Raw genomic sequence first — 72089 nt, 5'->3', positions numbered from 1 at the left:
ATTGGGTTTGATTATGTTTCATTAAGTTTTGCAGGCCAAATCAAAAGGAACAGCAGCCCCAAGTGCAAGGAAACCAAAACACTACTGGTGGGTTGACTAATAAATAAAACCCAAATGAAAATAACAAAGAATCCACATGGGCTAAGAGGTAAGTAAAGATAATCCAAGCCCAAGGCACATCACTCAAGCTGAAGCCTCCCAAAGCACTTCACATGTTTGCTTCAGTAAGAATCAGAAAGAAAGAGAAAGAGAGAGCTTCGTTCTTCTTGTTCTTTCATTAGAAAAGAAAGAGAGAGAAAGGTAAATCACAAAAAGCTAATGTCTAATCACCCTAATTAAATCAAGCTAAGCTAAGTCAGAGATGGCCATGCCATGGTTCACATCCTAAAAGGAAAAAGAGGTTAGCTACAAAGAAGAAAGAAGAAGAAATCAGAAGCTAAGGCAAAATCAAATCTTAGGAAAATCAGAAAGATCTTTCCATTATTGGTACCCCAAAATAATTTGCTGAAGCTTCCTTTTCCCTCATACCCATTTCTGGTTAAATGAAGAAAGAAGCCTTTGATCTCTGCTACTGTAAATCAAGGGTTCACAAAGTTTCTTGGAGCCAAAGCACATCATCAATGATTCAGATTCAAGTTTACCTTTGAAACTTGTATCTTTGCTGATCTAAGGCTTTCGGTCAAGCAAAAAAGGGGTCTGTTCCGGCATTCCATATTTAGAGGTAAATGGAAGAAAGTGAAAGGTGAGTTGGTGAAGCACACAGCTCAAGGAGTTGACCTAGGAAGAACAACCCAGCAACATGCAAGAAAATAAAAGAAGATTTTTTTTTTTCATTCAAAAGCAAGGAGAGATAACCAGAGTTTGGTAAGTTGTGTTCTGAGAAGAGTTCCCTGAAGAAGTTCCTATACTTGGACAGTGCTTTCTTTTAAAGAATCATTCCGCCAAAAATGAAGAACTGAATCAGAGACATGCAAATCTAGTTTATCACATAGCAAAGAGGCTGTTGATTAGTCAATCTCCTTCATGTTTTTACAGATTGTATTTTACTTTTCAATGTTTATCTTTCTGTAATTTCTTGAGGTAAAAGGCTAAATGAGTGAGTCATTGAAAGAGCCTAAGAGAGAAAAAGGCAGAGAGATACACATGAGTAAAAAGCCTAGAGTTAATTTCAGATTTCTTTAGGTAAGTCTGTGTCTTGTATCTTATACCTGTGAGGTACCCCTTTCTTAGTTGGGTGAACACTAAAAGTGAAGAGTTAGGTATTAGCATAGCCAATGTCAAGTTAGGTTAGAACTTGAGTGTGAAAGGATTGTATCAATCCTATAGAATTGGTGTATGTAATACTTTAACTATAGTAAAAATTTCACCACTGTTGTGGTGAAGACTGGATGTAGGTTGCATTGCACAAGACAACTGAACCAGGATACATGATGGTGTCAACTTCTCTCTTCTCTGCTATGTTCTGTTTTCTGGTATTCATGAGACAAAAATAAATTGTCTCACAAATTTTCGCTGCTGAGTCCAAACAAAATCAGAATTAAAAGTTTGCTTTAAAAGGTCATTTCAGTAACTTAAAAGAAAGGCATAGATTCAACCCCCTTCTCTAAGCCTACTACGACCTTCAGAATGTAATCGAATTTAGGTTTTAGTATTTAATACATTAAAAATTTGTATTATATATAAAAAATACTTATTTTAAACAATTCAGCTATACATTCAAGTACTTTTAGCAATCAAGTCTAATCAAGTTGGCCCAAACTCAACAAAAACTATTTTTATCACACCAGCATGTACACACGTGCGTTTCAATAACGCAAAACATATCCTTTTTCGTCTTCGTCTTCTCCTTCTCCTTCTCCTTCTCCGTTTCCTCCTCCTCCTCCTTCTTCTTCTTTTTCTTCTTTCAAATTCACGCACGTAGATTCTTTTTCTTCACGCATGTAGATTCTTTCGTTATCGTCATCACCAACAACACCAACATTTTACTAACATCTTTATTAGTTCTGATTTTCTCTGGTACCATCATTAAATAATTTCGGTTTATTTTTTAGTTTATTTTGGTTCATTTGTGAATTAATTTCGGTTTATTTGTGTGTTTTTTTTTAAGTAAAAAAGCTCAACACAACAAGGTGGAGCAAAAGAAAAGAAACAAAAACTCATAATGCTAAAAATAACAACCCCTAGCCATCTTTGGCATTGCCATCAACAACCACAGGGTTCACCACCAATCCACTCATCGTAACTTATAAATGATCTGTTAATAATATCCACTATACTTGAACCTTAATTTTTGAAGATTCTATCATTTCTTTCTAGCCAAATTGTCCAGATGACCACAAAAAAACCAACCAACCACCGCTTCCGTTCCATCTTTCTTGCTGATATATTCGTCCAACTTTCATAGTGTTGCTTGAGCGTACCTGGAATAGTTCATATCCTTCCAAGAGCGAACAACCAAGCACACCACACTTGCCAAGTGAGCTCACAACCAATGAACAAGTGAAAAATAGTTTCAACAGATTTATGACATAAAACACACATGTTATCATTCTGGCCAATAGCATCTAATCTATACAGTCTTTCCCTTGTAGGGATGGCAGTAGTACCCGTACCCGCGGGTACCCGTCCCGCCCCTACCCGATCGGGGCGAGTTTGAACCCAACTCGGAGCGGGGCGGGTCTAAATCGTGGCGGGTTGATGAGCGGGGCGGGGCGGGGTCGGGTTCAGGCTAAACCCGCCCCTACCTGTCCCGGAGTGCATATATATATATATATATATAATTTTTTAGTGATTAGCTTCAGCCTTCAGTTCTCACCGCCACTCAGTTTGTAACTCGATTAGGGATTTAGGGTTAGCAACCCCTTCCTCCTCAGCTCTTCTCCTCTCCAAGACCATAGCCTCGCCGCCTCGGTTCAGTTCAACCCAGTGCTTGCCGTCGAATCTGCTCCAGTTCCGTGACTCGTTAAAGTCGCATGTGCCTGTCGCTCCTCCTCCGCTCAGCTCGTCTAGTCGTCTCTGCCATCTTCGCAAGTCGCAACTCATTGAATCGTCTGATTCGTCTCAGCATCGCTCCTCCCTCCGCCACCTCCGCCACCTCCGGTCGACCCTCTCCTCCCGTGTCATCCTCTCTTTGCTCCCTCCAGTCCTTGCATTCACAACCTTCGCCGCCGCTATCGCCGCCTACAACTCCGCCGTCTCCGCACACTTCCTGCTCCCGGAATATTTCCCAGTTCTCAGGGCTTCTTCTCTGCCTTACCAGCCCGCACCCGCCCTGGCCCTCCTCCTCATTTTTTGAACCGAGGCTTCATACGCAAGGTTGGTACTCAGATTTCAGATAATGGTGTGAAAGAAAAAATTATACTTTTCTGCTTCGTAATAAAATTGTTCACTCAAGTAAATATTACTTGATTTATGATATTGTATCATTGGATTCTGTAGCTGATTTCGTCAAGTGGGATAAGTCTTTAGTTGTTGAATTTCAATTTTCGAAAAGCAATGCTACTATAACCGTAAAAAACAAGGGGAGAAAAAGGAGGAGATTTCAGTGTTTCTGTGAAATGTTAATATCATGAACTTTTATATGATTATAGTCCACCTTAAATGAAATGTTAATATTGAAATACATCTTGAAATACTATAAAAATGCTTGAACTTTTATATATCAGTTGCTCACTTGCTTGCAATCTTTTAGCTGCAGGGCTTTCTTTATTAGTTGCAACCAAAACAAACTTAATTTCAATTTAAAATTTCAAAATTCAAAACTCAACAGATTAAATAAAGTAAAAATAAAAGAAGAAAATCACTCCGCAATGCTTGCTTATTATTCTAAACCGCTCCACTTCTTTATAGTATTATTATTGTTATTACAATTACTAATACTATTTACCATCTGCATTCAAAAACTAATTAAAATTACAAAACACCATGTTCACTAATCACTACCACTTGTGAAGGAACTTTCACCCTTTTCTCACTAATCACTACTCTCAATTATTATTATTCTCAAATGGGATAAGAATCAGATTACAAAAGCCAACTGGTATTAGAGATTTGCTCAATTTCTACACGTTCTGTTATATGTGTTCATAGACTTGTCCCTAACAAAACTAATAAGCCACCTTTCATTGATTGGTACTGCATTCTTGGAGTAAGTATTAACATTTCTAATGATGACCCTTTTCCTTTTTGGTGCTAAAGTTTGTAGCTTTTATCTTGGTTCTTCTTTATCATGAACTTTTATATGATTATGGTCCACCTTAAGTGAAATGCTTCTAAATTATTTTATGACCTTAACCTGAATGGTGTATCTGCATGAACTTTGATGGTAAGATATCAATATGAGCAGCAGAGATATTCCTTCTAGCACTCTGATCTCTCCTAGTATAATCAAAGCTGTTAAATTTTCAAATATCGATCTGATCATGGAAGCACTTGATTTTGGGTTATTCAAGAATTATTATCAGCTTAAACTAAACTATAAGGTGATAGCTTTTCCTTGATTTAACCGAACTAGTTGGTTGTCAACCACCACTACTTCTCCTGGCAGAAAACAAAAAGAAAAAACCACCCTTACCTAATTAATGAACCTTTTTAAAGTTACTATTCTATTTGTAATATTGAATTTGTAATGTACCTGTTATAGGATTTTAAAGGAAGTGAATGCATACATTTGGCTCGACTACTTTAATTGTGCATTCTGATTTGGTTTATTCTAATTTTATAATTATACATTTATGATATGATTTATGTTAATTTTATACCCTCATGTATTTTAATTTTATTGATATAGGTGTTTTCAAATTACTTCATGGCTAGTAATGCTAGAGAAGACACACAAAGCAACAGTGTTGCTCCAAATGATAATGAAGTTGAAGTTCAAAGTAATGCTAATCCAACTTCAGAAACTCCACAAGCAACGGATAATGTTTCAACTCCAGAAAGATCAACTCCTAATGAAGGTGACATTAAGACTCATGTTAAGAGTGCTTACTGGGAGTATTTTGATCGTTTGAAAGTTGAAGGAGAATGGAAGGCGAAATGCAAGTTTTGCAAGACTGTGCTTAGTGCAAATCCGAGGAATGGTACCAAGTCATTGCGGAACCATGTGGATCGATATTGCAAGAGAATAAAGGTGGCAAACTCTAGGCAATCATCAATTATTGAATCATTGTCAAAACAATCACAAAAGCAAAAAGTGAATGGAGATGGTTTTGTGTTTGATCCTTCATTTACAAGAAAATGTGTTGCTGAAATGATTATTTTGCATGAGTATCTATGAGTTGTGTGGACTACCATGGATTGAGGCGAGCTTTTGCTTCAATGCAACCAACTTTTAAAATGCCTAGTCGAAACACTATCAGAAAAGGCATCTTGAAGATGTATGGGGACGAGAAGCGGAAGTTAACCCTTCAACTAGATGAAAATGATAGTAGAGTTGCAATAACTAGTGATATGTGGACTTCCAACCAAGAAAAAGGATACATGGTTGTCACAGCTCACTATATTGATACTTCGTGGAAGTTGCATATGCGCCTATTGAGGTACTTTAAATATTTTATAAACTTTTATACATTGTGTTGTTTTCATATGTTGAGCTAGGTTAATCTAAAAATGCATGCATGTTTGTTAATCTTTTCAGCTTTTGTTATGTTCCTTGTCCCCATACAAGTGAAGTTCTCACTGAAACGTTGATGAAAATATTGTTAGAATGGAACATTGATAGAAAATTGTCCACTGTTACATTGGATAACTGTTCTACTAATGATGCTATGATAGATGGATTGTTGGGGCGTTTGGATTCTTCATTCTTGATGTTGGAGGGTAAATTGTTACATATGCGTTGCTGTGCTCATATATTGAATTTGATTGTGAAGGTTGGCTTAAGTATTATTAAGGAAAGTATAGAAAAAATTCGTAGTAGTGTATTGTATTGCACTGCAACACAGAAAAGACCGAAACTTTTGTGAGTTGGTGTGCTAAAACAGCGATCTCATTTACTAGGAAATTAGTTCTTGATTGCCCAACTAGATGAAACTCAACTTATTTGATGTTAGAAACTGCTTTGTTATATAAATCTGTCTTTCCTAGGTTAAGGTAGAAGGAACTCCAATATAAAACTGTGCCAAGTAATGAGGAATGGGAACTTGCGAAGGAAATATGTGACAGATTGAAATTGTTTTATGATGTTACTCAACTGTTTTTTGGGTCTAAATTTCTGACTGCTAATCTTTATTTTACTTTGGTTTGTAAAATAAAAGTGTCATTGGATGAATGAGAAATTTCTACTAATCCGTTAATTGCTAATATGGCATCTAACATGAAGAAGAAATTTGAAAAGTATTGGGATGAAATTCATGGCATTATGGGTGTTGCTGCTGTTTTAGACCCTAGGTACAAGATGGTTGGGGTTGAGTTTCAATTTGAAAAAATGTATCCAGATCCAACAGAATGCTCCAAGCAAGTTGATAGAATTCATCAGTTGTGTAATGAGTTGGTTAATGAATACACTCAAAAAATGAGTTATGATGTGTCACATGTCGGTGTTGGTGTTGGTGTTGGTACAAAAGAACTTAATGAAAGTGGAAATGCAAGTTCATTTGGGGGTGATGATTACATGGTGTATCTTAAAAGAAGAAAAATGACAAGGAGTTCATATGTGAATGTTGAGCTTGATCATTATCTTGAGGAGGAAATTCATCCTCCAAATGATCCTAACTTTAATGTTTTGAAATGGTGGAAGAACAATCAGATGAAATAAAGTTCTTGCAAAAATAGCTAAGGATATATATGCTATTCTGGTGTCCACTGTTGCCTCTGAATCTGCTTTTAGTACAAGTGGTCGTGTGATTTCTCCTCATCGTGCAAAGCTCAAATAAGACATAATTGAAGCTTTGATGTGTGGCCAAAGTTGGTTGTGGGCACCTTTGGGTAGTAAAGGTGATATATTGATTAATCTTCATTTATGTTAATTTTTTCATAGTACCAATTAATTTGTTAATTGTTATCTCTTTTAATTTTCAGGTTTAAATCTTGATTTGCAAACTTTTAATGATGATGAAGATGTTGAAAGTGATCAAGAATAAGGGTTGAAGATCATTTTATATCTAATATTGTAATTTTTTTATTATGGTGTTAAATTTGTAGTGATCTAACAATATCTTTTTTTTTTAATTTCAAGTTATTTTAGCTAATGACATTGTATGAATTTTATGTTTGTATTTTAATTTATCTATTATGAATTTTAAATTTTTGTCTTAATTTATATATGAATAGGTAAAAATTAAAATATTTAATTTTTACAGGGATGGGTCGGGGTGGGGCGGGTACCCGCAGGGGCGGGTTCGAGTTCGGCTATTTACTACCCGCGGGTAGTTATGGGGGCGGGTAGTATATGCTTGTCAGGACGGCGGGGCGGGGTCGGGTAGGGCAAAAACCCGCCCCTACCTGCCCCACTACCACCCCTATTCCCTTGTATTCACCCTACCAACCAGTACAAACCAAGTAAACAACTCAATCCTTGGTGGGACGAATCCTCTCCAAATAGTACTAGTAAAGCTATAGCTTGTGATATCCGCAGGAAGTACCTCTGCCTGCAATACCTGCACAAATGAGTTAGTAGAATAAACACCTTTTTTTTTTTATCAAATTTTCATATCACTCTGTCCTCTCTCTCAGTTGTCAGTTTCACTGATTGCAGAACCGCATGAAGCTGGTTTACTAGTTCTAGCTCCAATTGAAGTAACTCTCATCGCCACTGGAAATTCTAAATTCACTCTAACCCATCCCAGAACCCACAATCTCCTATGACAAATCTTTGAAGATTTGAGACCAAAAAAAGTCTTGGAAAAGTAACTTTCAGAACACCACAAGGTAACCAGTTATTCTCCTAGAAGTGGATTATCCTACCATCCCCTAGTTCCATAGCCAAGCCTCTGATCATCTTCTCTCTCACTTGTGGCTTCCTGATTTGTAGTTGACAAATATTCTTCCAAGGACCCCCTCTTGTAGGTACAAGCTGATCACAAATCATCTCAAAAGGATTCATGTTATTACAGGAACATACAAGTTTGGTTTATTTGTGTGTTAATTGAGGTTCACATAATGTTGTTGATAAGTATTGACCAAATTTTTATTCTTTAAGTAATTTCGGTTCATTTCTTAGTTTATTTGGATCCAGAAATGAATTCGATGTGTTTATATTAATTGAGGTTCACTTGGTGCTGCTAATAAGTATTGACCAAATTTTTTAGCAAAGAATGATGAAATTATTCATTATCACTTCATTCAATTGCATTAGATTTAACTCTATTTCATTCAATTAGTTCAGATTTGAATTAGCAGTAAAAAAAATTCAATTATCAACAAATATACATCAAATTCTTTTCTGGATCTAAATGAACCTCAGTTAAACTAATAAATGAACCGAAATTACTTAAGAAATAAAAAATTTGGTCAATACTTATCAGTAGCATCAAGTGAACCTCAATTAGCACATAAATAAACTGAAATTAGTTTTGATTTAAACAAACAGTTAAAAAGATTCAATCATTAACAAAAGCACATCGAATTCATTTCTGGATCCAAATGAACCTCAATTAAACTAAGAAATAAACTAAAATTACTTAAGGAATAAAAGTTTTGGTCAATGCTTATCAGCAGTATCAAGTGAACCTCAATTAACACACAAATGAACCAAAATAAATTAAGAAATGAACCGAAAATAATTTAATGATGGCAATAGAGAAAATCAGAACTAATAAAGATGTTTGTAAAATATTGGTATTATTGGTGATGACGATAACGATAACGAAGAAGAGAAGAACCTGCGTGCGCGAATTTAGAAAAAGAAGAGAAGAACCTGTGTGCGCGAATTTAGAAAAAGAAGAAGAGAAGGAGGAGGAGAATAAGAAGAGAAGAAGAAGAACTCGTGTGCGCAAATTTAGAAGAAGAAGAACGAGGAGGCACGTAATTTAAAAAGTTGTTATAACAATTTTATTAGACTTGGTTAAATATTTTGCTTGAATATAGAATTTTATTGTATTTTAAAATGGATGAAGTATTTATTTTTTTCCCTTGTACACTCAGAATAAACCAATAAAATTTCATTAAAGTGAGAGACATGATCTTGAAAGAAATAAGGAACGCTTAATTATTTGACTGCACAAGATTATGAGAGTGATTGTTCCAAAGCTTACTCTCTCAACTTTTACGGTATATGCCAAAGTGCATTGCATTCTAAATTCATAGAATTCATCAAGAGACAAAAATCTATGTGCTTCTAGTTTCACAAAGTTCATATTAATAGTGAATGCGTGAATTGAAGCTCATTTGTTGGTTCTCTTTTAATTAAAAGTAGTCGGCAAGGTGTATAACATGAATAGCACATGCCAATACTTGGAATTGGAATATGTTTTGTTACTATTTGATAGTTACGTATCATCAAAGATTAACTATCGCCAAATGCCTTCTTTTATATCAGATTCTTTTCCGTGTGAATCAATCAATCAAATATGTATGAGATTAAGTGCTTTAATTAATTCTTTTCAAGGCATCTTAATTCATATTCTTATACGGAAAAAATACACCGCAGCATAATATGTTCTATCTTTTTGTTTTTATGTATATAACGATATGTTTCAAGATGAGATTAATTTCACGAACCAAAAAAATGTGATTCATTTAGAAAAGTGAGCTAAAATAAGGAGGCAGGGGTTGTTGGATGCTACCGACACTTTCTTTGGGAAAAGGCAAATTTGTGAGTTTCAAGGTAAAAAAAAGAGCATCAAAAAAATGAAAAAGGAAAAACACAAGTGTGACTAATAAGAGGAACACCGGGATGAGCACAGAAACTACCAAAAACTATACAGTGAAAAATTAAGAAAGTTTGTTTGTTTATTATATATATCGTTGACAACTACTAATTTCTATTTGTTTGTTTAATTATAATTACAGTAGTTGATTTGGACTTAAATTGAAGTACCTACTGACCTATAATGTAAGTACATAATAATAAATAATGGTTTGAAATTTGTCAACGCGCTTATCTTGTTTAGTGTGGTCATTAAGAGCAGCCATGTTGACTAGCTATATATACATGCTATAAACTCTATAGTGACCATTGAGCACATTAGGAAACTTTCCAACTCGTTTAGACTTTGGGTTTGATTTTGATTGGCTAAGGATATATATAGTCCCTAGCTAATTCAATTAGTAGTTGAGGATTATTGGTGACAATTAATGTTTACATGTGCATGCTTAGTGATTAGTAGTTCAAGCCATTCTTTGCAAAATCCTCCTCAAAATATTGATTTGAGATTTTGCTTATTACTAGTTGTTTTGAAATAATTGTTACTTCTATATTTTATGTTTAAGTATATTAAATTTTGAGTAAATATTCTTTCTGATTTTTAACCATTTATTCAAAGGATAAAATGTTTTTTATAATTTGAAAATTTTTAACTGTGTCCAATAATCTAAGTAACTGATTTAATTTAAATTGTTCTTATAAACGGTAAATTACTGATATGTTAGGGACTATTTAATCCATAATAAAGGTCGTTTAGTCCAATAACAGAAATTATTTAAATCAATTACTTAGATAGTCAAATGAATTGAAAAATTTTGAATTATAAAAAGATGTTTTGTTTTTCGAATAAATGGTTAGAGGTAAAAAAGGACATTCATTCTTAAAGTTTTAATGTTCAACAAAATTCCTCTCTTATGGAATTATTTTTTTCACTAATATTATTCCAACGCTAATTAATGAATACGAAAAAAAAAAAAATTATAGCTACCTATAATTCCCAAAATATGTCCCAAACATTTTTGTTTTGAAAAATACGATGCACACATGCAACACACATGCAAAGGCATGACGCACACACTACAATAATTATTGTATATGATAAAGTATGTAAAATATTATGTACAAACCAAAATATAAATATCATATATTTATGTATAAATATATGTAAAATTTATCTTATATTTAATATATATTTTACAATATTCTAAAAATTGAACCAGAACAATTGATTCGACTAAATTAACTGAAAATCGATTATTTAATCAGTTCAAATAATGCATAAAATGCTAAAATTGATCAGATTTTTTATTAGTTCGATCATGTGTATATATATATATATATATATATATATATAAATAAAAGATATCAGTTCGATCGTGTGTGTGTCAGTGTGTGTATATATATATATATAAACTCAAAAAATTCGTCCATCTTTTTTCTCTTTCGTTCTCTCACTCATCTCAATTGGTAATAGGTAGGGTAAGATTAGGGTAGGATCCTATCTTAACTTTACTCGCGGGTTGAAAATTTTACTAAAATTCTACTTTACACCCTGTTCGCGCGTTGAAAATCTCTTAATCCTAACCCTACTCTACTCTACTCTACTCGCAAAAATATCAAATTTTTTTAAAGTAAATATAAAATTCAATCATTCCAAATTTTATACATATTAATAACATAAAAAGTAAAAAATTAATGCTCTAAATTATTAAATTAACTAAGTAGTTTAATAGTTGTTTACTTATTGTAAGTTATTACATGAGAGAAGTTGTAGATTCAACTCTCAATTTTTTTATTATATATCTAATTTTTTTATTCTGAATTATTATTAATTTTTCTAGTTAGTTATTGTTGATTGTTGTTAATTTTTTTTAGTTTAGTGTGTTTTCTGAGTTAACAGGAGTTTAATCCTTAGAATTATACGCATCATGATTCATGAAAAGTGATGATGCTTCACCAAGTTTTCATTTATTTATCTTCAGATTTTTTTTAATTTAAAATTTGACATTAGATTTAAGTTTATGCGAAGTTATGGAAATAGAATTTTCAAATACAATGAAGATTAAAATGACTTTTCAATATTTGTTTTCCAAAATTCAAACACAAAAATTATATGCATCATGATTCTTTGAGTTAGTTCAGTGTGTTTACTGTTTTCTAAATTAACTAGTGTGTTTATCACTATGTTTGAATTATTTGTAAACTTTTAATTATAAATTAAGTTATTAGATAAAATTAGAAAATTAAATTTTAAATTATATATATTAGTATAGAAATAATTAAATTTAGATATTTAAAATTATATATTATATTTTTAATAATTTTATTTATATTTAATTAAATCGATTGAATTTCAATTAGATTTCGATTAGACTATTAAATTATTAAATCAGTCATTTCATCGATTTATTGATTGATTTAATTCTCACCACCTTAATATTTCAATTTATATTCTATATAATAATTATTTTGGTGATTAATTTTTTTTTTTGTACACATAGTACCAGCAGAATTGATTTTTATATGCCTATAATCTAGACAGTGTTTATATATAACATATGTCTCCTTGATGTAATAAATTTTTTTTTAGTCTTGATGAAATGTGAATTATGTGAGGGGGGTGTTGGCTGTGTTTTTTTCTTTTACATTTGGAAACTTCCTACATCATTTTGCCACCTCTTTAATATTCTTCATGGATCTCAACATCCAACATTTATGAAGGCCTTTGTCGTCCTTGCACTTATTGTTCTCGTCCTACACAAACCGATGACATTTTTGCATTGAAACAATGCATTATGATGAATAACATTTTCTAAAAATTTTATCATCAGATGGTAACACGCAAATAATTATATATTTAATATGCTGTTTTATCAATTTTTAGCAAATTAATAATGGTTCGATATCTAGTAATTTGAGAGCAAAATCTATTTTTATGTAAGTACTAATTTTTATAAAGTGTATCAAAGAATTTTTTTATCAAACAAAAATAAAAAAAATCTGAAAAATAAATAAAATAAACTTTAAAAATAAATTAATTGAATTTGAAATAAATTGCATTCAATTTAAATAAAAGTTGTAAATCGCATTCGACAGGATCAAAGGATTTTGAAATCGAAGAAATAAAATACTAAACTTTGAAAGGAAAAACAAGAAAAGATAAATGTACTTGAAAGACAAAGACATAAAGTTGCAAGGAAAATAAAGATTACAGAAAATGTAAATGAAAAGAAAAGGCATGGAAGGAACCTACAAAAAATGACTCGAACGCAAACTCAAAAAGTCGTTGAAATATGAGTATGCTTGAGTATTTTTTTGAAATAAAGTTCCAACTCCTTTTTCATCGATCTTTCATCTATTTATTAAAGTCCTTGACCAATCAAATTTAAGAATAACTTTCGTGTGTGCTAATTTTCAAGCAATCGTTCCCACTCTTTTATACAATCGTAGATAAATACCAAAATCAACTTCAAACAACCTTTATTTTTCGACTAAATACATCGACTAATTTCTGTTCCTCATCCTTGGACAAACTCGTCTTGATACAAACTTCATTTCTCGAAATAAAAATTCTTGTACTTCGACCATTTGTTTTTCGAAATCAAATATTTTCTATCAACGCATGCTTTATTATATATATTTTTTGTCTTAAAACATAAATAATAAGATATGTGTCTAATTTATCTTACACTGAAATATAATTTCCTGGCCTGTTCCATAAGATATATAAATGGTTTCATAGTTAATAATATAATAACATTCCGAAATTAAATCAGGAAAAATTTATCACTTGTTAAAACTCTATATAGCTGTCATCATAAGAAAAGAACAATATAAGTAGCTGATTGGTTATGTTGATCTTGTCCGTTTTTGCAATTCAAATTCATTACAGCTACGGCATCGATCCACCTTAAGATTAATTGAGCATAGGGACCACCCCAAGCTAATTAGAAATCAAACTTCAAATAGAATTGCCCCTATTCTGGTCTTTTGGTTTGAAATTTTTCATATAATGACACTAATAATATTGGTTCAATCAAGAAATTGGAAGCTTAAAAAGGGGCAAGGGGTTTGGTCTAAGACGATTTTTATTTCCTTTCCACCTCTTGATAGAAAATGAAAGAACGCGTCTTTCTTTTTAATTAATGATGGAAGAAATTGGTTGATATGTTTTGTACTCATATGAGTTGTTCTTTCATGGGTGAAAAAGGTTACAATCCCACGTTTAAGGTGCTATTGTTTAAATGATATTTTTAGCGTATAAAAGTTGGAAATATTATTTGTACACTAAAATCAGCTACTAAAATCAGTCACTAATGTATTTATATATAAATATATATGTGATTTAGTTTATTTTTAATGTGTATTTGTATTTGTATTTTAACATATACTTTATATTAGTGACTAACTTTAATGGTTGATTTTGGTGTACATATAGTATAACCTATAAAAATTTGACATTGATTATCTTATTAAGATCATAATATTTTTTAATGTTCTTTAAATATATTTATTGAAATATTTATAAATTACCTACCAAAAATATGTGCTCACATTTATGGCGAAAATCGAATTTGTCACTTTGGCAGATGAAATACCACTCTTTACCAACACAGCAACACTCAAAGAAATTTAATTGAATAAGAAAGTTGCTTCTGATGAACATGAAGAAGCTGAATGGTTGATAGAAACTTCTCAATCAAAACAAGAGAGTGGCACACATACACACGAGTTTGAAACAGTTAATTGATATAAACACTCTCTTTCTCAAGATTCAGTCTAAAGGGTAGCATGCTTATGCTTCAAAATTGACACCTAATAAGAGATGATTAATAGTTCCCTATCTTCTATCCACTTTAATTTTGCTACTTTGTAGGAGTGAGCACTAGGAACTAGGGACCAACTTGGCCTACTAATCTCTATATATACTACACTTTTCAAGAATAGAGTGGTGTGGAGTTGATTAAAAAAAAATATTTTTTTTACTAATTCCATAAAAAATTAAGGTCAATTAAATTATCAACTAGTAGAAAAAATAAAGTGGTGTAAAAATTTAATAAAAAATATATTTTTTTAATAAATTTTTTGTACAGATATTACAGACAGAGATTATTTTAAAAAAGTCACAAATTATAATTTTACTAGTGCAATTTAGGTAGGATTGGTGCTGTCAAGAATTGAACTTTTTACATAGTTTGTCTTAGTAGAAAGGATGAATACTAAAGAGAGATTGAGTAGATTAGAAGTCATTCATCAAAATGATAATACTTGTGTTATGTATAAAAAAGATGTAGAATTTGTTGTCATTTGTTTTTTTTTTATGTGAGTTTACTTGACAAGTGTGGTATGCATGGTTGACATACTTTGGTAGAACTTGAGCTATTCCGGATACGATCAAATAACTGTTTGAGAGTTGGACAAAAGTATCTGACAAAAAATATGAGCAGAAAAAGTGGCTGATTGATTTCTTTGCAGTAATTTAGAATATCTGGTTGGAACGCAATGTGAGAATTTTTAAAAATAAAGAAGGTAAACAGATATGTTTTAATCAAAATTATTAGGAAATCACATAAAAAAAGGGTGGGGAAAATTAGAGGAAGAGCAAGAGAGGGGTGGGGAAACACAGGGTGGGGTAAAGTTAGGCAACCTCAGTACCAAGGAAAGGATCCGAGGATTTGGAATCGAGAAGAGTACCAACGGTTGGAGAGTGAATCTTTCACAATGTTTATGAATAATCTACCAGCAGATGTCTTGAAGAAAGAGTTGTTCCATTTATTTAAATGGACAGGTAGGATAAACGACATATTTTTGTCACGTAAAAAGAAGAATGGAAGTCTATACTTGTTTGCATTCATACGCTATACCACGAAGGGCGGGGCATTGAAAGAAATAGTGGAGATGAACCGAATGAGTTTGAGGAATAAGGTGTTGTTCGTCAATGAAGCTAAGTATCAGAGAAAATTTGGGGTGACGAAAAATATCAAAAAGCAAGATGGGGACAACAGCAAGAGAATTGTGGAGATTGACCCAAATGTAGAAAGCAGGAGAGATGAAAGTGGATGACAATCTGAAATTCTAAAGAGGAAGCAGGAAGTGCAAGATCCGCATAGAATGGTTGGACTAAGAAACTAGAAGTTTCAGTGGCTAAAGAAAACTTGGTCTAGCTGTAGAAAAGCATTATTGGGGAATTAAAACTGCCATTGACTTCACAAAGTTGACAAAAAAGGTAAGTAGCAATTGGCCACGTGGAGTCCAAGTTCAAGAGATGGGAGCGTATAAAGCGTTATTGACTTTTGATAGTCTGATGGATGTAGAGGATGCGCTTGCAAATAGTAAATGTAATTCGTTGAATATGTTCCATAGTGTATGGAGATGGGATGAGAATGAGCGAAGTGAAACTCGCAAGATATGGTTGGAGTGCTTTGGCATTCCGTTGCACGTTTGGTCAGTGGACACTTTAAGACTGATTGGAGGATAGTGGGGGGAATTGGTTAGGTGCGACATAGATACAGAGGCGTTCAAGTCGTTTAGTATAGACCGAATACAAATTGATACAAGAACTTTTGATGTTATTAATGAATGAATCCACATAACCATAGGTACAAGTGGATTTGACGTTTTTGTTAAAGAAATTGGGGGAGAAAGGGATGGCTTAGGATATTTGGCTAACTTGGAAGTCAGAGAAAGTAACAGTGGTTCTTTGGCCCCGGATACTGGGAATAATGATGCTAATGTGGCGACCAGGAATTCGTGAATGCTGGGGTGAGATGCGGCTGCAGAGACGGTGGTGCAGCTGGTACGGGAGGCCAAATGTGACAAGGATAGGAAGGTAATTCAGCTGATCGAATTGAATGAGTGGAATAAGGAAATTTCAAATTCGGAAACAACTGGACCGATAAAGAAGGTTGCTAATAACGGTGAGGATTGCAAGGGATCTCAATCATTTAGTGCTGAATCAAATTCTGAGAAAACGGTAACGTAGAATTATGGCAAGGAAAGGCATGAGGGGTATGAATTGCTTGAAGGGAATTCAAATTTACCATATATGCATGGTGTGAAGCCCATTAGATTGTTAATTAAAAAGAAAGGAGAGAAGGGGTTAGCGGGCCAAACAAACCGAAGCCCAGTTGTAGTGGAGAATTATGTAGAATGGGATGAATCTCTAGTGGGCCAACCTATAAGCAATGAAGATGATATAAGGAATAAATGTGTTGAAACTTGTTGGGCTCATAACCAACGTGGCCCAGTCATGGAGGCATTGAGTGCCAGACAGATGGAGCAATGCTATACCACCGGTTGCGAACCCGACCAGTTGTTGAGGAAGACATTGATCCTATGGAGCGTGTTGCTGGGAGTGGTGATGATTGGATTTTTGACGGTTTAGAATTCACAAATGAATTCTTGTTACAAGTATAGTTTCTAAACCAATCACTAATCCTTTCATACAAAAAGTTGTTTGTCACTAAAACAAACCCCTAAAATTTATAAACCGAAGTATTCAAACCTCGGGTCGTTCTCCCTAGGAATTACAATAAAGTGTCTTGTTATTGGTTAGAAATGTGTTTTGGGGTTTTGGATAAGAAGCATGAAAGTAAATGGCAATGAAAATAAACTAACAACTATAAAAGGCTCTTGGCAAGGTATGAAAATTAGAAGTCCTATCCTAGTTATCCTTCTCAATTGTGATGAGAATTGTTCATTGCTACCACTTAGTTAACCCTTACTAAATAAAGGAAAGTCAAGTGGATGAATTGACTTGAGCCACAAGTCCTAGCCAACTCCCAAGGAAAGACTAGCTTTAGTGCACTCCAAACCAATTAGCAATCTTTTCAATTACCAATCAACAAAGAAATTAGATAACTCAAGTGTCACTAATTACTCTACCTAGGCCAAGAGGAACAAATCTATACTATATCTAGAAGAGGCATTTCAACAAACACATAAAAGGCAATAAAAGTAAGCAACATAAATTGCAAGAATTAAAGAGAGATCTAACTACAAAGGCAAGAGATCAACAATAGAAAAGCAAAGAAGAACAATTATTATGAATTACCTCTTATTGAATTGAAAGAAAATGTAAGGAACAATAGTAGATCTACAACAAAGTATAAGAACAACATAAAGGAAATTACAACAAAAGAATAGAGGAAGATGAATGTAACAACAAAGAATTGAAAGGTAGAAATAGAAGAAAGCAAAGATTAAAACCTAGATCTAAGAACTAATCCTAATCCTAGAGAGAAGTGAGAGCTTCTCTCTCTAGAAACTAACTCTAACTACTAAACTAAGCTAAAACTAAACTAATGGTAACTAGCATGTGTTTTCCTCTTCACTCCTTGGGTTAAATAGCATCAGAAATGAGTTTGATTGGGCCCACAAGGCTTTAGAATTCGCTGGCCACGTTTTGCTTTAAGTGAACCAGGTGGCAGCAACGGCGCATGCGCGTACTATGCGCGTACGCGTCACCATGCGCGGTTCAACCATAGCAAATCTTATATCGTTTCGAAGCCCCGGATGTTAGCTTTCCAACCCAACTGGAATCGCATCATTTGGACCTTTGTAGCTCAAGTTATGGTCGTTTAAGTGCAAAGAGGTCGGCTTGACAGCTTTCCGGTTCTTTCATTTCTTCATGAGTTCTCCAACTTTTCATGCTTTCTTTCTTCATTCCCTTGATCCAATCTTTGCCTCCTAAACCTTAAATCACTTAACAAACATATCAAGGCATCTAATAGAATCAAGGTGAATTAAATTTATTTATTTTAAGACCTAAAAAAGCATGTTTTCACTCTTAAGCACAGTTAAAGGAGAATATACAAAACCATGCTATTTCATTGAATAAATGTGGGTAAAAGGTATTAAAATCCCCTAAAATCAATACAAGATAAACCCTAAATATGGGATTATCAACCTCCCCACACTTAAACCAAGCATGTCCTCATGCTTAAACCAAGAATGAAGTAAGGGTATGGCATTTATTCAATGGAAACTAACTAAATGCAATCTACCTATATGCAACTATCTAAATGAATGCAATTGCTTGGACAAAATAAATCAATTCCCAAGAAGCATATATGCACAAGGGCTAAGGACTAGCAAGTCTAATCCACAATTGAATTGAGTTATTAAATATTTTTACAAACTTGCATGAAAGGAGATGATCATAGGTGGAGACATGTAATTGAGCATCAAACCCTCACCGGATGTGTTTGCACTCTATTCGCTCAAGTGTTTAGGGTTGATTCTCTCGATTCTCCCCTAATCATGCTTTCTAAGATTTGTTCTTCTTCTAACAATCAACATATATTTCATGCATGCATACATCTATCATGAGGTCTTTTCCTTAGGTTGTAATGGGGTTAGGGTCAAGGTAAGATGCATATTTGGTTAAGTGAGCTTGAGATTTGAATCTTTGATAAGCTTTGACTTCCCACCTAACCTATGACATCCTATACGATTAAGTTCTAACCAAATACCCATTCTTCACTTTTCCACATACTCATGCATTTTCTTTTCATTTCACAACACTTATGCATTGATCTTTATTGAGCTTCACTTTGCTTTGGGGCATTTTGTCCGCTTTTTATTTCTTTCTTTTTCTATATTTTTTTTCTTTTCCATATTATTTTTTTCTTTTTCTTTTGTTTTTCTCATTTTTTTATACAAGAGCATCAATGCATAAGGTCTATACATTTGATCAATACACGAGCATGTACCCAATTCCCAATATTTACAACAAAAATACAAAACTACCCTTTTATTCCCCCAATGTCCTAAGAGTTTTCACACTTGAATGGTACTCACACACACTAGCCTAAGCTAATCAAAGATCCAAATTAAGGACATTTATTGTTTTTCGCTTTAAGGCTTGTAATGTGCTAAAATAAGAACAAGTGGGTTAAGCGTAGGCTCAAATTGGCTAACAATGGATGATAAGGGGTAAGGCTTTTTGGGTAAGTAAGCTAAATGAAATGATGGCCTCAATCATATAAATGCATGAATACACAAAATAATGGACATAAAGAATCAAACAAAGCAAGAATTACAATCATAGAAAGAGAATAATGCACACAAGAAGGGAAAATAAGTGGTTATAAGATGTAACCACACCATTAGGCTCAAATCTCACAAGCTTGTGTTCTTTGCTCAAAACATGATCCACAATATATATAATTCAAGCAAGTTCTATGAAAAGTTTTCACTCAAATCAATTGGTGCCCTATAGATAGAATTCTTGAAAAATTTCATTATTTTGACTAAGCTTATTGTGTATATGTATACAAAAATAAGAAAATGCAAGTAAAAACCATAAAATCCTAGAATGAAATGCAAAAGTGTTGGGATTAGAAATTTGTCACCCAAAATCGCCGACCGGTCGGACGACCTCCCTACACTTAAAAGTTTGCACCGTCCTCGGTGCACTCAAAGATGAGCAAGGGGGTACGGTGACTCTCCGAGTTGCTGCGTGTTCTTAGTCTTGCTTCCGTTATTGCTTGTGGTGTATTATTTATGAAAAACAAAAATATAACACCATAAGATGAGAAGATATAAAAGCAAGAAAGCATATATTGTTGGAATGAGGTAAGAATCACTAGGAATGAGTGAGTGAATTAGTGTGACATGAATGACAAATAAGTGTGTGAATTCTAAATTGTGCGGTTTAGAACACACATTAGCCTAAAAGTTATGTCACAAAAGAAGCATGCACATCATTTATCCTAGTGTGCTTGAGATGCTTTAAGTAAACTTGTAAGGTAAAACAAGTATTAAAAAAGCATGAAAGCATTCAAGCTAAGCCTATGGATGCATATGATCATGAAATACAATGCATTAAGGTATATGCACAACATCATCCATCAAGAAGTTGCCTAATCAAAGAATACGGTTCAAATCTCATGGTGGCCAAATCATGCAATTCAAAAGAATTACAAGCTCGAAGACAATTCTCATCACTTGGTATTTTTCAAAAGGTAAGCATGAAAAACTCAAAATCAAGTAGCAAAATATAACCTCAATCATAGAATCCAACAAATATTATCTAAAAACATTCATGCTAAAATAGCATTTAGGCAATAAGAGGCAGCAATGTGTAGTAAACAAAGTCAATAATCCAACACTTATGATGAAAAGAGAGAAAATAAAATGAAAACTAAACTAAAACTAACTAATCAACTAACTAACTAACTAATTAACTAACTAACTAACTAATAACTAACTAAAATAAATGGTTATCGACGGTGTTTGGAAGTGTTGGATGAGGGGTAGGAGGGGGGAAGAAGAAAGGAGAAGGAAAGAAATAGAAAGAGGAGAAGAAAAGAAATGTGGTGAAGGAAGGAAATCCGCGCGTACGCGCGCATGCCGTGCGCGCGCAGATGGCTTATTTCGAGAGTGACACATACACGTCATATACGCGTGCGCGTGAGTGGGGTTGTGCCAAAGGCACAACGTTGGCGCGGCGTAGGCATAACTCTTTGAAAAATGTATGGAATGTGGAACTTCTCAATCCACGTGTACGCACACATGGTGCGCTCGCGTGGATGGTCGAAAACGCTTGATGCACGCGTACGTGCGCAGTGCGCGTACGCGTGGATGGTGCTCTATTTTTCAAAAAATTTTTGCTATGTTTTTGCACCAATCCAAGCATTCTAATCCTCCAAGCAACTACCAAAACAACATAAAACCTTATTTAACATACTAAACTACCAAATATACTCAACTAACTAAACAAAACATGAAATTAGACTAATTCTACCAAATATTTACAAAAGAGAAAATGAAAAGATATTACCATGGTGGGGTGTCTCCCACCTAGCACTTTTATTTTAAGTCCTTAAGTTGGACTTATGGGGAGCTTCTCTCAAGGTGGCTTGTGCTTGTACTCATCTTGGAACTTCCACCAATGCTTGGACTTCCAATAAGCTCCATCATTCAAGATCTCCAAGCTTTTATGGAGTTCTTCACAAACCATGGACTCCCAATGTTGATCCTCATGTGTTCCCGGATCCCATATTTTGTCTTCACACCCATCTCCAAGTTGATTATCATTAATCCATGTCGGTGGTGAGCAAGGTGAATTCTCAACAAAGTGACCAAACATCCTTCTAGACCCATGTACTCTAGTTATACACCAACCTTTGCTATCAAGCTTTGGACATGTGACCATAGTGAACCTAGAATGATGCTTCCAACTACTAACCATCTCCTTTTTACTCTTAAAGCCACTAATTTTTCTAAGTTGACCATCCGTCTCAAGCAAACCATATTCAAGAGGAATAACAAAGCTTAAGTATAAGGAATTTACCCACTTGAATGAGAGAATGGATGGTGGTGGCTTGGGGAGAGGTATCTCCAATGTGCTTGCAAGCTCTACTCCCTTGTTTGCTTCCTCGTCAATCTCCACCTCTTCATAAACTTCTTCATTCTCAATCCTTTGTTCATCAAATTCATCTAACTCTTCTCCATCACTCAAGTCATAAATGGGAGGTTAAGAGAAATCTACCTCCACATCACTTTCAAATTCATTGGGAGAAGGTTCTTCAAATTCAAAGGATTCTTCACCAAGAAGATTGGATGCATGATCTTCATCACCAAGGGAACTCAATTCTTGCTTCATTCTCTCCAAGTCTTCATATAGAATATGCCTCGAAGGTTGTGCACATTCCTCCTCAACATCAAATTTACTCTTCTTGGAGGGATTTTCTTTGATTTTAGCTTCCCATGGAAGTTCCGCATCTCCTAGGTCTTCAACCACTTCTTCCTTTTCTTCAATAATCATAGGCTTCTCTAATTGTTCTAATACAAAGTGGCATTCCTCATTTTCCACCGGAGTTTCCAATCTCTCCTTCATGCTATGCTCTTTAATCGATTCTCCACATGTGACCATGGGAGTGCTTTGAGTGCTCAAGCATTGGGAGGCTAAAATGCTTACTACCTTGGCCAAGGTAGCCATAAATTCTAGTGTCTCCCTTTGCATTTCTCCTTGCCCTTGAAGTATAAGGCTAAGGATTTCATCCATTGAGGATTGGGGTGGATAAGAGGGTTCATTGTCTTGGAGAAAGGGTTTATTATAGGAAGGTGGTTCTTCTTGGTAAGGTGGTGGTGTGTATTGAGGTGGTTCTTCGGAGTAGTAATCTTGGAATCGTGGTTCCATGTATGGCTCATATGGTTCAAAAGGAGGTTGGTATGGTGGGTAAGGATCATGGTCATATGGAGGTGTTTGTTGAAAATAGGCTTGTGAGTGTGGTTGAGGGTCATGTTGAGGATATGACTCATAGGCATATGGTGGTGGTTCTTGAAAGTCACAAGGTGATTCACCATAGCCATTGGATTGATATGCATCATAGAATGGCTCTTCTTCATAGTGCATTGGTGGAGGTTGTTGCTAAGAGGATTGATCATATGCATATGGCTCCTCCCACCTTTGGTTATCCCATCCTTGATACACATTCTTATTATAGTTCTCATCACCTACAACATAATTGTAACTACACTCATAGCCAAAGTGAGAATTCATGGTAGCAAGATAAAGCAAAAACAAAAACTAGTAACAAATAAAGAGAACAAATTCCTACAACTACCAAAAGCTAACAAAGAGGCAAAAGACAAACATATTCACAATATTCACAAATATACAATAACCAATAACATAACACTATTGCAACTCCCCAGCAACGGCGCCATTTTGATGATTGAATTTTTGACGGTTTAGAATTCACAAATGAATTCTCGTTGCAAGTATAGTTTCTAAACCAATCAATAATCCTTTCATACAAAAAGTTGTTTGTCACTAAAACAAACCCCTAAAATTTATAAACCGAAGTATTCAAACCTCGGGTCGTTCTCCCTAGGAATTACAATAAAGTGTCTTGTTATTGGTTAGAAATGTGTTTTGGGGTTTTGGATAAGAAGCATGAAAGTAAATGGCAATAAAAATAAACTAACAACTATAAAAGGCTCTTGGCAAGGTATGAAAATTAGAAGTCCTATCCTAGTTATCCTTCTCAATTGTGATGAGAATTGTTCATTGCTACCACTTAGTTAACCCTTACTAAATAAAGAAAAGTCAAGTGGATGAATTGACTTGAGCCACAAGTCCTAGCCAACTCCCAAGGAAAGACTAGCTTTAGTGCACTCCAAACCAATTAGCAATCTCTTCAATTACCAATCAACAAAGGAATTAGATAACTCAAGTGTCACTAATTACTCTACCTAGGCCAAGAGGAACAAATCTATACTATATCTAGAAGAGGCATTTCAACAAACACATAAAAGGCAATAAAAGTAAGTAACATAAATTGCAAGAATTAAAGAGAGATCTAACTACAAAGGCAAGAGATCAACAATAGAAAAGCAAAGAAGAACAATTATTATGAATTACCTCTTATTGAATTGAAAGAAAATGGAAGGAACAATAGTAGATCTACAACAAAGTATAAGAACAACATAAAGGAAATTACAACAAAAGAATAGAGGAAGATGAATGTAACAACAAAGAATTGAAAGGTAGAAGTAGAAGAAAGCAAAGATTAAAACCTAGATCTAAAAACTAATCCTAATCCTAGAAAGAAGTGAGAGCTTCTCTCTCTAGAAACTAACTCTAACTACTAAACTAAGCTAAGACTAAACTAATGGTAACTAACATGTGTTTCCCTCTTCACTCCTTGGGTTAAATAGCATCAGAAATGAGTTTGATTGGGCCCACAAGGCTTTAGAATTCGCTGGCCACGTTTTGCTTTAAGTGAACCAGGTGGCAGCAACAGCGCGTGCGCGTACTATGTGCGTACGCGTCACCATGAGCGGTTCAACCATAGCAAATCTTATATCATTTCGAAGCCCCGGATGTTAGCTTTCCAACCCAACTGAAATCGCATCATTTGGACCTCTGTAACTCAAGTTATGGTCGTTTAAGTGCGAAGAGGTCGGCTTGACAGCTTTCCGGTTCTTTCATTTCTTCATGAGTTCTCCAACTTTTCATGCTTTCTTTCTTCATTCCCTTGATCCAATCTTTGCCTCCTAAACCTTAAATCACTTAACAAACATATCAAGGCATCTAATGGAATCAAGGTGAATTAAATTTATTTATTTTAAGACCTAAAAAGCATGTTTTCACTCTTAAGCACAGTTAAAGGAGAATATACAAAACCATGCTATTTCATTGAATAAATATGGGTAAAAGGTATTAAAATCCCCTAAAATCAATACAAGATAAACCCTAAATATGGGGTTTATCAAGTGGCGTGCCGAGACATGCAGGAGACGTACCAATGGAGGACAATGCAGAGTATGTGGTGGTACGGTTTCCAAAGGGAGCCTGGATGGATGCGATGAGTCACTCTGGAACAGTGGGAGCTGTGTTTAATGCGGACGATGCCGAACTTGCTGCATAGCGTGGCAGGGAGGTTGACGGTGCACATGCACGGGTAGGAGAGGGAGAGAGGGTTCTGATGCCATTAGTTGGCGGCTGCATAGGTGACATGGTGGAGAAAGGCACGGTTAGAGGTGCGGTCCAAAAATCACAGGATCGGAGTAATGTCGTGGATGCCACTGAAGGTGTGGTTCGTGGGGAGATAGTACAGAGAGAAAGAGGAGCATCAGAGAATAACTCAGATGGGCTCATAGTGGAAGGAAGTGAGCTACCTTATAATGTTGAAGGAGTAACTAATCACAATAAGAGCACTAGGATGAATGATGAAGCGGAGCTGAGGAGTGAAGGTGGAAAGGCCTCGGACTCATGGGAGGACAACACTCTATTTGAGAAAACAGCGATGGGGCAGAAGGGAGTGTAAGAGATTTGGAGGAGTCTGGAGGCTCACAGAAGGATGAAAACAGTGATTCTGGTCAAGAGAAACAAGGAAATAGTTGGAAAGAGGATATGATAGAAAATAGAGCTGCATGGGAATTGGCGGTGGAAGCAAGGAGGAGTCGCCCAAGGCAATTCTACAAGCTCAAAATGACGCGATTGCAGAGAAAAGAAGACAGGCAAAACAAAAAGCGAAAGCAAGGAGGAGTCGCCTAAAGGATCGAAATAAGGTGTACAGCTCCTGGAATGTTAGGGGATTAGGGGGTGTCGGAAAACTTAGTATGGTGAAAAACTTCAAGAAAAAATATAACATTAATCTGTTGGGTTTGATAAAGACAAAGAAGGATGTTATTACAAAATTTGATGTTTTGTAAATTTGGGAGAATAATTCTGTGGGATGGGAATTTGTCGGTTCGGAAGGGGCTTTTGGGGGTTTGTTAATCATGTGGGATGAACAGATGTTTAAGTTGAACAATTGCTATAAAGGCGAGAGATGGTTATGCATTGAAGGCGTCTTAATGAAAAATAATTTTAACTGTGCTTTTTGTTTGGTGTATGGTGCACACGGTGGGGAGGAGAAGTTACATGTGTGGGAAGAGTTGGGTTTTCTGTTAGGATTATGTCAAGTACCATTTTGCTATATGGGAGACTTTAATGAGATTGTACATGTGGAAGAAAGAAAAAGAGTTAGTATGTTAACAAAATCAGCAGAAGAGTTTAAAAATTGGGTCCATGAGATGGAGCTAGTAGATCTGGAACTGCATGATTGTAAGTTCACATGGTTCCGAGGTCAGTCATGTAGCCGTATTGATAGAGTACTGATGAATCTGGAGTGGATTGAGGAGTTTTCTGAGACGCGACTTAGAGGAGGTCCCAGGGGTCTATCTGATCATTGTTCGATGGTGGTGGAAGATAGTAGAATGGGTGGGGGCCAAGGCCGTCCCAAAGCTTAGATTCGTGGTTCATGCAAGAAGGCTTTCTATGATTGGTGAAGAAGGAATGGAGAGGTCTAGGGGATGCTTATTTCACAGATAAGTTAAAGGCTTTGACTGTACCTTTGAGTAGGGGGCATAAGCAACACTTTGGCAATATGGACTTACGGATCAAACAATTTGAGGAAGAAATAAAAATAGTACATGATATGGTAAGTAATGGGGTGTATGACGGTACAACGGAGGCGAGAAGAAAAGCTCTGGTGAGTGGCTATAAGAAATGGTATGTTAGGAGGGAAGTTCATTAGAAGCAAATGTCTAGGTCTCGGCATGCTAAGCACATGAATAAGAATACCAGGTACTTTTACCATATAGCTTCTGCAAGGAGGAAGAACAATCGCATTGAAGCGCTAGTGATAAACGGACGATTAGTGAGGAATCAGGATAGAATAAAGATTGCAATAAGGGACTTCAATAAAAACTTGTATCATCAGGAAGCATCAGTCTGGTAGGGTTTTGTGATGGACTGGTTAATCAGATACATGAAGATGAGACAGTTGTATTGGAGATAATGCCGTCGGTTGAAGAAATAAAAGAAGCAGTATGAGATTGTGGGTCGTCCAAGGCACCAGGCAATGATAGTTACAACATGAACTTCATCAAGAAGTGTTGGGAGCGATTGGGTCGGAATTCACTGCAACCGTGGTGGACTTTTTTCGAACTGCGGAGCTACCAAGAGACTCTAATGTTACATGGATGACTCTAGCCCCGAAGTTCGTTGGGGATAAGGAGATAAAAGACTTTTTCCCCATCAGTATGGTAAGATGTGTGTACAAGGTTATATCGAAGGTATTGGTACGAAGAATGCGAAGTGTAATGCCACATTTAGTAGGTGAGACACAGACTGCTTTTGTGAAGGGGAGAAAGATACATGATGGAGCTTTGATTGCTTCTGAGACTGTGCAATGGCTGAAGATGAGAAAGAAGTCAGCAGCGATAATTAAATTGGATTTTCAAAAAGCATACGACAGAGTTAAGTGGAGTTTTGTGGATATCGTCCTTTAGAAGATGAGCTTTGGTATTTGATGGAGAAGTTGGATGAAGGAGTGTATCTGCTCGGCGTCTATGTCTATTCTGATAAACAGCTTGCCATCTAAGTCTTTTAAGATGGAACGATGCTTGAGGCAAGGGGATCTTCTATCCTTTTTTCTCTTTGTCCTTGTTGTTGATGTCCTCCATAGGATAGTAATTGAGGCGGTGAAGAAGAATAGGATCTCTCCGTTGTTGGTTGGAAGAGACAATATTGAATTGTTCCACTTACAGTTTACAGATGACACTGTCGTATTCTGTCCACAAGATGAGATTACAATCAGGAATTACATGAGGCTTCTGCGGTGTTTCGAGGTGATGTCAGGGTTGAGTATTAATTTTGATAAGTCAAGCTTGATCCCAGTAAATTGTGAGAGGGAGTGGACGCAAAGAATGTGCAAGTTGTTGGGGTGTAAGGAAGCATCACTGCCAATTAAATATCTTGGTATTCCACTTGGCGCGAATTCGAGACTTGTCAAGACATGGAGACCGATAGTAGAGAAGGTAGAAGAGAAACTCAGTTTGTGGAAAGTGAAAACCTTAAACAAAGCTAGTAAGCTGGTTCTTATTAAATCAGTACTTAATAGTCTGCCAGTTTATTACCTTAGCTTATACAAAATGCCGAAAGCAGTAGTAGAGAAGTTAATCTCACTGCAGAGGAGATTTCTTTAGGGTAATATAGATGGCAAGCAGGGGATCCCATTAGTGATACGGGAAATAGTTCAAGCTCCAAAAAAGTTAGGAGGTTTGGGTGTAGGGGATGCGGTACTTAGGAATACAACACTGTTATTCAAATGGTGGTGGCGGTTTTCTAAGGAAGATTGTCCGTTATGAAAGAAGATTGTCTGCTCTTGTAATAATTTTAATCCTGATGTATTGCTGTGTCATCAGCCCGTTCCTGCTAGAGGGGGACCATGGAAGGATATCTGCCAGTTATAGATTAAGGAGCAAGGGGTGAGGGAGAAGATGACCAGGGGTTTGTTCTTGGAGGTAGGTAATGGTAGATGAGTTCGATTTTGGGAGGACAACTGGTTGCCATCTGGTGTGTTGAAGGACACTTTCCCAAGGCTATTCTCGATTTTCAATAAGTACGGATCCGTTATAGGGAATTGTGGTTTCTAGGATGAGTTAGAATGGATATAGAACTTTCAGTGGAGAAAAGAACTATTCCAATGGGAGTTGGAACTAGTTAACCAACTTCATGAAGTTCTACGGTCAGTCAAGTTAACAACTGAAAGAGAGGACAGGCTTGTGTGGAAATTTGATAAATCAGGCGTTTATTCTACTAACTCCTTTGTGCAGGTTTTGCAGGTGGAAACACTCCGAGAGAACATTACCAGATATAGTTTCACTAGTTCCATTTAGAGAGGTTTAGTACCTCCATGGATTAAGTTATTTACCTGGTTCATGTTGGTAGGAAGAGTCAATACGAAGGAGAGATTACGTAGGTTAGGCGTGATTGATCAGCATGATAGTGTCTGTGTCTTATGTAAAGAGGATGTTGAGGACGTTCATCACTTGTTTCTTTGGTATCAGTTTACTTGGCAGGTGTGGTGTGCTTGGTTGTGTGACTATGGTAGATTGTGGATCATTCCAGAAACAATTAAGCAACACTTTAAAAGTTGGACAAAGGTGTTTGTAAAGAAGGAGGAGCGTAATAGATGGCTGCATTTTTTGCTATCATCTGACACATATGGATGGAAAGGAACAACAGACTCTTCAGGAGTCAAGAAACAGGAGGAGTTGTGGAAGTTACTAATAAGTCTCGTACGAGCTACCACGTGTGGAATAGAGTTTATTCTAATGGTTATTGATAGCAAGGCCGGAGATAACCTTGGTTTGATTTTGTTTAGTTCTTTTTTTTTCTGTTTATTGCTCCACCTAGTTGTGTTGAGCTCTTTTCTTTAAAAAATAATAATAATAATAATAAAGAAGGTAATATCGAAGACATTAAAATGAGAACTTTTTGAACTATAAAGAATAATGTGGTAATAATCTATTTAGTTGTTAATGACAATATCAAAGATGATAATAAATTAATCGTATATATATTCTTTTTACTTTATTGTATGTATAATATTTTTTTGAGTCACTTGACTTTAGTATGTTGAGCTTTCTTTATTCTTTGTTCAAAAAATAAAAAAATATCAAGAACATTCCCTCGTGTTCTAACTCTATACCAAAAAAACAACTATTTCAATACAATGCTCTTAAACTCTAAGTTGTTTCACAAATGACTTAATTCAATATTCTTTGGGCCGTGTGACAAATAGTGTAAATATTTGTTTATTATTAGTTTAATTATTTTATTAGTTTTTATAGTTTTATAAAATTTATAATTAAATTTTTATACTTTATTTTTTAATTGAGTGGTTACACTATTTTTATTTTTGTCATTAAATTCTTACAAGTATAAAATATATTAAAATTAATGGAATACTTTTTAATAAATTAAAAGTATCCATAATTAAAAATCTAATTAGATCTTTAACCACATATTTTTTATAAAATATATTCTATTAATTTTAATATTTTTGACATAAAAATAACCTAATTATAAAATTAAAAGTATTATAAAAATTTAATTAAAAAAATTATAAAAATTTAATTATAAATTTAATAAAATTATAAAAATCAATCAAATAATTAAACCATTATTTTTTTGTTGGTCATCTTAATTCCTTACTCGGTCACAATATTCTAATCCACGTATATGAAGGTATCTTCTCATTTTTCCAACTAGCCACAAAATTGGATTCTTTTTATTTATAAATAAATTAATAATATACGTATTATTATTGAATGTATTTATATTTTTATATTGGTATTACATATTTTGGCTACGCAGAGTAGAAAATAAATAAGCACACAAATTGATATTATACATTTAATATGTATAACACCTTATATATATATATATATATATATATATACTACGTGCACTTAGGATAAAGTCAAAAAAAAAATTATTCTAATCTACTCAAGATATATTATGATCTATTTGATTTTATTTTTTATTTTATCTAATTTTATTCAAATAATTTAAAATTACAAATTTTTTAAGTTAAAGTTTTAATAATTTAAAATTGTAAATATATTTAAAATATGTGCAAAACTAACTCAAAACTTAATACATTAATATATAATATTTTAGATCGTATTATATTATTTGAATTTTATTTTTGTTTTTTATTCAATTTATTCAAATAATTTAAAATTTTAAAATTAAAAAATTTTAATTTAAAATTTAAATAAATATAATTTTAAAATATTTAAATAATATTAGATGAAATAAAAAATAAAATCAAATCAGATAATAACATACGCAAATGTAACATATCACGAGTATATCCAGCCACCAAAAAAAAAAAATATCACGAGTATATCCGTGATATATATTTTTTAAGTTATTACACATCTGGAAGGTATAATACTCAATTTTTATGTTTATTTGTTTTCTATCCAATGTAATCAAAATGTGTAATTACGATATAAAAACGTAAATATTTTATATGTTGCACATTTCAATGAATAAAATATTTAAATAAAAAATTCCCACAAAATATAGCATCAACAAAATTCTATGTATGCTACAAAGTCATATCATAAAGCACATTCAACCTCACATATTCATCTTTTAACTCTAACCCTAATACTATTACTATAAACTTGTGTTACTGTATTCCTTTATTTCGTTTTTCTTATTTATAATTCATTGTAAATTTGAGTTCCCTTTAAGGATTTATTATTGGTCAATGAATTGCTACATACACAAAACATAATTTGACTACATGCACAAATCGCGATTCGAACTCCCAACACTTATTTAAATGGATGAATAAATTGACCACTTAAACCCATTTATGCAAAAATGAATATTACCCTACAAATTATTTATTCTTAGCCTTTATTATCCAATAGTTCTGAGCCTCTATTGGCATCATAACTATTATTATTAAAAAACAATAAAATACTACAAGCCCATATAAATATGGCCAGTCACCCATTTATATTAGGATACTTCATTAGCCAAAAGCCCAAAACATTATCCTTAATCAAGCTGGTAAATCAAACAGGACTTCAAACATTGACAACCACGTACAAAATAAAGCGGTAAAACCAATGGCAAGAACGCATAGAAGAAAGTCAATTGATTTTTTTTTTTGGTACTGAAGTCAATGGGTTCTCACTTGTTCTTTTTAAATGGATCAGTCCTAAATCTTATTGTCTTAGATTAGAAAGGTTAGTTTCATGGGCTAGTAAATCCTTTTGGGTTCTTACAAAAAGATTTGTGACCCCAAAAACTAAATGGCATGATGGATATGTTAAACATAAAATAGGACTCCAAAAACAAAATAAAGAAGACACGTGTGCCCGAGAGGAATGACACGAACGTATCTCACAAGATCGAACAGAGATGCGAATCTTCTACCCTGGCGCTACGAGAAGTCGAGAACTCCTTTGCATTTGGCTGGAAAAACCGAAAAAGCAAACTCACTTCTCACCTGTTTAGTATTTTCATTGTTTATTTATATATTTTTTTAATATAAGGAGACAAAAAATGAAAATGATATCCATATAGAATGTGGTGATCAACACCAAATATTAAACCATCATAAAATCAATTTATGGCAGTAAGCTGCTAGCTAGCTAACTATGAAATTGATCATTTTAACTTATAGGGTTTTCCTTCAGAAATACAATGACAATAAACGTCACTAACTTGAAAGACAATAAGACTGATGAAGCTAATCAACAAACTTTACACATGAAAAAAAAAGAAAAGAAAAAGAAAGATATATTATCAATATGTAGAAGCTGTTTGAGTCCATCATGATCATCATCAAACTAGCTAGCATGAAAAAGAACTTATGCTCTGGTCCTTGCATCCCTTCCTCTCGTAATATTAGCTGCTTCTTCAATTGTATAGCAGCACTCAATAATTCACCAATCTATCCAACACCACAACACAGCTCTCACAATTAATTCACAAAGCACTTGTCATTGCATCGCATCCTCTACTCAAATTCAAATACAGAGAAATGCTATATGCATTGTTTTTTTTATATATTTCTTTTGCATATTTTATATTTAAAAGTGATTAATAAAAAGAACTCTGTTTCTATATTATAGAAAAAAATCTACAAAACTAATATGTATTTTTGGTCCTTGTCATCCCAAACAATGTAAACAAAAAATGAGTGACAATATATTATATGTATTATCTTTGTGTATATCTCTCTTGTACATTTTTTAATTTTATAATTAAAAGTGATCAATAAAAAGTCAAATAAAAAAGGGTCGATCATTTATATCATTTAGAAAAGAGTGTACAAGAGAGTTATACAATGCAAATATCATTTCTGTTTCTTTCTCTGACCTTAAAATCTTCGTCTTCCCACAATAAGCAAAGTTGATTCATGCATATCCTTCAAAATCTTGATCTTGATCATCATCATGGATCAACGTCACCAAGCTCTAGAACCACCACTATTTACATCCATAGACCAAGTCCTGCGTTGACGCAATGGGGAGTGATCCAAATCGAAATTGACAGCGGAAGGTGCCGTGCCATTATTTGTCATAGTTCTATTTCTATTTGAAGGTGATGATGATGAATACTGCCTAGGATAATCACCATTCCGAGAAGAAGAAGAAGGAAAAGAATGATGATGATGAAGAGCACCATGATTCCCACGTCTGAAGCAACCAAAGAAACTATTCATCATTCTCCTCAACCCACCACCACTTTCTCTCTCTCTTGAAGTAGTTGAAACCGCCCAAGAAACCCTCCTCCTCTCACCACCACCACCACCACCGCCACCATTATTATTATTGTTGTTATTACTATCAAACCCTCCTCCATCCATTTCTGTGTACACAGCAGGAAGAAGATTTTCCCTCTCTGATCCTCCTCTTCCTGCACCGGTTAACCTCCCAACCGCAAAACCGCCACCCGGTAACCGCCATATTGTTAGCCCCACATTGTTATTATTGCCGTTATCATTGTTATTGTTATCTTCTTGATCGGCACGTGCGCTGTTGTTGGTGGCCGCGTTCTGCACGTGAGCGTTATTGTTTTGTTCTGTGGGCAACTCGTGGCGGCAAACCGGGCAGGAGTTTCGAAGGGCGAGCCACGGCAAGATGCAGTCCGAGTGGTATATGTGCTTGCACGGCATTTCTTTAGCTTTTGTTCCGATCTCGAAGGCTTCCTTGCAAACTGCGCAATGTGGCTCTGTGGCGAGGTTGTTCTCGGTGATCTCCACCTCCGGCAAGCCTTCTACGGCGGATTTTGACGCCGGAGGAGGCTGCTGGTTGTGGTGGTGAAGGTGTCGCTCGTGCCTTTCGAAATGTGAGAACTGCTCCAAAACCCTATCGAAGCCTGTTCCAAGGAGAAACTCCGACATGCTCGGTGGCAAGGGGCGGAGACCGGCACCGGCGCCGTCGTCATAGAAAAGCTCGAACCCCCTGCGTCTGCTGGTTCCCTCGGATTGCTCGCCGCCGCGGAGCATGATGACCGGATTGATCGGCGACCTGTCACCGCCTGTTCCTCCGCCACCGCCATTGGTGTTCCGGCAGTGTCGCCGTTGATTTTGCCGCGACAAGCTAACATTGTTGTTGTCATTATTATTGCTATTATCGTTTGTGGTGGTGGCGACGGCGATATTTTCAACGGAATTATGACGCTGGTGACGTTGATGGTGGCCTATCATGTACATCGCTGCCGCCGGCAACCGTCGACCGCGGTTGCCATCGGCGTAAACGGTGCGTGTGTTAGGATCTACCTCTTCGACGAAACCGCTATCGCAATCTGGACAAATCACAATGTCCTGCCTCCATACCCTCACAAATTTATTGCACCTGTAACACCAATGCGAAGACATCTACGGCTATCGTATGAAAATACGTATACGTATACGTATTAGTATTAGTATTAGTGTTAGTATTATTCTCTAATACCGATAACTGTTTACAAATTAAAACCCAGAGTTGATCAAGTCAGATCCGATGCTCTTTTTCTTTTTTCTTATTATCGGAATTGAAAGGCGAATCTCTGAAAAGAAGAAAAGGTTGTTGATATGAGAATTCAGAGACTTAATAATTCATCAATGTGTTCGGCTTCTTTGTTTTTTTGTTTTTTCGATGGAGGAGAGAGAGACGGAATTAGAGAGAGAAAGTTGGGGTTCGTTGTTGGACATCCTGGGGAAGAGAGAAAGAATGGGATGACAGTTTTCGTGTTGTTTGGTTTGCGAGGGGGGAAGAAGGGAACAGCGAAACAGCATCGTGCAACGACGTTGTGGGTTATGCGACACGTGGCATGATCTCGTTGGTTGTGGGTGGTTGCTTTTTCCTGTTACTAGTTGCGACTGAGTGAAGCCGGCGCGTGGGTTGTAAGTGGGTGGTGGCAGCAGAGCTCTGTTTTTGGGTTTGACTCAAAATAGGACAACCAGGTTGCAACTGGTGAAGCGAGAATGGATTAATGGAAGGCATTTTTATATCTTTTCTTTTGGATTTTTGTCTATTTCTGTTTAACAGATTTATTTTCTCCTTTCTTTTTAATCTAATTCTCATTTATTATGCTTGGATCTTTTCTAATTACAGAGTAAACATTATTTTCTTCAATATTTTTTGTTTCAAAGTTATGTTATAAAAACATAAAAATAACTGCAATTTAATAAAATCAACAACCATCAATTCCAATTCATAATAAACATGACACTACTCCAATTCCAGAAAAGCAGAACAAAAGATGGATCACTTTTAACTCTCTTTTCTCAGGTATAAGATAAAGGCCGGTTTGAGTTTGGGAGAGAGAGTGGGTGAGGATATTTGAGTCAAATTAATGTTTGTTTTGTTTTTGGATACTAGTGAAAAGGATAAATAGTTTTTTGACTTTTTAAATTTTTGACAAATATATTTTTGATAAAATTTAAACACAAAAAAGTTTTTGATTTTAACAAACAGAGGACAATTTAATCATTCCGTCTATTTGTCTCTCATACACCAAGCGAAACTGACTGATGTGGTTAAAACAGTGTCTAGGTGTCTATTACGGTGCCACGCTGGAAGGGGAATAAAATTCGAAGGACAAATAGATCGTTGAGAATTTAGTTCATTATGGTTTAGGGTTTAGGGTTTAGGGTTTAGGGTTTAGGGTTTAATAAAAGTCGTAAGTTGACAAAAACCTCTGGCTAACAAGACCAAGATATCTGTAGATAAAAAATTAAATAATAAGATTTTTAGTTATTATTTTTATATGAAAAAGTCTAATTTTTTATTAATAATTAATTTTAACATTCGTTATCTAAAATTTAAAATAATTTAACGTGTATATTTTTACATTTAAAATATTTTAATTGTAAAAAAATATCGAATGACATATTTTGATTTGTCAAATTATTAATATAAAATATAAATTATACATAGCGTAAAAATAGTAGAGAAAAATAGAAAAATTGAGAGAAATAGATGAGAAAATTTAAGAAGGGAGTTTATTAATTTTGAAAAAAAAATTCTCTCAATTTTAATAAGAGTGTCATGTGACACATTTGATTATTAAATTAGATATTAATATATGATACATAATATAAGTATATTTCAATTAGATAGTAATATATGATACATATAGAAGCATAATGAACTAAATTCTCAATGACCTATTTGTCCTTCGAACTTTATTCTCTTTCCAGCGTAGTACTGTAACAGACACCTGGACACCGTTTCAATTACATCAGTCAGTTCCGTTTGGTGTATGAGAGGCAAATAGATGGAAGGATTAAATTGTCCTCCGTTTGTTAAAATCATGGACTTTTTGTATTTAAATTTTGTCAGGGATATATTTGTCAAAAATTTTAAAAGTCAGGGACCTATATGTCCTTTTCTCTTAATATTATGATTATGAAATGATATAAAAAAGTGAACTTCATTCTTTTTGAAAAAATATATGAAAAAGTGAAAAACTGAAATTTACACAATTCACTAAAGTCCAAAAATGAATAAAAATATATACATATTAACACAAATACCATGGATTTTTTATTTACCATTTTGCATTTTATAGTCTTATCTCCTTTACAGTGTAAACGAGATGACATTGCATGTATCTCGTTTACACTGTAAACGAGATAAGACACATCAGCCGAACCACGTCTATCTCGTTTACACTATAAACGAGATATATATAGGACAATCTCAACAGCTATAAAAAGATGTGTAACCCTTGGTATTTTTCACAAACTTTTTCTATCTTTTTGTATCTCATATTTCTCACAAATACAAGACATTAAAACAAGTAACAATCCATACATAGTTGTGCTTGTTTATCCCAATTGTTGTATGAGAAATGGTGACAACGGGGTGACATTTGAGTGTGAGGATCCGATATTGTTTCGCACTCAGCATGTGGAGACGTTGTCCGATTTGAGGAGTTTGATATTGAGCAAGCTCGGTGGTACACAAGCGAGAAAAATCAAAAGGGTGGCCTATAGGTTGTTGGCACCCATTGGTAACAGAGTCTTCCGGTTTCCACTATTCTGACTTCTAGGGGACGAGCATGTGCGACTGATGTTCGACATTCATGGGAGGATCATGGTGGAACAGGTAATGGAGCTTTCGGCAGGGGTGGGACACAGTGGAGGTAGGAGTTCCGTACACTCGACCTATGTGCAGGACGACCGACCCCTCGCACCACCGCTCATTCATGTCGCCATTACAGTGGATGAGGCAGAGGAGGGCGAGGAGGAGTTAGACGAGGATTACGTGGCGGATAGTGGGGATAGCGACTTGTTCGATAGTGGTGACGAGGATGAGTGTGTTCCGGAGACACCTGTTCAGACTTTTGCACGCCATGTCCTGCCTCCACCTCTCCCAATACCGGCGCTTTCGGCAATTCCATCTCACTATCACATTCTGGATCTGGACGCCATGCATAAGAGGACTCCGTTTCTTGACATAGGTGAAGAGGATTACAACTTAGACATCGGTGTAAAGTTTTGGGTCGGCCACAAGTTTAGAAGCCAAGAGGCAGTGCTTCAGGGTGTGAAGAACTACAGTATTCGGAGGAGTGCGGAGTACCGGGTGATCGAATCAAACCGGTTAAAGTACCATGTGCAGTGCCGTCAAGTTGAGAATGAGTGTCAATGGAGCCTCCGTGTGGCCCTTCGGCAAAACCTCAGATACTGGTAAGCTTAAATTTACTTGTGCTTTTCAGTACTTCTGTACGATATATTAAGTAGGCGTACGACATGGCTAAAGCAATAATGTCTTGTTGTGTTTAGGGAGGTTCGGAGAGTGGATGGAGTGCACAGTTGTCTTGCACCCACCATGTCTCAAGACCATCGTCAGTTAGACAGCAGTCTGATTTACAGGGTCATCTTGTCGTTGATTCAGTCCAACCCCTCTGTAAGCATTCCAGTTTTGCAAGGTGCTATCCAAGCAAGCTATCACTTCAAACCATCCTACAGAAAGGTGTGGATGGCCAAGTAGAAGGCAATTGCACAGATATACGAGGATTGGAAAGAGTCATACAATAAGGTTCCGAAGTTACTTTAGGCACTGCAGAGCTATTTTTCTGGTACCATTTGTGACCTACACGTCAAACCGTTCTATGATGGACACCTCCTGGTACGTGACTGCAGTATGTTCGACAAGGTATTTTGGGCTTTTCCGTCATGTGTCGAGACCTTCAAGCATTGCAAGACTTTTGTCTCTGTAGATGGTATTCATCTATATGGCAGGTACGGTGGTGTGTTGCTTATTGCGGTGGCGCAAGATGGGAATAGCAACATCCTGCCTATTGCTTTTGCCATTGTGGAGTCCAAGAGCACCGAGTCATGGTCATTCTTCCTAACTAATCTGAGACGCCATGTCACCCCACAAGACGGCTTGCTGTTATCTAGGACAGATCTCAAGCCATCAAGGCCGCGCTTAGCTCCGATGATAGTGATTGGCATTCCCCAAGAGCCTTCCATGCTTACTGCATCAGACACATGGCTGCGAATTTCATAACTCGGTTCAAGTCAGCTGAGGGCAAGAGATACCTCATTAACGCTGCTTATAGTCCAAGCAAGGCCGGGTATGAGTGGTACATGGATGCGTTGAGAGGAGTCTCCCCGTCGATGGTTGACTGGGCTGGTCGTTCCATGCAAACTGTATAAAAAATATGTCCGACATCAGTAACTATACACTATCTATCTAACTGTCAAAAATATACCGTAATATGAAACATTAAGTATTTTATTTCATGACTAACCTCATCGAACCGTAATCGGTCGATCGAAACCCTCCACATCAGGACCCTGGCCTGATGCTGATCCCTACTCTGCTGCTGCAATCCAACCAACCTGACAGTAACGGAGATATATACGATTACATAAGTAACAAACCATATGAATTGACTACACCATTTAACGCAAATACAAAAATAATTTTTGGTTACCTTGCAGCTAGCGGATATTGGTAGATACCTCTATCTGGTGGACACCACTGAGGAAATCTCTAATAAATCCAGCTCATCAAAAGCGGAGTGCAACTGGCGATGTCCGTGACACCCCACTGTGTTGCTAAACAGAGTGACTGGTACGTCTAGATCAGCACAGCAGATCCCCAAGATAACACCTTAAACTCCGCGAAGTCCCGAAGAAGTGGTAGCCAACGTACGTGCACCAGGTTGTTGGACTTATCTGTCAACAGATACCCTTCGATCAGTAACATAATATACCATCGGGCATACTGTCGGAGGGTCTTCGGGTCTTGGGTCGGGGGCATCTGGTGGACACGATCACACAACCACACCAGCTTCAGCATGAAGGACTCCTTCCTCTGCGCAGCCTGCTGTGTCGCCACCAGAGGCCTGGCACCAAGCAGCTGCTCCACCATGGCCCACGTCTCCGTGCCGTACCACCTACCAAAGTCACGAAGGCACCCCCCCAACGGGGTTTCCGTGTGCGCATAGGCCTAGGTGGTACGCTACGTCCTGTAGAGTGATAGTGACTGGTGGGCGAAATTGTGATCATCAACAATGGCACTTTGGTATGTGCATCTATTAACTCAGCACTTTCTTTCCACAACTTCGCTCAACTAACCAGCAAGTGTACTGGGTCGTCCAAGTAATAAACCTTACGTGAGTAAGGGTCGATCCCACAGAGATTGTTGGTATGAAGCAAGCTATGGTCATCTTGTAAATCTCAGTCAGGTGGATAATAAAGGGTTATTGGATTTTCAAATAATAATAATAAATAATAAATAAATAGAAGATAGTTACTCATATAATTCAATGGTGGGAATTTCAGATAGGTGTATGGAGATGTTGTGTTCCTTCTGAATTTTTGCTTTCCTACTGCATTCATCCAATCCTTCTTACTCCTTTCCATGGCAAGCTGTATGTAGGGCATCACCGTTGTCAATGGCTACATCCCATCCTCTCAGTGAAAATAGTCCAAATGCTCTGTCACAGCACGGCTAATCATCTGTCGGTTCTCGATCATGTTGGAATAGAATTCCTTGATTCTTTTGTGTTTGTCATCACGCCCAGCAATCGCGAGTTTGAAGCTCGTCACAGTCATTCAATCTCGGAATCCTACTCGGAATACCACAAACAAGGTTAGACTTTCTGGATTCCCATGAATGCCGCCATCAATTCTAGCTTATACCACGAAGATTCTGATTAAGGAATCTAAGAGATATGCGCCCGGTCTAAGGTAGAACGGAAGTGGTTGTCAGTCACGCGTTCATAGGTGAGAATGATGATGAGTGTCACGGATCATCACATTCATCAAGTTGAAGTGCAACGAATATCTTAGAATAGGAATAAGTCGAATTGAATAGAAAATAGTAGTACTTGCATTGAAACTCGAGGTACAGCAGAGCTCCACACCCTTAATCTATGGTGTGTAGAAACTCCACCGTTGAAAATACATAAGTGATGAAGGTCCAGGCATGGCCGAATGGCCACCCCCCCCCCAAACGTGATCAATAGTCTCCTAAGATGGATAATAAAATAAAACTGAGACCAAAGATGTAAATACAATAGTAAAAAGTTCTATTTATACTAAACTAGCTACTAGGGTTTACAGAAGTAAGTAATTGATGCATAAATCCACTTCCGGGGCCCACTTGGTGTGTGCTTGGGCTGAGCTTGATCTATCCACGAGCTGAGGCTTCTCTTGGAGTTGAATGCCAAGTTGTAACGTGTTTTGGGCATTCAACTCTGGTTCGTGACGTGTTTCTGGCGTTTGACTCCAGAATGCAGCATGGAACTGGCATTGAGCGCCAATTTACGTCATCTAATTACGAATAAAGTATGAACTATTATATTTTGCTGGAAAGCTCTGGATGTCTACTTTCCAATGCCGTTAAGAGCGCACCATTTGGAGTTCTGTGGCTCCAGAAAATCTATTTCGAGTGCAGGGAGGTCAGATTCCAACAGCATCAGTAGTCCTTTGTCAGCCTTTTATCAGAGTTTTGCTTAGGTCTTTCAATTTCAGCCAGAAAGTACCTGAAATCACAGAAAAATACACAAACTCATAGTAAAGTCTAAAAATGTGAATTTAGCATAAAAACTAATGAAAACATCCCTAAAAGTAACTAGATCATACTAAAAACTACCTAAAAACAATGCCGAAAAACGTAGAAATTATCCGCTCATCACAACACCAAACTTAAATTGTTGCTTGTCCCCAAGAAACTGAAGATCAATTAGGATAAAAAGAAGAGAATATACTATAAATCCCAAAATATCAATTAATATTAATTCTAATTAGATGAGCATGACTTGTAGCTTTTTGCTTCTGAACAGTTTTGGCATCTCACTTTTTCCTTTGAAGTTTAGAATGATTGGCTTCTATAGGAACTTAGAATTTCAGATAGTGTTATTGATTCTCCTAGTTAAGTTTGTTGATTCTTGAACACAGCTACTTTTATGAGTCTTGGCCGTGGCCCTAAGCATTTTGTTTTCCAGTATTACCACCGGATACATAAATGCCACAGACACATGACTGGGTGAACCTTTTCAGATTGTGACTCAGCTTTGCTAGAGTCCCCAGTTAGAGGTGTCCAGAGCTCTTAAGCACACTCTTTTTGCTTTGGATCACGACTTTAACCACTCAGTCTCAAGCTTTTCACTTGGACCTACATGCCACAAGCACATGGTTAGGGACAACTTGATTTAGCCGCTTAGGCCTAGATTTTATTTCCTTGGGCCCTCCTGTCCATTGATACTCAAAGCCTTGGATCCTTTTTACCCTTGCCTTTTGGTTTTAAGGGCTATTGGCTTTTTCTACTTGCTTTTATTTTTCTTTCTATTATTATTATTTTTTTCCGCAAAATATATTTTTTTCGCAAGCTTTTGCTATTCACTGCTTTTTCTTGCTTCAAGAATCAATTTTATGATTTTTCAGATTATCAATAACATTTCTCTTTGTTCATCTTTCTTTCAAGAGCCAACAATTTTAACATTCATAAACAACAAGATAAAAAATAAGCACTGTTCAAGCATTCATTCAGAAAATAAAAAGTATTGTCACCACATCAATATAATTAAACTAAATTCAAGGATAAATTCGAAACTCATGTACTTCTTGTTCTTTTGAATTAAAAACATTTTTCATTTAAGAGAGGTGAAGGATTTATGGAATTTATTCATAGCTTTAAGACATATTTACTACATACTAATGATCATGTAATGAAGACACAAATATAGATGACATAATAAGCATAAAAATAAAAAAAAAAAAAGCAGAAAAATAAGAACAAGGAATGAATCCACCTTAGCGGCGTCTTCTTCTTGAAGGACCAATGATGTCCTTAAGCTCTTTTATGTCCCTTCCTTGCCTTTGTTGCTCCTCCCTCATTGCTCTTTGATCTTCCCTAATTTCATGGAGAATGATGGAGTGCTCTTGATGTTCCACCCTTAATTGATCCACATTGTAACTCAAATCTTCTAAGGAAGTGTTGAGTTGTTCCCAATAGTTGTTGGGAGGAAAGTGCATCCCTTGAGGCATCTCCGGGATTTCTTGGTGATGAGCTTCCTCATGCATCTCTTGGATTCCATGAGTGGGCTCTCTTGTTTGCTCCATCATTTTCTTAGTGATGGGCTTGTCCTCCTCAATGAGGATGTCTCCTTCTATGATAACTCCAGCTGAGTAACATAGATGGCAATTAAGATGAGAAAAAGCTAGCCTTGTCAAAGTAGAGGGTTTATCGGCTATTTTGTAGAATTCATGGGAGATGACTTCATGAACTTCTACTTCCTCTCCATTCATGATGCTATGAATCATGATGGCCCGATCCACAGTAACTTCAGATCGGTTGCTAGTGGGGATGAGGGAGCGTTGGATGAACTCCAACCATTCTCTAGCCACAGGCTTGAGGTCCAGCCTTCTTAGTTGAACCGGCTTGTCTTTGGAATCTCTTTTCCATTGAGCTCCTTCCACACATATGTCCATAAGGACTTGGTCCAATCTTTGATTAAAGTTGACCCTTCTAGTGTAGGGGCGTGCATCTCCTTGCATCATGGGCAAGTTGAATGCCAACCTCACATTTTCCGGGCTAAAATATAAGTATTTCTCCCGAACCATTGTAAGAAATTCTTTGGGTTCGGGTTCTTACTTTGATCATGGTTCCTAGTGATCCATGCATTGGCATAGAACTCTTGAACCATTAAGATTCCGACTTGTTGGATGGGGTTGGTTAGAACTTCCCAACCTCTTCTTTGGACCTCATGTCGGATCTCCGGATACTCATTTTTCTTGAGTTTGAAAGGGACCTCGGGGATCACATTCTTCTTGGCCACAACATCATAGAAGTGGTCTTGATGGGCTTTGGAGATGAATCTTTCCATCTCCCATGACTCGGAGGTGGAAGCTTTTGTCTTCCCTTTCCCTTTTTTAGAGGTTTCTCTGGCCTTAGGTGCCATCAATGGTAATGGAAAAACAAAAAGCTTATGCTTTTACCACACCAAACTTAAAATATTGCTCGCCCTCGAGCAAGAGAAGAAAGAAAAGAAGAAGAAGAAGAGAAAATATGGAGGAGAGTGAGGGGGAGGTGTATTCGGCCAAGGTATAGAAGAGGGGGTTGTGTTGTGTGAAAATGAAGTAGAATGGAGGGGTTTATATAGGGAAGGGAGAGGGTAGGTTCGGCCATTTAGGGTGGGTTTGGGTGGGAAAGATTTTTGAATTTTGAAGGTAGGTGGGGTTTATAGGGAAGAGTGGATGGATGTGAGTGGTGAAGGGGGTAATTGGGAAGAGAGATTGAGGTGATTGGTGAAGGGTTTTTGGGAAAGTGTGTTATAGGATTATTAGGAGGTAAGGTGGGAATATGTTAGGTGGGAATCCTGTGGGGTCCACAGATCCTGAGGTGTCAAGGATTTACACCCCTGTACCAATTAGGCATGTAAAATGCCTTTGCATGCAATTCTGGTGTTTAAACACCGAAGTGATGCATGTTCTGGGCGTTCAACGCCCATGTGCAGCATGTTTCTGGCGTTGAACGCCAGTTCTATGCTTGTTACTGGCGTTCAGTGCCAGCTTTTCTCAGGGCATATTCCTGGCATTCAAATGCCATGATGTTGCTTGTTTCTGGCGTTCAGCGCCAGATCCATGCTCTGTTCTGGTGTTGAACGCCAGCCAGATGCTCCTTACTGACGTTTAAACGCCAGTAAGTCCTTCCTCCAAGGTGTGATTTTTCTTCTGCTATTTTTGATTCTGTTTTTAATTTTAAATTTTTTTTCGTGACTCCACATGATCATGAACCTACTAAAACACAAAATAACAATTAAATAAAAATAAAATTAGATAAATAAAAGTTGGGTTGCCTCCCAACAAGCGCTTCTTTAATGTCAATAGCTTGACAGTGGACTCTCATGGAGCGACACAGGTGATCAGGTCAATGTTGTATAGTCCCAACACCAAACTTAGAGTTTGACTGTGGGGGCTTTGTTTGACTCTGTACTGAGAGAAGCTCTGCATGCTTACTCTCCCTTGTTACAGAAGGATAGCTGTGTGCCTTAAACATAAGGTAGTCCCCATTCAATTGAAGGACTAATTTTTCTCTGTTAACTTCTATCACAGCTTCTGCTGTGGCTAGAAAAGGTCTACCAAGGATGATGCATTCATCCTCTTCCTTCCTAGTGTCTAAGATTATGAAATCAGCAGGGATGTAAAAGCCTTCAACCTTTACTAACACGTCCTCTACTAATCCATAAGCTTGTCTTACTGACTTGTCTGCCAATTGTAATGAGAATAAGGTAGGATGTACCTCAATGATCCCTAGTTTCTCCATTACAGAGAGTGGCATAAGATTTATGCCTGACCCCAGGTCACACAGAGCCTTGTTAAAGGTCATGGTGCCTATGGTACAGGGTATTAAGAATTTACCAGGATCTTGTCTCTTTTGAGGTAAAGTTTTTTGAACCCATGTATCTAGTTCACTAATGAGCAAGGGAGGTTCACCTTCCCAAGCCTCATTACCAAACAACTTGGCATTCAGCTTCATGATGGCTCCTAGATATTGAGCAACTTGCTCTCCAGTCACATCTTCATCCTCTTCTGAGGAAGAATAGTCTTCAGAGCTTATGAATGGCAGAAGGAGATTTAATGGAATCTCTATGGTCTCTATATGAGCCTCAGATTCTTTTAGGTCCTCAATAGGAAACTCCTTCTTGTTTGAGAGACGTCCCAGGAGGTCTTCCTCACTAGGATTTTCGTCCTTCTCCTCCCTTGTGCATTCGGCCATATTGATTACATCAATGGCCTTGCACTCTCCTTTTGGATTTTCTTCTGTATTGCTTGGGAGAATACTGGGAGGAGTTTCAGTGACTTTCTTGCTCAGCTGGCCCACTTGTGCCTCCAAATTTCTGATGGAGGACCTTATTTCACTCATGAAACTTAAAGTGGCCTTAGACAGATTAGAGACTAAATTTGCTAAATTAGAGAGGCTCTGCTCAAAATTCTCTGTCTGTTGCTGAGAAGATGATGGAAAAGGCTTGTTATTACTTAGCCTGTTTCTTCCACCATTATTAAAGCCTTATTGAGGCTTTTGTTGATCCTTCCATGAGAAATTTGGATGATTTCTCCATGATGAATTATAGGTGTTTCCATAAGGTTCACCCATGTAATTTACCTCTGCTATTACAGGGTTCTCAGGATCATAAGCTTCTTCAGAAGCTGCCTCTTTAGTACTGTTGGATGCATTTTGCCATCCATTCAGACTTTGAAAAATCATGTTGACTTACTGAGTCAACACTTTGTTCTGAGCCAATATGGCATTCAGAGCATCAATTTCAAGAACTCCCTTCTTCTGAGGCGTCCCATTATTAACGAAATTTCTCTCAGAAGTGTACATGAATTGGTTATTTGCAACCATGTCAATAAGTTCTTGAGCTTCTGCAGGCGTTTTCTTTAAGTGAATGGATCCACCTGCAGAATGGTCCAATGACATTTTGGAAAACTCAGATAGACCATAATAGAATATATCTAATATGGTCCATTCTGAAAACATGTCAGAAGGACACTTTTTGGTCATTTGCTTGTATCTTTTCCAAGCTTCATAGAGGGATTCACCATCTTTTTGCTTGAAGGTCTGAACATCCACTCTAAGCTTGCTCAACTTTTGAGGAGAAAAGAATTTATCCAAGAAGGTCGTGACCAGCTTATCCCAGGAGTCCAGGCTATCTTTAAGTTGTGAGTCCAACCATGTTCTAGCTCTGTCTCTTACAGCAAAAGGGAAAAGCATGAGCCTGTAGACTTCAGGATCTACTCCATTTGTCTTGACAGTCTTACAAATCTGCAAGAACTTAATTAAAAACTGATAAGGATCTTCAGATAGAAGTTCATGAAACTTGCAGTTCTGTTGTATCAAAGCAACTAATTGAGGTTTCAGCTCAAAATTGTTTGCTCCAATGGCAGGAATTGAGATGCTTCTTCCATCAAACTTGGACGTTGGTTTAGTGAAATCTCCAAGCATCCTCCTTGCATTATTGTTGTTGGGTTCGGCTGCCATCTCCTTCTCTTGTTCGAAAATTTCAGAAAGGTTGTCTCTGGATTGTTGTAATTTAGCTTCTCTTAGTTTCCTCTTCAGAGTCCTTTCAGGTTCTGGATCAGCTTCAACAAAGATGTCTTTTTCCTTATTCCTGCTCATACGAAAGAGAAGAGAAAAAGAAAAAGGAAGAGAAATCCTCTATATCTGGACAAAGAGGATCCTTATTATTAGTAGAAGAAGAAAGGAATAAGAATGGAGAATCCAATCACAAGGGTGAGGATAGAGGCAGTGATTGGAGATGAAGAGAGGTGAAGAGAAGTGTTAGTAAATAAATAATTAAATAGAAGAAGAAAAGAGAGAGAGAATTCGAAAATTAATTTTGAAAAGGAGTTAGTGATTTTCGAAAATTAAAGATGAGATAGAATTGAAATTAAAATTTAAAACAATCAATTAATTTAAAAAAAATTTGAAAAAGGGATGAGATATTTTCAAAAATTAGAGAGGGAGAAGTAGTTAGGTGGTTTTGAAAAAGATAAGAAACAAACAAAAAGTCAAATAGTTAGTTGAAAAAGATTTGAAAATCAAATTTGAAAAGATAAGAAGATAAGAAGTTAGAAAAGATATTTTAAAATCAAATTTTTGAAAAAGATAAAATTTTGAAAAAGATATGATATAAAAGATAAGATAAGATAGATTTAATTTTTAAAATTAAAATTAATTACTTAACTAACAAGAAACTAAAAGATAAGATTCTAGAATTTAAAGATTGAACCTTCTTAACAAGAAAGTGACAAACTTCAAATTTTTGAATCAATCATATTACTTGTTAGTATAATTTTCGAAAATCAAGATAAAATTAAGAAAAAGATTTTTTTGAAAAATATTTAAAAAGATTTTCGAAAATTAAATAAAAAAAATAAAAAAGATTTAATTTTTGAAAAAGATTTTGAAAAGATAAGATTTTTAAAATTGAAAATTTGACTTGACTCATGAGAAACAACTAATTTTAAAATTTTTTTACTAAGTCAACTCAAATTTTCGAAAATTAGGAGAGAAATAAGGAAAAGATATTTTTTTATTTTTGAAATTTTAATTATGAGAGAAAAAAATTAAAATTAAAACGTCATAATTGTGTTTTTCTCTTTTCTTTTTGGATCAAAACAAGGAATGCATGCAAGAACACTATGAATGTCAAGATGAACACCAAGAACACTTTGAAAATCATGATGAACACCAAGAACATATTTTTGAAAAATTTTTATGCAAAGAAAACATGTAGGACACCAAACTTAGAATTTTTTAATGCTTGGACTCTAACAAACAAAAAATGCATATGAAAAACAACAAAAGATACAAAACAAGAAAACATCAAGATCAAACAAGAAGAGTTAACAAGAACAACTTGAAGATCATGAAGAACACTATGAATGCATGAATTTTCGAACAAATGCAAGAGATTTTTAAAGCATGCAATTGACACCAAACTTAAAAATTGACTCAAAATTCAAACAAGAAACACAAAATATTTTGATTTTTATGATTTTATGAATTTTTTTTGTATTTTTTTTTCGAAATTAATTTTTGGGAAAAATGAAAACAAAGAAAAATTTTGAAAACTTTTTTTTTAAAAAGAAAATTACCTAATCTGAGCAACAAGATGAACCGTTAGTTGTCCATACTCGAACAATCCCCGGCAACGGCGCCAAAAACTTGGTGGGCGAAATTGTGATCATCAACAATGACACTTTGGTATGTGCATCTATTAACTCAGCACTTTCTTTCCACAACTTCGCTCAACTAACCAGCAAGTGTATTGGGTCATCCAAGTAATAAACCTTACGTGAGTAAGGGTCGATCCCACAAAGATTGTTGGTATGAAGCAAGCTATGGTCATCTTGTAAATCTCAGTCAAGTGGATAATAAAGGGTTATTGGATTTTTGAATAATAATAATAAATAATAAATAAATAGAAAATAGTTACTCATATAATTCAATGGAGGGAATTTCAGATAGGTGTATGGAGATGATGTGTTCCTTCTGAATTTCTGCTTTCCTACTGTATTCATCCAATCCTTCTTACTCCTTTCCATGGCAAATTGTATGTAGGGCATCACCGTTGTCAATGGCTACATCCCATCCTCTCAGTGAAAATGGTCCAAATGCTCTGTCACAGCACGACTAATCATCTGTCGGTTCTCGATCACGTTGGAATAGAATCCCTTGATTCTTTTGCGTTTGTCATCACGCCCAGCAATCGCAAGTTTGAAGCTCGTCACAGTCATTCAATCCCGGAATCCTACTCGGAATACCACAGACAACGTTAGACTTTCCGGATTCCCATGAATGCCGCCATCAATTCTAGCTTATACCACGAAGATTCTGATTAAGGAATCTAAGAGATATGCGCCCGGTCTAAGGTAGAACGAAAGTGGTTGTCAGTCACGCGTTCATAGGTGAGAATGATGATGAGTGTCACGGATCATCACATTCATCAAGTTGAAGTGCAACGAATATCTTAGAATAGGAATAAGTCGAATTGAATAGAAAATAGTAGTACTTGCATTGAAACTCGAGGTACAGCAGAGCTCCACACCCTTAATCTATGGTGTGTAGAAACTCCACCGTTGAAAATACATAAGTGATGAAGGTCTAGGCATGGCCGAATGGCCAGTCCCCCCCCCCCCCAAACGTGATCAATAGTCTCCTAAGATGGATAATAAAATAAAACTGAGGCCAAAGATGTAAATACAATAGTAAAAAGTTCTATTTATACTAAACTAGCTACTAGGGTTTACAGAAGTAAGTAATTGATGCATAAATCCACTTTCGGGGCCCACTTGGTGTGTACTTGGGCTGAGCTTGATCTATCCACGAGCTGAGGCTTCTCTTGGAGTTGAACGCCAAGTTGTAATGTGTTTTGGGCGTTCACCTCTGGTTCGTGACGTGTTTTTGGCGTTTGACTCCAGAATGCAGCATGGAACTGGCGTTGAGCGCCAATTTACGTCATCTAATTACGAATAAAGTATAAATTATTATATATTGCTGGAAAGCTCTGGATGTATACTTTCCAACGCCGTTGAGATCGTGCCATTTGGAGTTCTGTGACTCCAGAAAATCTATTTCGAGTGCAGGGAGGTCAGATTCCAACAACATCAGCAGTCCTTTGTCAGCCTTTTATCAGAGTTTTGCTCAGGTCCCTCAATTTCAGCCAGAAAGTACCTGAAATCACAGAAAAACACACAAACTCATAGTAAAGTCCAAAAATATGAATTTAGCATAAAAACTAATGAAGACATCCCTAAAAGTAACTAGATCATACTAAAAACTACCTAAAAATAATGTCGAAAAGCGTATAAATTATCCGCTCATCAGTGACCTCATCCCACGAGAGATGGAACGTGTGTGTCTCTGGACGCCATCGCTCCACGAGTGCCAAAATCAGGGAATTGTCAAAAGTAAAGTCCCTGAGGAGCACCGTGTTGCTGAATCCGGCCTCAGCCAAATACGGGACGATAATGTTCGGTGGAGGAAGGGTATGGATGACTCGCCGGGGCAGTAGAAGACGGGGCCTCTGTGGAATAAATAAAAAAATGTTAACTTATAAAGAGATAATCATAAATTTTTGTACTCTACTTAAGAACATAAAGCTACTTCTACTTAATAACATAATCCCATGTCTCTAGTCTACGCATGTCTCAAAATTACATATGTCGGTAAGCAAATCCTAATTAAGTCATACCAATCTTACACAACCAAATATTGTTCTAAATTCATCACACAATTCAATCTCTAAAGCATTTACTCAGTGCTTGTCACTACGGGACTACCCTAACAATGTCCACATACTTAGATTAACCTAACAGAACGCAACTAACCTCGAAGTCGGCCGCCCCGATGTAATGCGACGTCTCGTTCAGTCTGTTGATGTCCCCATCATTTCCCGTCAGGCGTGCCATCACTGTATCAATCTCAAATATGGTAGAAAAGGGTAAAAAAAGGGGAGAAATAGGTTGACTAAGTCAAAATGGGCCCAGAGACAGGCTGTGAACGACTTATACTTATAGACGCGGTACAGCCTTGTCTCGTTTACAGTGTAAACGAGATAAGGGGTCTATTTCATTTACAGTGTAAACGAGATAGACGTAGTTCAGCTGACATGACTTATGTTGTTTACGGTGTAAACGAGATACATGCAATGTCATCTCGTTTACATTGTAAATGAGATAAGACTAAGGAATACAAAACAATAAATATTTTTAAAATTATTTATTTCAGTAAATTTTTTTATTTTATTTATTTAAATAAAAAATCCCAATTATCATAGAATTCATTTTAGAAAAATTGTTTAGTGTCTACAAAATTTTAACTAATTTATCTAAAAGTAGAAATAAAATAAAATAAAATTTATTTTTTTACTTTTAAATCCTATGAATAAATGTTAGAATCATAAAGAAACATTTATCTTAATTAATTAAATCATCAATTTTCCAATAATCCAAATGACAAGTATGACTTGGTTTTGATTTTATATAAATGACATCATAATATATATATATATATAATATTATTTGTACACTAAAATTAATTATTAAAAATCAGTTATTAATATATTTGTATATAAATATATGTGTGACTTAATTTATTTTTAATATATATTTATATTTTAACGTATATTTTATATTGATAACTGATTTTAATAACTAATTTTAGTATATACGTAATATAATCGATATATATAATTAATCATCAGGCCACCAAAAAATTCATCATCCCTCAAGTTACACACTATTAAATACTCATAGAAGTTGTGGAACATTATTTTATTGGTAAATCTTATCCAATTTTCTTTAAATTAAAAGGTAAGTTACTTTTTGTGACATATTTTTTTATTATTAAATAAAATAAAATAAATTAACTTATTATGGTTAATTTTAATTTTTAATCTAACTTAAAATTTATTAATCTAATCCATTAATTATAATGTAACCTTTTTGCAAATTATAAAAAATATTAAAAAGGTTAATTTTTTATTTTTTTATCAAATTATACCTTTATTAATCAATTTCAATCACAAAATAAAAAAATCTCAAAAGACAAAAAAAATAAATTCAAAAGACACAAAAAATTTAAAATTCTCAAAATTTTTTCTCTTGCTTTCTTTTTGAAAAAAAATATAAAATAAAACTTCTCTAGTAATTTGTAAAAAAAAGTTATATCATAGTTAATTGAATATGTAAACAAAATTTAGGTTAGATTAAAAGGAGTTGAAACTCATTTTGCCTCCTGAAATTTTCGACCGGCCTAAATTTCGACCCTCAAATTTTTAGTTACCCAATTAACACCCCCAAATATTGGATCGTGCCCCACGTTTGTCCCTGAAACTATCTCCGTTAACATAGATTTGATGTGGCACGTTAAATTGACACGTAGGAAACCCTAAAACGACGTCGTTTATGTTCCCTCCCAATTTTCACTCAATGGGACGTCATTTATGGGCTTCATTGGGTTAAAAAGTTGGGTCAACATATAGATGAAGATACAGACGTAACTTGACCCTTCTTCTTTCTTCTCTTTTTTTCTATTCTTCTTCTCCACGTTTTTGTTCTTCTCGCATGCTTGACTGTGAGAAAGGAGAATTAGAGTAACATTCGTCATGTATTAGACTGCTGGATGAGGTTGTTGAACAACTAGCATTGTCGCAAAAAGAAACGACGAAGACCAGGTTAGGAAGTGAAGTTTTTTTTTTTTTCACAAATTTCTTGATACTCTGTTCTTAGCTTTTGTTTCAGCTTTTGTATTGCATTGCTATTGTCGAAGAAAGGTGCTTGTTATATCTAGGGCATTGGAAGTTATTGCATGTGAATGATGCTAGAATTTTTTTTCCCTTGCTGAAGAAGAGAATGTCAATTGTATCTTTTGCTGTCTCTGGATAAATGTTATTATGTATATGTTATTGCTTGTGTTTAAAAAAATTTTTATTTAAAAATGAATGATGAACTATTATTCTATTTGGAGTTTGAAGTCAGTTAAGCCAGTGTGCTTTGTTTTTTGAAGTCATTGTTGAGATTTTTGTTATTTTGCAATGTAGATGGATGATGATATAACAATTGTCATCCACCATGAAGGAAGTTTTGAGACGAAAGAAGATGGAGAAGTAGTATATGTTAGAGACCAAATTGAACATTTGTTTAGACTAGAGAAAGATACATTGAACGTGTTCTCAATAAGAAATTACTACAAGTTTTTAGGATATGACAACTTGAAGGAGTGCTAGAGGCTAGCTCCTGGGATTCCCTTGAAGACTGGATTGAGAGCACTCTTACATAACAAGGAGCTGTTGGAGATGTGCTTTCACACAAAGAATAATGAAGGTGTAGTGCATGTGTACCTTGAGCATAGAAATTTTGAACATGAAGGTGATGAGGTTCCACAGCTGGTCCCTATGACCCCCAATCCAAAAACTCTTGTATCTGACACTGATGAGTGAAAATTTTAAAGCAAGGATCCAAGGCTTTGAGCATCAATGGATAGGAGGGCCTAAGGAAATTAAATCCAGGCCTAAGCGGCTAAATCAAGCTGTCCCTAGCCATGTGCTTGTGTCATGAAGGTCCAAGTGAAAAGCTTGAGACTGAGTGGTTAAAGTCGTGATCTAAAGCAAAGAGTGTGCTTAAGAGCTCTGGACACCACTAACTGGGGACTCTAGCAAAGCTAAGTCACAATCTGAAAAGGTTCACCCAGTTATGTGTCTGTGGCATTTGTGTATCCGGTGGTAATACTGGAAGACAAAGTGCTTAGGGCCACGGCCAAGACTCATAAGTAGCTGTGTTCAAGAATCAACATGCTTAACTAGGAAAGTCAATAACACTATCCAAAATTCTAAGTTCCTAGAGAAGCCAATCATTCTAAACTTCAAAGGAAAAAGTGAGATGCCAAAACTGTTCAGAAGCAAAAAGCTACAAGTCCCGCTCATGTAATTAAATTAATATCCATTGATATTTTGGACTTTATAGTATATTCTCTTCTTTTTATCCTAATTGATTTTCAGTTGCTTGGGGACAAGCAACAATTTAAGTTTGGTGTTGTGATGAGCGGATAATTTATACGCTTTTTGGCATTGTTTTTATATAGTTTTTAGTAAGTTCAAGCTACTTTTAGGGATGTTTTCATTGGTTTTAATGTTAAATTCACATTTCTGGACTTTACTATGAGTTTGTGTGTTTTTCTGTGATTTCAGGTAAATTCTGACTGAAATTGAGGGATTTGAGCAAAACTCTGAAGAAGGCTGGCAAAAGGACTGCTGATGCTGTTGGATTCTGACCTACCTGCACTCGAAATGGATTTTTTGGAGCTACAGAACTCCAAATGGCGCGCTCTCAACGGCGTTGGAAAGTAGACATCCAGGGCTTTCCAGCAATATATAATAGTCCATACTTTATTCGAAGAATGACGACGTAACTTGGCGTTAAACGCCAAGTTCATGCTGCTGTCTGGAGTAAAACGCCAGAAAAACGTCATGATTCGGAGTTAAACGCCCAAAACACGTCATAACCTGAAGTTTGACGCCAAGAAATGCCTCTACACGTGGATTGATCAAGCTCAGCCCAAGCACACACCAAGTGGGCCCCGGAAGTGGATTTATGCATCAATTACTTACTCATGTAAACCCTAGTAGCCAGTCTAGTATATATAGGACACTTATCTATTGTATTAGACATCTTTGATCTCAGTTTTGTTTTAATCTTCATCTTAGGGGATCATTGATCACGTTTTAGGGGGCTGGCCATTCGGCCATGCCTGAACCCTTTGCTTATGTATTTTCAACGGTGGAGTTTCTGCACACCATAGATTAAGGGTGTGGAGCTCTGCTGTACCTCAAAGATTAATGAAGTTCTATTTTCTTTTATTCAATTCCTCTTTTATTCTTATTCCAAGATATTCATTCGTACCCAAGAACATGATGAATGTGATGAGTTAGATAACCCTCATTATTATTCTCACTTATGAACGCGCGTGATTGACAACCACTTTCGTTCTACATGCAACACAAGCTTGAATGTATATCTCTTAGATTCCCCAACAGAATCTTCGTGGTATAAGCTAGATGGATGGCGGCATTTATGAGGATCCGGAAAGTCCAACCTTGTCTGTGGTGTTCCGAGTAGGATCCTGGGAATCCGGAAAGTCTACCTTGTCTGTGGTGTCCGAGTAGGATTCCGGTAATGAATGACTGTGACGTGCTTCAAACCTGTAACCTGCTGGGCGTAGTGACAACGCAAAAGAATCAATGGATTCTATTCCAGTAGGGGAGGGAACCAACCGGTGATTGGCCGTACTGTGACAGAGTGCGTGAGCATTAGCTTTCACTGCGAGGATGGGATGTAGCCATCAGCCATGGGTGATGCCTCCAGACTGGTTAGCTGTGCGAGTGACAGCCGCATAGGATATTTCCCTGTGAGGATGAAAGTAGCCACAGTTGATGGTGAACCCCTATACAAAGCTTGCCATGGAAAGGAGTAAGAAGGACTGAGTAGAAGCAGTGGGAGAGCAGGCGTCCGAGAGCTCTACAGCATCTCCATTCCGCTTATCTGAAATTCCTACCAATGAATCTGCATAAGTATTCTATCCCTTTTATTATGTATTTTCTTTTTATTTTATATTTTCAAACCCATAAACCTTTAATCCTCCTGACTGAGATTTACAAGGTGACCATAGCTTGCTTCATACCAACAATCTCTGTGGATTCGACCCTTACTCACGTAAGGTTATTACTTGGACGACCCAGTACACTTGCTGGTTAGTTGAACGGAGTTGTGAACTCAGGTGCTGCCCCTTAGAAGCCTTTATCTCAAAATAATTAGAACATGGATCACAATTTCGTCCACCAAGTTTTTGGCGCCGTTGCCGGGGATTGTTCGAGTATGGACAACTGACGGTTCATCTTGTTGCTCAGATTAGGTACTTTTCCTTTCAAAAATCTTTTTCAAAATTTTTCTTTTTATTTTTCGTTTTTCAAAACTTAATTTTCGAAAATAATTAATAAAAATACAAAAAAAATCACAAAATCATAAAAACCAAAAATATTTTGTGTTCTTGTTTGAATCTTGAGTTAATTTTTAAGTTTGGTGTCTTTTGCATGCTTTTAAAAATTTTTCTTGCATTTTTCGAAAATCTCATGCATTCATAGTGTTCTTCATGATCTTCAAGTTGTTCTTGACAAGTCTTCTTGTTTGATCTTGATGATTTCTTGTTTTGTGTTGTTTGTTGTTTTTCATGTGCATTTTTGCATTCATATTTTCCATGCATTAAAGATTTCTAAGTTTGGTGTCTTGCATGATTTCTTTGCATTAAAAATTTTTCAAAATTATGTTCTTGATGTTCATCATGATCTTCAAAGTGTTCTTGGTGTTCATCTTGACATTCATAGCATTCTTGCATGCATCTTGTGTCTTGATCCAAAATTTTCATGTTTTGGGTCATTTTTGTGTTTTTCCTTAAAAATTTAAAAATCAAAAAAATATCTTTTCCTTATTTTCCTCCAAATTTTCGAAATTTTGGGTTGACTTGGTCAAAAATTTTTAAAATTAGTTGTTTCTTACAAGTCAAGTCAAAATTTCAATTTTAAAAATCTTATCTTTTCAAAATCTTTTTCAAAAATCACATCTTTTTCATTTTTTTTATTATTTTCGAAAATTTCAAAAATCTTTTTCAAAATATTTTCAAAATCTTTTTCTTATCTTTATTTGATATTTTCGAAAATAAACTAACAAGTAATGTGATTGGTTCAAAAATTTGAAGTTTGTTACTTTCTTGTTAAGAAAGGTTCAATCTTTAAGTTCTAGAATCTTATCTTGTAGTTTCTTGTTAGTTAAGTAATTTTTAAAATTAAATCTTTTTCAAAATATCTCTTTCAAATATATCTTTTTATCTTTTATCCTATCTTTTTCAAAAATTTTATCTTTTTCAAAATTTGATTTCAAAATATCTTATCTAACTTCTTATCTTCTTATCTTTTTCAAATTTGATTTCAAATCTTTTTTAATCAACTAACTAACTTTTTGTTTGTTTCTTATCTTTTTCAAAACCACCTAACTACTTCTCCCTCTTCTATTTTCGAAAATATCTCCCTCTTTTTCAAAAATTCTTTTTAATTAATTAATTGTTTCATGTTTTAATTTTAATTACAATTTATTTTTATTTTTCGAAAACACTAACCCCTTTTTCAAAAATTATTTTCGAATTCTTTCTTCTCTTTTCTTCTTCTATTTAATTATTTAATTACTAACACTTCTCTTCACCTCCCTTCATCCATAAATCCGAATCCATCCTTCCTCTTTCTTATACCCCTTTCTTCTTCTACTAAGATAAAGGAATCTCTATACTGTGACATAGAGGATCCCTTTTTCTTTTCTTGTTTTCTTCTCTTTCATATGAGCAGGAACAAGGATAAAGGCACTCTTGTTGAAATTGATCCAGAACCTGAAAGGACTCTGAAGAGAAAATTAAGAGAAGCTAAATTACAACAATCCAAAAACATCTTTAAGAGAAACAACCTTTCAGAAATTTTCGAACAGGAGAAGGACATGGCAGAAGAAAATAATAATAATAATGCAAGGAGAATGCTTGGTGACTTCACAAAACCAACGTCCAAATTTGATGGAAGAAGCATCTCCATTCCTGCCATTGGAGCCAATAACTTTGAGCTTAAGCCTCAACTAGTTGCTTTAATGCAACAAAACTGCAAGTTTTATGGACTTCCATCTGAAGATCCTTACCAGTTTTTAACTGAGTTCTTGCAGATCTGTGACACTGTAAAGACAAATGGAGTTAATCCTGAAGTCTACAGACTCTTGCTTTTCCCTTTTGCTGTAAGAGACAGAGCTAGAGTATGGTTGGATTCACAACCCAAGGATAGCCTGGACTCATGGGATAAGCTTGTCACTGCATTCTTAGATAAGTTCTTTCCTCCTCAAAAGCTGAGCAAGCTGAGAGTGGATGTTCAAACCTTCAAACAAAAAGATGGTGAATCCCTCTATGAAGCTTGGGAAAGATACAAGCAGCTGACCAAGAGATGTCCATCTGACATGTTTTCAGAATGGACCATATTAGATATATTCTATTATGGTCTCTCTGAGTTTTCGAAAATGTCACTAGACCATTCTGCAGGTGGATCTATTCACCTGAAGAAAACGCCTGAAGAGGCTCAAGAACTCATTGACATGGTTGCAAACAACCAGTTCATGTACACCTCTGAGAGGAATTCCATGAATAATGGGGTACCTCAGAAGAAAGGAGTTCTTGAAATTGATGCTCTGAATGCCATATTGGCTCAGAACAAAGTGTTGACTCAACAGGTCAACATGATCTCTCAAAATCTGAATGGATTGCAACATGCATCCAACAGTACTAGAGAGGCAGCTTCTGAAGAAGCTTATGATCCTGAGAACCCTGCCATGGCAGAGGTTAATTACTTAGGTGAACCTTATGGAAACACCTATAACTCATCATGGAGAAATCATCCAAATTTCTCCTGGAAGGATCAACAAAAACCTCAACAAGGTTTTAACAATGGTGGACGCAACAGGCTGAATAATAGTAAGCCATATCCATCATCTTCTCAGCAACAGACAGAGAACTCTGAGCAAAATAATTCTAATTTAGCCAATATAGTCTCTGATCTGTCAAAGGCCACTTTTAGTTTCATGAATGAAACAAGATCCTCTATTAGAAATCTGGAGGCACAAGTGGGCCAGCTGAGTAAGAAAGTCATTGACACTCCTCCCAGTACTCTCCCAAGCAATACAGAAGAAAATCCAAAAGGAGAGTGCAAGGCCATTGATTTAATCAAAGTGGCCGAATGCACCAAGGAGGAGGAGGACGAAAATCCTAGTGAGGAAGACCTCCTGGGACGTCCTTCAAGCAAGAAGGAGTTTCCTATTAAGGATACAGAGGAATCTGAGGCTCCTATAGAGACCATAGAGATTCCATTAAATCTCCTTCTGCCATTCATGAGCTCTGAAGAATATTCATCCTCTGAAGAGAATGAAGATGTGACTGGAGAGCAAGTTGCTCAATACTTAGGAGCTATCATGAAGCTGAATGCCAAGCTGTTTGGTAATGAGACCTGGGAAAGTGAACCTCCCTTGCTCATTAGTGAACTAGATACTTGGATTCAGAAGACTCTACCTCAAAAGAAACAAGATACTGGCAAATTCCTAATACCTTGCACCATTGGCACCATGAGCTTTGAAAAGGCTCTATGTGATCTTGGGTCAGGGATAAATCTTATGCCACTCTCTGTGATGGAGAAGCTGGGAATCATTGAGGTACAACCTGCCTTGTTCTCATTACAATTGGCAGATAAGTCCATAAGACAAGCTTATGGAATAGTAGAGGACGTGCTAGTAAGGGTTGAAGGCCTTTACATCCCTACTGATTTCATAATCCTAGACACTAGGAAAGAAGATGATGAATGCATCATCCTAGGAAGACCTTTCCTAGCCACAGCAGGAGCTGTGATAGATGTCAACAGAGGAGAGCTAGTCCTTCAATTGAATGGGGACTACCTTGTGTTTAAGGCACATGGCCATCTCTCTGTGGCAAAAGAGAGTAAGCATGCAGAGCTTCTCTCAGTTCAGAGTTAAGAAGAACCCACACAGTCAAACTCTAAGTTTGGTGTTGTGAGGCCACAACCAAACTCTAAGTTTGGTGTCCGAACCCCATATCCAAACTCTAAGTTTGGTGTTGGGAATACCACACTTAAGTTGACCTGATCACCTTGTGGCTCCATGAGAGCCACTGTCAAGCTACTGACATTAAAGAAGCGCTTGTTGGGAGGCAACCCAATTTTATTTATCTAATTTTATTTTATTTTGTTTCTTTGTTATTTTTGTGTTTAATTAGGTACATGATCATGAGGAGTCACGAAAAAAATAAAAAAAAATTAAAAACAGAGTCAAAAACAGAAGAAAAAAATTTTCACCCTGGAGGACGCACGGGCTGGCGTTCAACGCCCAGAAGGAGCATCTGGCTGGCGTTCAACGCCAGAACAGAGCATCTTTCTGGCGTTGAACGCCCAAAACAAGCTACATCCTGGCGTTTAACGCCAGGATGTGCACACAGAGGACAATCTGGCGCTGAACGCCAAAAACAAGCTTGAAACTGGCGTTCAACGCCAGAAACAAGCATCACATGGGCGTTTAACGCCCAGAACATGCACCAATGGGCGTTTGAATGCCAGAATGATGCATGAAGGCATGTTACATGCCTATAGGGTGAAGGAATGGTATTTCTTTTCACCTCAGGATCTGTGGACCCCACAGGATCCCCACTTCAGGATCTGTGGACCCCACAGGATCCCCACCTAACATATTCCCAACTTACCTTCTAATCCTAGTTTTTGTGATGTGATTCCCCATGTCACAATTTTCAACATCTTCTTCATCAATCACCTCAATTCCTCTTCCCAATTACTCCATTCACCATTCACATCAACCTCCTCTTCCCCATAAACCCCACCTACCAACAAATTCAAATTCAATTTCCCACCCTTTCCCCCCCAAAATGGCCGAACCTATACCCTCCCCCCTCCCTATAAATACCCTTCTTTTCTTTTACATTCTCACACAACACAAACCCACATTCTCCCACATAGCCGAACCCTCTCTTCTCCCTCTCTACCATATTTTCTTCTTCTTCTTCTACTCTTCTTTTCTTTTCTTGCTCGAGGACGAGCAAATTTTAAGTTTGGTGTGGTAAAAAGCCTAAGCTTTTTGATTTTCATTCACCATCAATGGCACCTAAGACCGGAGTTTCCTCAAGAAAAGGAAAAGGGAAAGCAAAAGCTTCTTCCTCCGAGTCATGGGAGAAGGAGAGATTCATCTCCAAGAGCCATCAAGACCACTTCTATGATGTTGTGGCAAAGAAGAAAGTGATCCCTGAGGTCCCTTTCAAGCTCAAGAAGAATGAGTATCCGGAAATCCGACATGAAATCCAAAGAAGAGGTTGGGAAGTCTTAGCCAACCCCATGCAACAAGTCGGAATTCTAATGGTTCAAGAGTTCTATGCCAATGCATGGATCACTAGGAACCATGACCAAAGTATGAACCTAAGCCCAAAGAATTATCTCACAATGGTTAGGGGGAAATACTTGGATTTTAGTCCGGAAAATGTGAGGTTGGCGTTTCACTTACCCATGATGCAAGGTGATGAACGCCCCTACACAAGAAGGGTCAACTTTAACCAAAGGTTGGACCAAGTCCTTATGGACATATGTGTGGAAGGTGCCCAATGGAGAGTAGACTCCAAGGGCAAGCTAGTCCAACTAAGAAGACTGGACCTCAAGCCTGTAGCTAGAGGATGGTTGGAGTTCATTCAAAGATCCATCATCCCTACAAGCAACCGATCTGAAGTTACTGTGGATCGGGCCATCATGGTTCATAGCATCATGATTGGAGAGGAGGTGGAAGTTCATGAAGTCATCTCCAATGAACTCTACAAAATAGCTGACAAGCCTTCATACATGGCACGGCTAGCCTTCCCCCACCTTATATGCCATCTATGTTACTCAGCTGGAGTTATCATAGATGGAGATGTCTCCATTGAAGAAGACAAGCCCATCACAAAGAAGAGGATGGAGCAAACAATGGAAGCTCCTCACGGCCTCCAAGAAGAACATGAGGAAGTGCATCATCAACAAATGCCTCAAGGAATGCACTTCCCTCCCAACAACTATTGGGAGCAACTCAACACCTCCTTAGAGGATTTGAGCCATAATGTTGAACAACTAAGGGTGGAACATCATGAGCACTCCATCATTCTCCAAGAAATAAGAGAAGATCAAAGAGCAATGAGGGAGGAGCAACAAAGGCAAGGAAGGGACATAGAAGAGTTGAAGAACATCATTGGTCCTTCAAGAAGAAGACGCCACTAAGGTGGATTCATTCCTTGTTCTTTATTTCTTTCTGTTTTCGGTTTTTAATACTATGTTTATCTATGTTCTTGTGTCTTCATTTCATGATCATTAGTATGTAACCATGCCTTAAAGCTATGAATAAATTCCATTAGTCCTTCACCTTTCTTAAAAAAGAAAAATATTTTAATTCAAAAGAACAAGAAGTACATAATTTTCGAAATTATTATTGAATTTAGTTTGATTATATTGATGTGGTGGCAAATGCTTCTTGTTTTCTGAATGAATGAATGAACAGTGCATATGTCTTTGGATCTTGTTGTTTATGAGTGTTAAAATTGTTGGCTCTTGAAAGAATGATGAACAAAGAGAAATGTTATTGATGATCTGAAAAACATCATGAAATTGATTCTTGAAGCAAGAAAAAGCAGTGAAAAAAAAAAAAAAAAGAGAAGGGGCGAAAATTTTAAAGCAAGGATCCAAGGCTTTGAGCATCAATGGATAGGAGGGCCTAAGGAAATTAAATCCAGGCCTAAGCGGCTAAATCAAGCTGTCCCTAGCCATGTGCTTGTGTCATGAAGGTCCAAGTGAAAAGCTTGAGACTGAGTGGTTAAAGTCGTGATCTAAAGCAAAGAGTGTGCTTAAGAGCTCTGGACACCACTAACTGGGGACTCTAGCAAAGCTAAGTCACAATCTGAAAAGGTTCACCCAGTTATGTGTCTGTGGCATTTGTGTATCCGGTGGTAATACTGGAAGACAAAGTGCTTAGGGCCACGGCCAAGACTCATAAGTAGCTGTGTTCAAGAATCAACATGCTTAACTAGGAAAGTCAATAACACTATCCGAAATTCTAAGTTCCTAGAGAAGCCAATCATTCTAAACTTCAAAGGAAAAAGTGAGATGCCAAAACTGTTCAGAAGCAAAAAGCTACAAGTCCCGCTCATGTAATTAAATTAATATCCATTGATATTTTGGACTTTATAGTATATTCTCTTCTTTTTATCCTAATTGATTTTCAGTTGCTTGGGGACAAGCAACAATTTAAGTTTGGTGTTGTGATGAGCGGATAATTTATACGCTTTTTGGCATTGTTTTTATATAGTTTTTAGTAAGTTCAAGCTACTTTTAGGGATGTTTTCATTGGTTTTAATGTTAAATTCACATTTCTGGACTTTACTATGAGTTTGTGTGTTTTTCTGTGATTTCAGGTAAATTCTGACTGAAATTGAGGGATTTGAGCAAAACTCTGAAGAAGGCTGGCAAAAGGACTGCTGATGCTGTTGGATTCTGACCTACCTGCACTCGAAATGGATTTTTTGGAGCTACAGAACTCCAAATGGCGCGCTCTCAACGGCGTTGGAAAGTAGACATCCAGGGCTTTCCAGCAATATATAATAGTCCATACTTTATTCGAAGAATGACGACGTAACTTGGCGTTAAACGCCAAGTTCATGCTGCTGTCTGGAGTAAAACGCCAGAAAAACGTCATGATTCGGAGTTAAACGCCCAAAACACGTCATAACCTGAAGTTTGACGCCAAGAAATGCCTCTACACGTGGATTGATCAAGCTCAGCCCAAGCACACACCAAGTGGGCCCCGGAAGTGGATTTATGCATCAATTACTTACTCATGTAAACCCTAGTAGCCAGTCTAGTATATATAGGACACTTATCTATTGTATTAGACATCTTTGATCTCAGTTTTGTTTTAATCTTCATCTTAGGGGATCATTGATCACGTTTTAGGGGGCTGGCCATTCGGCCATGCCTGAACCCTTTGCTTATGTATTTTCAACGGTGGAGTTTCTGCACACCATAGATTAAGGGTGTGGAGCTCTGCTGTACCTCAAAGATTAATGAAGTTCTATTTTCTTTTATTCAATTCCTCTTTTATTCTTATTCCAAGATATTCATTCGTACCCAAGAACATGATGAATGTGATGAGTTAGATAACCCTCATTATTATTCTCACTTATGAACGCGCGTGATTGACAACCACTTTCGTTCTACATGCAACACAAGCTTGAATGTATATCTCTTAGATTCCCCAACAGAATCTTCGTGGTATAAGCTAGATGGATGGCGGCATTTATGAGGATCCGGAAAGTCCAACCTTGTCTGTGGTGTTCCGAGTAGGATCCTGGGAATCCGGAAAGTCTACCTTGTCTGTGGTGTCCGAGTAGGATTCCGGTAATGAATGACTGTGACGTGCTTCAAACTTGTAACCTGCTGGGCGTAGTGACAACGCAAAAGAATCAATGGATTCTATTCCAGTAGGGGAGGGAACCAACCGGTGATTGGCCGTACTGTGACAGAGTGCGTGAGCATTAGCTTTCACTGCGAGGATGGGATGTAGCCATCAGCCATGGGTGATGCCTCCAGACTGGTTAGCTGTGCGAGTGACAGCCGCATAGGATATTTCCCTGTGAGGATGAAAGTAGCCACAGTTGATGGTGAACCCCTATACAAAGCTTGCCATGGAAAGGAGTAAGAAGGACTGAGTAGAAGCAGTGGGAGAGCAGGCGTCCGAGAGCTCTACAGCATCTCCATTCCGCTTATCTGAAATTCCTACCAATGAATCTGCATAAGTATTCTATCCCTTTTATTATGTATTTTCTTTTTATTTTATATTTTCAAACCCATAAACCTTTAATCCTCCTGACTGAGATTTACAAGGTGACCATAGCTTGCTTCATACCAACAATCTCTGTGGATTCGACCCTTACTCACGTAAGGTTATTACTTGGACGACCCAGTACACTTGCTGGTTAGTTGAACGGAGTTGTGAACTCAGGTGCTGCCCCTTAGAAGCCTTTATCTCAAAATAATTAGAACATGGATCACAATTTCGTCCACCAGACACCATCGCAAATCCATCTTCATGTATCCCAAACACACCCCTTGAATAAAATACTATCACATTTCCTGAAGCAAACTTTGCACCCCCAAACCAGCCAAACTCTGCATCTCCAACTCAGTTCAACTCTGAACTTTAAACCCAACCCACCTCAAATCATCCAGCCCAGTCCACCTCTGAACCTCCAGCCCAGCCCAAGTCAAAGCATTCAACCCAAACCAACCATTCACCTGCAGCCCAGCCCACCTTAGATCCTACACCCCAGTCTACCACCTCCACACCTCCATCCCAGCCTAAATCAATGCCTCTTTTCAGACCATGTTCTTTTAAACCAAAAATCAATAAATCTGAGAAGTCTATTCCAACCACTACTACAAAGAAGTCCGCAACAAGTGTCAAAAAGAAGTCAAAGTCTACCCCAAGAAAAAGTGCTGTCAAGAAGGTAACAATACCACCACCAAAACGAGTAACATGATTAGCTTCAAGATTTGCATCCAAAGGGAAGAAGGTTGTTAGTTAGGTCCCTATAGTAACATTAAGCAGTAACGGTAGTGACTCGTATGAGAGTGCGAAAGATGAGCTCTATAGGCCTAGACCCGAGGCTTTTGAGAATTCAAGTGATGATGACTCTGATTCTGAGGTTGCTGCAGCAAGAACCAGGGAGTTGAAAATGAAGAAGAATAAGACAAAAGGTAAGATATGTCTCGAAGACTTGTGTGAAGAAGATGAGCTGATAGTTCAGAATTATGATGAGGAAGTTGATTTGGGTCAAGTGATAGAAAAAGTCAGTGAGGTCTGGTCGGGCGAAATTGTGAACAATACTTTTTCACAACTCAAATAATCCCCGGTAATGGCTCCAAGAACTTGGTGGCTCAATACCATGGCATTACACAACTTCGCACAACTAACCAGCAAGTGCACTGGGTCGTCCAAGTAATAAAACCTTACGTGAGTAAGGGTCGATCCCACGGAGATTGTTAGTATTGAAGCAAGCTATGGTCATCTTGTAAATCTTAGTCAGGCAAACTCAGATGTATATGATGATGATGAACGAAAATAACATAAAAGATAAAGATAGTGATACTTATGTATATCATTGGTGTAAGAGCTTCAGACAAGTGTATGAAGATGCCTTCCCTTCCGTCTCTCTGCTTTCCTACAGCCTTCATCCAATCCTTTCTCACTCCTTTCCATGGCAAGCTCGTGTAGGGTCTCACTGTTGTCAGCAGCTACCTCCCATCCTCTCAGTGAAAGCGATTGCATATGTCCTGTCACGGCATAGCGGAATTCATCTGTCGGTTCTCAATCAGGCGCGGAATAGAATCCAGTGATTCTTTTGCGTTATCACTAACGCCCCCGCCCTCAGGGTTTGAAGCACGTCACAGTCATTCAGTCATTGAATCCTACTCAGAACACCACAGACAAGGTTAGACCTTCCGGATTCTCTTGAATGCTGCCATCAGGTCCTGCCTATACCACGAAGACTCCGAAGAATCCAAGAGATATTCACTAAGCCTCGAATGCTTGTAGAACAAGAATGGTTGTCAGTCACCTTGTTCATAGGTGAGAGTGGCGATGGGCGTCAATCATCACCATCATCATGTTGAAGAACAAGTGATATCTTGGTAAAAGAACAAGCGGAATTGAATGGAAGAACAATAGTAATTGCATTAATACTCGAGGTACAGCAGAGCTCCACACCCTTAATCTATGGTGTGTAGAAACTCCACCGTTGAAAATACATAAGAACAGGGTCTAGGCATGGCCGAATGGCCAGCCTCCCAAAGATCTAAGATAGCATAAAAGTGAAGATAGCTACCAAAGTCTCCTAATACAATAGTAAAAGGTCCTATTAATAGTAAACTAGTAACCTAAGGTGTACAGAAATGAGTAAATGACATAAAAATCCACTTCCGGGCCCACTTGGTGTGTGCTTGGGCTGAGCAATCAAGGAAATTCGTGTAGAGACCTTTTCTGGAGTTAAACGCCAGCTCCCATGCCAGTTTGGGCGTTTAACTCCAACTTTTATTCCTGTTCCGGCGTTTAACGCTGGAATTCCTGAGGCCGGATTGCTTCGCGGGTTTGGGCCATCAAATCTTGGACAAAGTATGGACTATTATATATTGCTGGAAAGCCCTGGATGTCTACTTTCCAACGCCGTTGAGAGCGCGCCAATTGGGCTTCTGTAGCTCCAGAAAATCCACTTCGAGTGCAGGGAGGTCAGAATCCAACAGCATCTGCAGTCCTTTTTGGTCTCTGAATCAGATTTTTGCTCAGGTCCCTCAATTTCAGCCAGAAAATACCTGAAATCACAGAAAAACACACAAACTCATAGTAAAGTCCAGAAAAGTGAATTTTAAATAAAAACTAATAAAAATGTACTAAATCTAACTAAAAGATATCAAAACATACTAAAAACAATGCCAAAAAGTATACAAATTATCCGCTCATCACAACACCAAACTTAAATTGTTGCTTGTCCTCAAGCAACTGAAAATCAAATAAGATCAAAAGAAGAGAATATGCAATGAATTCCAAAACATCTGTGAAGATCAGTATTAATTAGATGAGCGGGGCTTTTAACCTTCTGTCTCTGAACAGTTTTGGCATCTCAATCTATCCCTTGAAATTCAGAATGGTTGGCTTCTTTAGGAACTCAGAGTCCAGATAGTGTTAATGATTCTCCTAGTAAAGTATGATGATTCTTGAACATAGCTATTTATTGAGTCTTGGCTGTGGCCCAAAGCACTCTGTCTTCCAGTATTACCACCGGATACATACATGCCACAGACACATAATTGGGTGAACCTTTTCAGATTGTGACTCAGCTTTGCTAAAGTCCCCAATTAGAGGTGTCCAGGGTTCTTAAGCACACTCTTATTTGCCTTGGATCACAACTTTATTTCTTTTCTTTTTCTTTCTTTTCTTTCTTTTTTTTTTTCGATTTTTTTTTTTCGGTTTTTTTCTCTTTTTTTTTTTTTTTTTTTTTGAATAGCTTTTTCTTGCTTCAAGAATCATTTTATTGATTTTTCAGATCCTCAGTAACATGTCTCCTTTTTCATCATTCTTTCAAGAGCCAACATTCATGAACCACAAATTCAAGATACATATGCACTGTTTACACATACATTCAGAGAACAAAAATATTGCCACCACATCAAAATAATTAAACTATTAAAATTCAAAATTCATGCAATTCTTCCTTTTTCAATTAAGCACATTTTTATTCAAGAAAGGTGATGGATTCATAGGACATTCATAACTTTAAGGCATAGACACTAAGACACTAATGATCATAAGACACAAACATGGATAACATAAAGCATAAAATTCGAAAAACAAAGGAATAAAGAACAAGGGAATCAAGGAATGGGTCCACCTTAGTGATGGCGGCTCTTCCTTGCTTTTGAAGGTCCTATGGAGTGCTTGAGCTCCTCAATGTCTCTTCCTTGTCTTTGTTGCTCCTCCCTCATGATTCTTTGATCTTCTCTAATTTCATGGAGGAGAATGGAGTGTTCTTGATGCTCCACCCTTAGTTGTCCCATATTGGAACTTAATTCTCCTAGGGAGGTGTTTAGTTGCTCCCAATAGTTTTGTGGAGGAAAGTTCATCCCTTGAGGAATCTCAGGGATTTCTTGATGAGAGGGGTCTCTTGTGTATTCCATCCTTTTCTTGGTGATGGGCTTGTCCTCATCAATGGGGATATCTCCTTCTATGTCAACTCCAACTGAATAACAGAGGTGACAAATGAGGTGAGGAAAGGCTAACCTTGCCACAGTGGAGGTCTTGTCTGCCACTTTATAGAGTTCTTGAGCTATAACCTCATGAACCTCTATTTCCTCTCCAATCATGATACTATGGATCATGATGGCCCGGTCTATGGTAACTTCGGACCGGTTGCTAGTGGGAATGATTGAGCGTTGTATGAACTCTAACCATCCTCTAGCCACGGGCTTGAGGTCATGCCTTCTCAATTGGACCGGCTTTCCTCTTGAATCTTGCTTCCATTGTGCGCCCTCTTCACATATGACTGTGAGGACTTGGTCCAACCTTTGATCAAAGTTGACCCTTCTAGTGAAAGGATGCTCATCTCCTTGCATCATAGGCAAGTTGAACGCCACCCTCACACTCTCCGGACTAAAATCCAAGTATTTCCCCCGAACCATAGTAAGATAATTCTTTGGATTCGGGTTCACACTTTGGTCATGGTTCTTTGTGATCCATGCATTGGCATAGAACTCTTGAACCATCAAGATTCCAACTTGTTGAATGGGGTTGGTGAGAACTTCCCAACCTCTTCTTTGGATCTCATGGCGGATCTCCGGATATTCACCCTTTTTGAGTAAAAAGGGGACTTCGGGGATCACCTTCTTCAAGGCCACAACTTCATAGAAGTGGTCTTGATGCACCTTTGAGAGGAATCTATCCATCTCCCATGACTCGGAGGTGGAAGCTTTTGCTTTCCCTTTCCTCTTTTTAGAGGTTTCTCCGGCCTTTGGTGCCATAATGGTTATGGAAAAACGAAAAAGCAACGCTTTTACCACACCAAACTTAAAATGTTTGCTCGTCCTCGAGCAAAAGAAGAAAGAAAGGAGTAGAAGAAGAAGAAATGAGGAAGAGGGGGAGGGTAGTGTGTTCGGCCAAAGGGGGAAGAAGTGGTCTTTAGGTTGTGTGAAAATGAAGGGGTGAAGAAGGGTATTTATAGGAGAGAGGGGGGTAAAGGTTCGGCCATTTGAGGGTGGGTTTGGGAGGGAAAGTGGTTTGAATTTGAAGGGTGAGGTTGGTGGGGTTTTATGAAGGATGGATGTGAGTGGTGAAGAGAAAGATGGGATTTGATAGGTGAGGGGTTTTTGGGGAAGAGGTGTTGAGGTGATTGGTGAATGGGGGAAGAAGAGAGAGAGTGATGGTAGGGTCCTGTGGGGTCCACAGATCCTGTAGTGTCAAGGAAAAGTCATCCTTGCACCAAATGGCATCAAAATCCACGTTTTGACCCATTTCTGGCGTTAAACGCCGGGCTGGTGCCCATTCCTGGCGTTTAACGCCAGGTTGTTGCCCTTTACTGGCGTTTAACGCCAGTCTGGTGCCCTTTTCTGGCGTTAAACGCCCAGAAAGGTGCCAGACTGGGCGTTAAACGCCCAACTGCTAGGCTGACTGGCGTTTGAACGCCAGCAGCATCTTCCTCCAGGGTGTGCTGTTTTTCTTCCTGTTTTTCATTTTGTTTTTGCTTTTTTCATTGTTTTTGTGACTTCTTATGATCATCAACCTACAAAAAAGATAAAATAACAAAAGAAAATAATTAATTATAAAACATTGGGTTGCCTCCCTACAAGCGCTTCTTTAGTGTCATTAGCTTGACAGAGGACTCCCATGGAGCCTCAGAAACACTCAGAACCTTGTTGAAACCTCCCAACACCAAACTTAGAGTTTGAATGTGGGGTTTCAACACCAAACTTAGATTTTGGTTGTGGCCTCCCAACACCAAACTTAGAGTTTGACTGTGGGGGCTCTGCTTGGCTCTGTTTTGAGAGAAGCTCTTCATGCTTCTTCTCCATGATGATAGAGGGATATCCTTGGGCCTTAAACACCATGGATTCTTCATTCACTTGAATGATCAACTCTCCTCTATCAACATCAATCACAGCCTTTGCTGTGGCTAGGAAGGGTCTGCCAAGGATGATGGATTCATCCATGCACTTCCCAGTCTCTAGGACTATGAAATCAGTAGGAATGTAATGGCCTTCAATCTTAACCAGAACATCCTCTACAAGTCCATGGGCTTGTTTTCTTGAGTTGTCTGCCATTTCTAGTGAGATTTTTGCAGCTTATACCTCAAAGATCCCTAATTTCTCCATTACAGAGAGGGGCATGAGGTTTACACTTGACCCTAAGTCACACAAGGCCTTCTTGAAGGTCATGGTGCCTATGGTACAAGGTATAGAAAACTTCCCAGGATCCTGCCTCTTTTGAGGCAGTTTCTGCCTAGACAAGTCATCCAGTTCTTTGGTGAGCAAAGGAGGTTCATCCTCCCAAGTCTCATTTCCAAATAACTTGTCATTTAGCTTCATGATTGCTCCAAGGTATTTAGCAACTTGCTCCTCAGTGACATACTCATCCTCTTCAGAGGAAGAATACTCATCAGAGCTCATGAAAGGCAGTAGTAAGTCCAAGGGAATCTCTATGGTCTCAGTCTAAGCCTCAGATTCCCAAGGTTCCTCATTGGGGAACTCAGAGGAGATTGGTACACGCCCACTGAGGTCTTCCTCAGTGGCGTCCTCCTCCTCTCTTTCCTCTCCACATTCGGCCATGTCTATGGCTTTGCACTCTCCTTTTGGATTTTCTTCTGTATTACTTGGGAGAGTACTAGGAGGGAGTTCAGTAATTTTCTTGCTCAGCTGACCCACTTGTCCTTCCAAATTCCTAATGGAAGATCTAGTTTCAGTCATGAAACTTTGAGTGGTTTTGATCAGATCAGAGACCATGGTTGCTAAGTCAGAATTATTCTGCTTAGAGCTCTCTGTCTGTTGCTGAGAAGATGATGGAAAAGGCTTGCCATTGTTAAACCTGTTTCTTCCACCATTGTTATTGAAACCTTGTTGAGGTCTCTCGTGATTCTTCCATGAAAGATTTGGGTGATTTCTCCATGAAGAATTATAGGTGTTACCATAGGGTTCTCCTAGGTAATTTACCTCTTCCATGGAAGGGTTCTCAGGATCATAAGCTTCTTCCTCAGATGAAGCTTCCTTAGTACTGTTTGGTGCATTCTGCATTCCAGACAGACTTTGAGAAATCAAATTGACTTGTTGAGTCAATATTTTATTCTGAGCCAATATGGCATTCAGAGTGTCAATCTCAAGAACTCCTTTCTTCTGACTAGTCCCATTGTTCACAGGATTTCTTTCAGAAGTATACATGAATTGGTTATTTGCAACCATTTCAATCAATTCTTGAGCTTCAGTAGGCGTCTTCTTCAGATGAAGAGATCCTCCAGCAGAGCTATCCAAAGACATCTTGGATAGTTCAGAGAGACCATCATAGAAAATACCTATGATGCTCCATTCAGAAAGCATGTCAGAGGGACATTTTCTGATTAACTGTTTGTATCTTTCCCAAGCTTCATAGAGGGATTCTCCATCCTTCTGTCTGAAGGTTTGGACTTCCACTCTAAGCTTACTCCATCTTTGTGGTGGAAAGAACTTTGCCAAGAAGGCATTGACTAGCTTTTCCCAAGAGTCCAGGCTTTCTTTAGGTTGAGAGTCCAACCATATTCTAGCTCTGTCTCTTACAGCAAAAGGGAATAGCATCAGTCTATAGACTTCAGGGTCAACCCCATTAGTCTTGACTGTGTCACAGATTTGCAAGAATTCAGCTAAAAACTGATGAGGATCTTCCATTGGAAGTCCATGGAACTTGCAATTCTGTTGCATTAAAGAAACTAATTGAGGCTTAAGCTCAAAGTTGTTTGCTCCAATGGCAGGGATAGAGATGCTTCTCCCATAAAAATCAGGAGTAGGTGCAGTAAAGTCACCCAGCACCTTCCTTGCATTGTTTGCATTGTTGTTGTTTTCTGCTGCCATGTTTTCTTCCTTGAAGAATTCGGTCAGGTCCTCTAAAGAGAGTTGTGCTTTGGCTTCTCTTAGCTTCCTCTTCAAAGTCCTTTCAGGTTCAGGATCAGCTTTAACAAGAATGCCTTTGTCCTTGCTCCTGCTCATATGAAAGAGAAGGGAACA

General features: G+C 37.0%; 2 protein-coding genes and 1 non-coding gene across 3 annotated transcripts; 2 read left to right on the top strand and 1 right to left on the bottom strand.

Moving 5' to 3' along the window:
• The first annotated feature begins 27289 nt into the window (after window positions 1-27289).
• LOC130939475 (uncharacterized) lies at window positions 27290-28294 on the top strand. Its single transcript, XM_057867579.1, has 2 exons — window positions 27290-27519; window positions 27679-28294. The coding sequence occupies exons 1-2, from the start codon at window positions 27290-27292 to the stop codon at window positions 28292-28294; spliced, it is 846 nt and encodes a 281-aa protein (XP_057723562.1).
• A 4783-nt stretch (window positions 28295-33077) lies between these two features.
• LOC130939474 (E3 ubiquitin-protein ligase RDUF2-like) lies at window positions 33078-34640 on the bottom strand. Its single transcript, XM_057867577.1, has 2 exons — window positions 33471-34640; window positions 33078-33112 (listed from the first exon to the last, which is right to left on the bottom strand). Exons 1-2 carry the CDS (start codon window positions 34504-34506, stop codon window positions 33078-33080), a joined length of 1071 nt encoding a protein of 356 aa, XP_057723560.1. The 5' UTR covers window positions 34507-34640.
• A 36783-nt stretch (window positions 34641-71423) lies between these two features.
• LOC130943225 (small nucleolar RNA R71) lies at window positions 71424-71531 on the top strand. Its single transcript, XR_009071752.1, has one exon. It is a non-coding gene; the product is annotated as a small nucleolar RNA R71 (small nucleolar RNA).
• Window positions 71532-72089: the final 558 nt, after the last annotated feature.

This window comes from Arachis stenosperma, chromosome 7 (assembly GCF_014773155.1).
Source record: "Arachis stenosperma cultivar V10309 chromosome 7, arast.V10309.gnm1.PFL2, whole genome shotgun sequence".
Taxonomy (NCBI): Eukaryota; Viridiplantae; Streptophyta; class Magnoliopsida; order Fabales; family Fabaceae; genus Arachis; species Arachis stenosperma.
This window is presented reverse-complemented; position numbering and strand designations above follow the sequence as displayed.

What these genes read in the sequence shown, in the direction of transcription:
- LOC130939475 (XM_057867579.1), top strand. Translation starts at nt 27,290, where the DNA reads ATGACTCTAGCCCCGAAGTTCGTTGGGGATAAGGAGATAAAAGACTTT. An exon ending in TGGCTGAAGATGAGAAAGAA is followed by an intron (nt 27,520 to 27,678) that starts GTCAGCAGCGAT and finishes TCTGATAAACAG; the next exon opens with CTTGCCATCTAAGTCTTTTA.
- LOC130939474 (XM_057867577.1), bottom strand. Translation starts at nt 34,506, where the DNA reads ATGTCTTCGCATTGGTGTTACAGGTGCAATAAATTTGTGAGGGTATGG. An exon ending in GGATGGAGGAGGGTTTGATA is followed by an intron (nt 33,113 to 33,470) that starts GTAATAACAACA and finishes GGATGTAAATAG; the next exon opens with TGGTGGTTCTAGAGCTTGGT.